We start from the raw sequence: 70,414 nt of genomic DNA on the forward strand, positions 1-70,414 counted from the left end.
CACTTAACCCAGTCTCAACACCTCAGTGTATGCCTTCCACTCCGGGCACTGCAGACACAAATAGAATAGCGTGTTAATGTAGAAAAGATGGATTCTTTTCTTTTTATTTGCCGACAGACACAATCATATCACAAGACTATATGTTCCCTCTTTGGCTAACTGGAACCATAGACAATCGTGCTGAACGTGTCAGTCATCCGTTCATGAATCACTTCACAAATGATATCTTTCCCGTCAGTGTTTTTGATTAGCAGATGCCACTGGCTGCTGTCCATCTTGACAGCTACAAGATGAAAGTTGCAGTCGAGATGAAACGGCGTTTTGAGAGTCCGTCCGTGTCGTGACGTGTTTTCCAGGTGAAACAGGATCGGCAGGCGCAACGTAACGTTGGGAGGAATTTGAATAATAGCCGACGTGCCGCTTTGATTGATTGATGGGTGGATGTCATGATATTATTGGTTGAAACTGGTTGGTTCAAGCTTTTGTAAGCACACATCATATTTAGTTTTACAGCACGAAAACATGAGATCTAATGTGATCTAAAAGTAAACATTGTTGTAGTCAAGTATTTTTGACCCCGATTCAGATCCTGAAACTTTAAAATAACGTGTAGCCTTCTAAATATGGTCCAAAAACTGAAAGCCCAGGTTAAAAAACGTTTATAAGCTTAAATTCTTTATATATGGTGTGAATGAAAGTTAAACTGGGAGATGGCAACACCTGAAACTGACATGCTGGGACTACAAAAAGTCCACTTGCAGTTGAACAACACATCAACTTTTTATTAATTTTACGTTTATTTGCGCTGATCATCAAACTAATCGTTTAACGTGAGCTAAAATATTTGAATGGCTGACATTAATAAAAGAAGACTCAGAGTGTATCGGTGTTTTCCAGCCATGAAAATGCTACTTCACACATGTTTTGCATGTGCAATATATATGTATTTGTTCTGTCTGTATTCTGTAATTGGCCTGTCAATAACGGTGCTGCTAAGGGGCTTTGGAGTGCCTGCTGGTGTTTCTCCTGCAGAGGTCTTCGGGCCCTGGTGACTGCTGGCTGCAGTGTGGCAGACAGACGGCTCCGGCCTGATGTGCTGACAGGTCTTCTGAGAGGCCATGGCGGTGTCACAGTAGAGGGAGTCCCGAGGGGAGTCATTCATACAGGCTTGACATGTTTTCCCAGCCAAGAAACATGGCCGAGAAAGGAACAAGCGCTGACAGAAAACATGGTCGCAAAAGCCAAATCTCCAAGAATGTAATATTTCTGAATGCATAATGCAAATGAATAAATGATGTCGGATGTTTGAATAATATTCAGTTCGACTTAATATCGTTTTTATTTGACTTGCACACAAATGTGCACTGAATCAAAAAAAAAAAAAAGCCATGAGAACAATATAAAGCAAAAGACAAACTAGTGCTGCAACACGCTGTATGATTCATACAGTAAGAATTATTTTAATTCCAGTATTGACAGGGGTTATGTGTGTGCAGTGACTTTCTGGGAGAACACAACATTGACATTAACTTGTTAGCAAACAGTTGCTTATTTATACATCCAGCAGTTATGGAGCAACATTAGCATTCAGTTGGAGTTGTGTTTCAGGCAAAATGACAAATGTAAGTCTAATATTCTCTCTCTGTTAGCTCTGTTTTTGGTCTCCACCAACTATATCTGTCTCTTTAGCTGCTTCACCAGCTAATCTCTGACTGTGTCTGTCTGTGTCGCTGAAAACAGTTTCCTGCTGTGGTTGAAAATGGCGCTGATAAGAGCGGTGAGAGTGAACCAAAACGAGTCGAGTTGTGGCCCAGAAAACCCCAACGCTTCTTTAAAAAACGCTATAAAGTCCCAAACTGCTGCTAACAGACTTATCGCCAGGTGTGTTTGTTCAACTCTTTTTGGAGCCGTTAGCTTGTGGTGCTCATGAATTGCATTATATTCATACGTGTCTGTAATATTTTGTCCACACTTGTTTATGTCAATGGGTTTGCGTCATTTGTTGTCTTACGTACGACCTTTTTCGGTGAATATGACGCAGACATTTGTGGTTCTCACTGGATACAGAGGGTTTTTTTTGTTCACGTCCCAATTAAAATATCAGAGACTGAAAGCATCAGATCATTTTCAGTCTGAGAATACTCATTGACAGTTTTCTCTCAATGACTCGTTAGGAAAGCATTTCCACTTCATTAGCGGATTACAGTTTGTATCAGCTTCAGTGGGAAGTTTGGCGTTCTCAGAGTCGAAATGTTCTTTTGAAGTTCTTTCCGGCGTGCCAAGAAATACTCAAGTATTTGTGACAGACAGCTTATAATCAAGCTAAACTTGCCTTTCTCTCTCCGTCCCCACAGGCTGATGGTCTCTTCTGCTGAGCTCTGACAGGACTGAGGATCTTTCCAATTTGAGATCAACTGTCTCCATTTCAGCACCGTCTGGCTACTCCCATCCAATGGAATTAGACGTCATTACTTAATCATTAGTTTCCTGGCAGCTGACTGGAATTTCAGCACTAATAAACTGCCTTAAGTCTCGCTCTGTCTGGGAATAGAAGACCAGAAAGAAAGAAGAAATAAGGTAGCTTACATTTGTAGCTCCTGGTGGAATAAAAGCTCAACAGAGGTGAATTAAAAGACCTTTAGTGCAGAATATCCTCGTGCCAAGATGGATGAAACACATAACAACAGGACTTCCTTGGTTAAAGGTGCCAAGGACATCGCTAAAGAAGCCAAGAGGCAAGCTGCCAAAAATTTCAGCAAAACTGTTGATCGTGCCTCAGACGAATACTCAGCTCATCGCAGCTACAACCGCTTCCAGAACGAGGACGAAGAAGAGAACAACTACAATACTCACGCACAGCAAGACGGTCACTACGCCGACAACGCGGCCAACGACGAGGATGGGGCCTCTAGTGACGCCACGGAGGGCCACGACGACGAAGATGAGATCTACGAGGGGGAGTACCAAGGCGTGCCTGCCCACAATGACGGGAAGCTGCGGGACGGTCAGGTGGCTCTGGGCCAGCCGGTTTCTGACAGCCTAAAGAGCCGCAAGGAGCTGGAAAATGAGAGACAGGCAGATGAGGAGGAGCTCGCCCAGCAGTACGAGCTGATCATGCAGGAGTGTGGCCACGGGAGATTCCAGTGGCAGCTCTTCTTCGTGCTCGGCCTGGCGCTCATGTCAGACGGCGTGGAGGTGTTCGTGGTGGGCTTCGTCCTGCCCAGCGCTGAGACAGACATGTGTGTCCCCAACTCTGGTGCCGGATGGCTTGGTAAGTTATTAAGTGTCCACACCAACTTGTTTGTATTCTTTCACGGATACATTACAAACACTGTGTGTCACCTGTTGGTACTGAGACAGGGATAAAATGCAGAAGCCTAAAGAGCAACTTAACACCCCTTGAAAATCTTGTTTTTGCTGACCTCCAGTGGTTGAACTTGGCTCACCTGGCTGCAGTGATGCAGAGGTGTACTCCAGGGTGTGCCAGTGCACCATGACATCACTATTGGGTGTGTTAAAAAAAAAAAGGGGGACGTCATATTTCCTTACACCAACCAGAGTTTAGCAACATTTGAGTCAACAAGTCAACAAGCTAGCGGCTCTGAGACTTGCACGTATGGTACAATGCTAACGTGCTGATGCTAAGCCACACCCTCACAGTCACAGTTTTCAGGGGCTTTAAGAGAGCATCTGACCTGAAAGCCTCAAATTTACTGTAAAAACGTTTAATAAGATTACAGAGTAAAGGCACAGTATGTAATTTCTGGCGCTAGTGAGCTAGCTCGACCTTCTTCACTCTCTGACGTGTCATCTGGCGTTTCCCCGGAAGTTATAGCAACTAGAGGTGGGCAAAGAGGATGTATAACATGGGTCTTTAATGCGGAAATGTTACATATTATGGCTTTAAATGATGGCGATGGAAAGAGGAAGCAGGTTACGGCCAGTATGTATACTGACTTACTGAGTGAAAGCTTAAAGCACTTCACTTCACCGGGCATGTTCTGAATCTGCATGAGAGCTCTCTGAGATTTAGATTTGTTGCCGAGAATAGTGTGACTGTCACACAGTCAAGATCTTGACTATCTTGTTGGTAAGTGACAGTGAGAAATACTGACTTCTAGGCGTAGTGAGCCACCTGAAATTCATCTGGCACTGCTTGCAGAAGCCATGAATTCAGCTGAAAGTCTCTCTTTGCAGGCGTGGAAATGGGTTCTGATTGATGCAATTGGATGGAGGTAAAACACATGAAACTACAGGTCGGTATAAATATTTTATTTTTCCCTGCTAGCAGTCTGCTAATGATGCGTGTTGTTTGTGACATGCAGGGTTGTGCATGGAGAGCAATGCCGGGTGACACGCTCAACTGTAATCTCATTGCTTCAGGAGCTCGCCAATGAGTTGTCATGGCACCAGGTATTTGGATACATGAGTAGGAGGTGTGTTAAGCGAGATGGATCTCTCCCACGCGAGGGGAAAAAGTTGTGTGTTTGCGTGCCACTAATGCGTCTGCGCGTTTGAATGTGTGTTGATTGCGATTTGGCTTCGTTATTTCTCTCGCTGATATCAAAAATAGCTGCATTGGTGTTAAAATACAGCATTAGTCACTTGTCGTTTCTATATAAAAAGATTAAAAGAAACTCCCCTTTACTTTTAGAAAGCTAACCTTGTTTGTTGTTTGGAAGCAGGATGGTTTATTATTCACCCAGATTTCACCCGTATTCTGACTCATCTCTCAGTGGGAGACAGGAGGGAGAGAATAGAAAGAGAATGAGTCATTTTACCAACTCACTCACACACCGCATAAATAAAAGATGTGTGTATATGCTCGCTTGTGGACGCACTTAGAGGAATAAACCTTACACAATGGAACTGATTGGTGACTTTTTTTTTTCACCACGGTTTCTCTGTGAAGGTCAGCGACTCTTTAAGAGGTCAGTAAGAGCCTCTCCAGTGGACATCTGGCTGGAAAGAGACCGAAAACAAGTGAGGGAAATAATAAGATCAGGAGCTCATTATAAATAATTCATTCACATTAAATGATGTTGAAAATAATACAGTATTAAAGCAGCAGAGTGGTGGAGGAGGTTTGTTTCGGCTGAGTTACACTGATGAAGTGGAAAGGAGCTTTACAGCCTCGTGCAGCTGAATCAGCCTCGGTGCATCACGATCTGCACCTCTGAATAAACTTCTTTCAGGCTGAAAGACGAAATGTGCTTCATTATCCTTCCAAAATATTACGTAGATAAAGCTGATAACTTGTGAGATCGTCTGTTTGAGGTTGCTTTGCTTCCATCTTGCTTTGCTGGCAGTTAGTTTGGTAACATATAAAAGCTGAGAAGACGAGAGTTGCTGGACAAAGTTCGGTGGGGGGAGATTTGTCCGTTCAGCTCTAGTCATGACAGACAACTTCAAAAGGCAGCACATTCATTTGGATTAATTTCAAAAGAGCGAACAGGCTGATGTTTTAAAAAAAAAAGCCCTGCGTCCTCATCAGAGTGAAAACAGTTCTTTTGAAGCGTTGAAGGTGCTCAAATGTAGTAAAACCGTCGTGAGAGGAATGATTTCAGAGGCAGCGAGGGCCAACAACGTTCACATCAATCATTTTAAATCACGTTCAAGAAAAATGGAAATGTACCTTTTAATAATAAACGCGGTGAGCAGCTTCGTATATATTTATCTGACGTTCCCGAAGCCGTCCTGAACATCTCCATTCATCACCGGCATTTTCATCACACTTAGTTTTCTTTATGACGACCGTCGTAGTTTTTCTTCTGTCAATTTGAACATCCGCCCCTAATTGTGACAAACCACCTTTAAAGACACTAAATAAAAGGGACGAATGTCTTCCAAAGTGCCCTTCTCCATCTTTTAAACTTTAAAATGATGCAATATGATGCCTTTACATTTTTACTGTACACAAGTCTTCCTCCAAAACAACTCATTCATTCATTAGCATGCATTACGAGCATTTCTCCCCATAATCTACTCCAAATACTGCCCCCCCCCCTCCAAATGTCTTTCCCTTTAATATAATAAAAGGTGCGATGCTATCCAGATACGGGATGTTCCAGTTTTTCTTCTCCCTGCTCTTGTCTGTCCTCTCTGTTGCCCTCCTGCTGTAATCCCTCTCTTACACTCTCTCTGTGTCTCATAGCCATGCAGGCGATCTGAAGATATGGGCTGGAGTTAATCTCTGCAGCATTGTGCTTCACTGCAGTTTAGCCATGGTAGACTGGCTCACGTACCTCCCCAGAGAAAGAGAAGGAGGGGGGGCTGCTTTCACACACTTCCTATCGATGCCCTCCCCTCTCTTTTCTCTTCCACCACATATGGTTTTTAATTTGTCTGCGGGTGTTTTCCTGCACCACAGTTTTTTTGAGGATGTTGGGTAAAGTAAGACGCCGTGCAGCAGGTGTAGTGAGGGTCCGCTCGGAGGAGCTTTGTGTAACTGCTTTGTGTGTTGCGGTTACTTTACGCGTGCCGTCGACAGCCGAAGTTGATCAACACAGCGCAGTAATGAACGGGCTCCGCTGCAGCCTGACGTTAGCTAATATAAAAACACCCAGGGACAACAACACGTGTTACCATCTCTTCATTCACTGTCCTCCTCTCTTTCTCCTTCACAACAAAGCACCACCACAGGATCTATTCGTCCATTCACCGTCCAGGCAAAGAGGTCTTTTTACCGTAAAACGTGATTGAGTCGCTGTGTGGAGTATTGATTAGAGCAGGCGACATGGACACGGAGCAGAAATCACTTCGTAAGGTCTTTGTCAGTGTGCTGCTGCTGCTGCTGCTGATGATGACGATGATGATCAAACCTTTTTAGGACAAAAAAAAGATAGTTCCACTTGGTGCCCTGATCAGACGCTGTGTGAAGGGATTGTAAGCTTTACTTTTACCTGTGAGAAAACAAGCTTCTCCTTAAGCTGAGTAGAAGATAGAAGATGCAACACAAATGACGATCTATGGAGAACACACACACACATTTTGATGCCGTGTTTACTTCATATTGTAAATAAGTGGGGAAAAGACGTTCACATAGGCTCCTGATGATTAGCAGGTAACGTTGGCCACGTTCACCATCTTAGTTCTGCGTGCTAACATGCTAAATTGACGGGACTGAATCGCCAGCGTCGTTACGACACGTTGTCTGGGAGCCAGGAAATGTCTTTTAGTGCGTAAGTGAAAACTTGGACCTGCCGGCGACACAAGAGGAAAGTCCAAACGTCAGTCCATCTAATAGCTGTTGACATATTTCAGTCTGGACCAAGATGGTGGACCGACCGACCGACTGACCGACCGACTGACTTTGCCATTTCTAAAAAAAAAAAAGTCATTTTAACACTAATAGATGCTAATTAAAAAGCAGCTCCACACAGTTCGTTCGTGCCTGGTTTCCTCTTGGTTATAAATATTTAACCCTATAAAAAATACAATATTCAGACGACATTTCCACTTTGGAGTGACCATCTTGTAATAATGCCTAAATAAGAAATAACTCGCAGCATGATGCACTAGCATTAATGCATTTGTTTCCATGCACAGGACGATGCTGAGCAACAGGTAAAAATCACTCCCACTTGAAAGAGTTTCAAATATTATACTGGCTCTATCAGCTTCTATGGATTTGATTATATTTGATAATAAAACTTGATGATAAATTCCTCCAGAGTAATACTTGTTGCGTACAGTCTCCTGTGAGAATGGATGGTTTCCATCCTCGTCACTAAATCCCTCTAAACTGCTCATCTTTTCTCTCAATAATGATTCTCTTCCCTATAAATCGGAGGTGGGATTGTTTCCAGTCTTCATTCTCAGTTAATGAATTAATCATTTTGCCTCTATGACAGTTGCATCTAACCTGGATGGAGCTCTCTGTGGATCAGGTGACTATTTCTGGGTCTGAAGATGTTTGATATTATAACTTCTTCTCTGCAAACATGTACAGTAGATGAACTTCAATCAGACACAAGTCTTTAAGTGTTTTGAGCGAAAACAAATCAGCAGGTGTTGATGTAATTAATACCGGAGGAATGTGCTTTCCTCCTGGGGGTTTTCTCTCCCCTCCCCTCCCTGCCTCCCCCTCCTCTGCTCTCATTCCCTGCTGCAGCCCACCTGTCAATCACACGCAGCCCTCTGGGAATCTCCTCATCTGTTTAAACCCTGAAGCGCTCACATAATGTCCCGAACGTTCCCGCTGAGGAAATGAACGCTCGATTCTGCGAACTGCAGTCTGACTGCGCTGTCCTCTCATCCATGCCTGGACACTGCATGGCGGCGTGGAGAGAAAACAGAGCGGAAAGGTGTCAAGAGAGAATTACACTTACACATAAGAGCTAATTACTGTAGGAAAAGAAATGAAAAGCAGCGTGCGTGGAGACTGCTGGAGACAACTTAAGAGTTAGCTGAAATAATCCCTGTGGATGCAGAGAAGAGCTGCACAGTGTACCGTTAAAAAGAGCACAGACGCTGTCTGCTGGGAGAAAAGGATTAGCTCTGTAGTTCAGGTGGGCTCAGTACAACTTTACTGAGAGTGACTGCGTCGTGGCTTCAAATCACCATGTCTACTTTAACATGTGTTTGAAGGATTGATTCACATAAATTATATATTTAAAAACATACTTTCATACTTTCCTCTAGCGGTTAGGGTCCTCTTCCTCGGAGCCCGCCATGTTGCCTGCCTCGTTTCTACAGTAGCCCAGAACGGACAAACCGAACACTGGCTCTAGAGAGGCATCTTGAATTTGGTATATCGTGACGTGAGGGATGTCACTCGGTTGGAGCTTTTGAGTGATATCTTCTTTATACTTTGTTATAAAACTTTAGTGTGTGTTTAGTTTAGTCATACCACATATGACGTACAGCATATAACTTATATTTAGTTGTTGTCTGCTTTTAAAGGACTCATGTATTAGAGGTTTGAAGCCTGTGTTTGTGGACGTAAGATGTTCAGTTGTTAGTGTGTTACCTGCATGAGGCCAAACAGTTAAACGCAGCTATTGCCTCCGTGCTCCACTGCTTTTAACTGACCCTCTCTAATTTACATAAAAGCCCGGCAATCTTCAGGCAAGTGGAGGTTTTAAGGCCTGACCTGAGTTTGAACCCTTCAAATCCAATCTCAGAAGGATTCATAGTGCGTCTCTGATGTCCCATCGCCACCACTACCCTCCCCCTTTATTACAGATACAAACCCAGTGCGAGGGGAGCCATAAAACAAATGAGCCGGTGTTAGCAGATAGCATCTTCTTCAGTACATGCGTTCAGATGCATTCTTTGTCGTGGAGCTCAAAAGATGTCACCAGCTCGTGCAGAATGCAGCGGCGTTGATGTTCACTTTGATATTTGTGAGCTAGCGGTGGTGCAGCCTGCTCTTTATATCCTGCAGCCTATAGGAGAGCTCTTCTCCGCAGTGGCTGTGCATAGATAGATCCAGTGGCTGTCACCTGTAATGAATCACTAGCTCTCAGCATCATGTCTGCGCAGCTTGATAAGAGCCTCTACTTTCAGCGTATCTGTCCCATCGCCTCAAAAAAAAGAAAAGGCTTCCTTTCCTGTCTGCGTTCTTTCTGCTGCTGCCTCGTCAAACAATCGCATCTCCCCCTCCGCACGAATTAGCATTTTTATTAGCACGTAGAGAGTAAAGTGGATTATTTACTGGCCTGACAACCCCCCCCCCACCCCCCACCCCTCTCCACCAACCACCCATCCTGCATGCTGCATGTTGCAGGGGACAGGAAGAGAAATGACCCCGACTTCCTGCGGAAAGAGCCGCAGCAGCAGGAGACGAATGCCTGGACTTTAAAAGCAGGGCTGCGAGGTCAACTACTGCTCTGTTTCTCTTTAAAAAGCATCCGTCGCTTCAGTCTGACAGAATTAAACTGGAATCAAATCCTCATGTTATCGCAAGAGATATTTGGTTTATCAAATGATCCTATTATGTACCAGTTAATAGATGAAGGAAATGCAAACCGAAGCCTCTGTTTGAGCACGTTACTGCAATCTAACGGCAGCTGTTGCGACTTCATCCCTTCACGCTAAAGTTTTATCATGTGATGTTTGTTACCAGGCACTGACCCTGCCCAGACACACCGACTGTCACAATCAGAGTTGGGAAATGGAAAACGGTACCTTCGGTCCGGTCAACGCACAGTCAGGTTGATCTACAGCGTTGACTTAATCGATTCCAGCTCTGCTATTTATATAGACTCAGATTTTATGTGACCTCTCAGCGTTCAGTCGATAGCTGGGAAACAACAGAACCAGTTTCAGTCTGAGCTCTGTTACTCCTCCGATGCACTTGGAAAGCACCACTTAATGCTTCGGCTGATGTTTTAGAAGCCGTGTGTGTGTTTTTGTGTGCAACTCTGCATGCATGTCTGTGTGTCCAGGACCAAAGACATACAAGGCCGCTGATACCTGCAATGTCACCAGGTGTCAGACCAATCTAACATGTTTAATACGGTGTAATGTCTTTCATTAATGTGTAATGGACATGTAGCTTTTATATACTGTACAATGGGCCTGTGGGCGCTACAGCTACGCTCCACTAGCTTTATTGTGTTGAAATGTAGACGTTTGGAGGAGGCACCTTGAAATGAATCTGCACTGAACAAAGGTGAAGCTAATGCAGTACACTAAAGAAGGGACCACCAAACTGCTAGAATCTGCTTTTAAAGCTTAAAGCTTCATGTAGTGATGAGCCAAATGTACTGTTCTTGTTCGCTCTCATCGGCCTTGTTTCCAGGCAGGCAGCTGTTGATGGACCCCCTCTGCGCTACCTGCTCAGCACCGAACTGCAGGCCGAGGCTAAGTTAGCAAGTAGCTGGTAAATGAATTGGAACAATTAGCTGCTAAACAGCCAGATGCTTCCCTCAGGAGCTGGTGGAGACCAAAAACAGAGCTAAAAGGAGGACTGGATATTGGACTTATGTGTAAATAGGCAACTTTTAGCCATTTTAGCCACAGTGACACAACAGAACACACCTACCTGTGACCATGTGTGTGGTCAGAGGTACAACAAGCATTCTCATATTTCTTAGTGTTGAGTATTTCTGTATTTTAAACAAGATGTTATTTCAAATAGGCACCTGTGTTGACATGTTTAGAAAATGCTCAAATACATAAATTCATGAACGTACAGTAAGTAGAGTCTGGCCAATGTATCGGCAGTGCTCATTGGTTGCAGGTAATCAAAGATATATATATCGGCATTGGTGTACATGTCGTGTAATATGCAGCAAGAGATTGCAGTGCACACATGCTAAATATTTGTTTGAACAACGGCACAATACATCGTTTGTCCACCAGAGAGCACTGTAAACTGTCAGTCAAAGGGATCTTTGTTTCAGAGTATGTGCTTATGTTGAATGTATTGAATTTGAATGCTATTCTACGTGTGTTTGTGGCAGCAACAAACATTTGACTCCAGATGGTTGGAATCATTGACATCCTTCTCTGTCTCCCCCTCTCTGTTTCCAGGCAGCATTGTGTATCTGGGGATGATGTTCGGAGCCTTCTTCTGGGGCGGCCTGTCGGACAGAGTGGGCCGTAAACAGTGCCTGCTGATATCCATGTCTGTCAACGGCTTCTTCGCCTTCCTCTCCTCCTTTGTCCAAGGCTACAGTATGTTCCTCTTGTGCCGCATGGTGTCTGGCTTCGGGTGAGTTCACTCTCCTCTTCTCTGGGATATTTGTCTCCTCAGTGTGTTTGAGGGACCGACGGCCCCTCTGAGGGCTTCACCCTCTCCTCAGCCTGATCCATCTTCCCAGTGGTTCCTCTGCTGTCCCCCCTCCTCCAAAGTCAAAGCACATGACAAAAGGTTATTCTAACGGCTTGGCACCAGCCCATCTTCATCCCCTGAGTGTGTGGTGGTGTGGGGAGGAGGAGGAGGAGGAGGAGGAGGGGGGGGGGGGGGGGTTAAAACAAAACAAAAACGTTTGCAGAAATGATCCGAGCACAGTGGATGAACATCTGTGCGTTTTAGTGCTGGTGTGGTTCTGCTTGGCTGCTCACGTCCTTCATGAATGACTCATCGTCCCGTCTCAGTGATCTGACATCCAAAGGTCACCTCGATGTCAAACGTCAAGCCTCGGAACGAGCCAATATACAGTAAATTACATGAAACAAGCATATCTGTGGGACCGTTTGGACTATTACATTTTAAATTGGACCAGTGGTGGTGACTTTAGCTGACGTAGGTCTACGGTGAGCCTCATGTTACATTAATGAGACCAAAATGTAAATTAAAGGCAGACGAGGCTGTTGTGGGCCTCTACTGGAGAGAGCCAAGACAGAGTTATTAAAAACAGTATTTTCGGGCTGCTGTACTAGAATCCTACAAAACATTTGAGTGTGTACATATCTCCACATCATCATCATCATCATCACAACTCTCAGGTCCAGCCCCTCATCAGTACACTCTGTTTAATCGTGCTGTTGTGGCAGTAGAGTCACCTGATTTGCACTTAATTACAGTTGCCTCTCGTTGTATCTCGCTCTAAAAGAACAGCTTCTACCTTAATGGCTTTGTGTTCAATTTTTAATTACTAGATTTAGCTTTTACTCCATCACTTAATTCTCCATCTGTATGCAGGTGCGTATGTACGGTGCACATAAAAGAGACTTATGATCTTACATATACTGTGCGGGAATATGTAAAATCTTTTGTGGAAATCTGCCCGGACAGATTTCCAAGAAATGCTGGGTTTTCCATCTTTTATTTTTTACAACCTCAGTCTGGGGAGAAAAAATACGATCCGACATCGAGCGTTGCTGCAGGTTCGACCAGATTCTGCTTGTTTCATTGTGTAGATTCAAACTGACAATATGTCACAGATTGGGTTTCAGTGGCCTTCTTACAGTTATGACTTAAACTACGTGGGAACAACTTGTAATTCAGGACAAGTCATCGTAACTCTATGTTAAAGTGTTCAATCTTAGAATGCAAATATTTGTATCTCTGAAATCTATATTATTACTCTCTAAAGTAGAAATCTGCAACAAGCTGATGTTAAAATATTTCAGCTATAGTGCAAAACAGAGCACAGATCAGGCTTAAGTTAATATGTTTATTAACACTTCCAGTTAGCTCTCGCAGCTCTCAGCAGGTTGGTGTTTTCAGCAAGAAAGCTCTAAAAAGCTCGACGGTGTGATGGCCGCCCGGCACCGAACAACAGACAGAAAACACAGTGAAGCATTTAGCTGCTAAAGAGCCAGACGTTTCCCTCAGGAGTTCTTCTGTTTAGCACATTTCTAATCCTGACTTACGTGATGTGTGATGGAAGAAAAAAGAACCATACGGTCGTCAAAAGACGTGTTTCATTCACGTTGAACTGAGGCCGTCCCTCAGAGAAATAATGCTGATTAAAGAAACCAACAAGCTGCTTTACTGTCAAGCTGAAATTTTTAAATTGTAATAGTATTGTTTTGTAATGCATTCTGAACGGGCTCCGGAGCCCCGTGCTTCACACTCACAACCTCCTTTTTAATTTGCCACTTCGCTGTCGTCCAGCTCGACTCCGATCTCGTCTCGTCGGGTGTTTTTTTTTCCATCTTCTAATTAGTTTGTGAAACTCTGGAGCTGTGAAACAAAGCAAGGCAGACGCAGATGGGCTGCTGCTGACTCCGCTCGACACCTCGCTGATGGTCCGGTTCAGTGCCGCCACACCTCGCGTCAACAGAGCGGCGTGACGTTATGTAACACGACGGTATACAGAGTGAGACACTGGCACTACGATGAAAACACACTTGTAATATCCTGTGTGCTACAGTATTTGATTTTCTTCGCATGGTTGCATCCGACAAACGTTCGATCCAAATGGACTGTGTCGCCACTTCCTGTTTACATCTTTGTAAATCTTTCTTCAGTAGTGACAAAAACTTCTGAAAACAATCAACAAACTCAAGTTATAACAAAAAGAAAATAGAGCGGCAAAATCACGTTTCTCCTTGATGATCAAAACTTGTTGAAATGTAAACGGCCAGAGGCTGATTGCGGAATCATAGATTGATTTGACAGTTTCAGCTTAAATCAGTTGCTGCAGTTGTGAAGACGCCATCGATGCATGCTGACACGGCACGTCTGACAAACGTTAAGAGAGGAAACAACCTTTTGTTTGTTGAAATGATTTTCTGCATCCATAAATCTGTTTCGCACGTTCGTACATCTTTGCCATCACTGATCATTGAGCTTCTACTATATTTGCAGGATCGGCGGAGCAGTACCAATAGTGTTCTCCTACTTTGCGGAGGTGTTGGCTCGCGAGAAGAGAGGAGAGCATCTGAGCTGGCTGTGCATGTTCTGGATGATCGGAGGGATTTACGCCTCGGCCATGGCCTGGGCCATCATCCCACACTATGGTGAGTGGCAACGCTGACCTAATGTACCACTCGTGCTAATGCCACGCTGGTGTGAGCCACACAAACGCCGCTTTTGAGTCACTTATGGTGACTTTTTTCCCTCATCAGTGTTACAGTGATATTCTCTGTGTTTCATTAAAGTTTTGGAGACTGGATCACAGAACTTTAACAATTTGGGGGGCACTTTTCAAACACACAAACTTCTAAACAATAAGGATAAACAAGCTAAAATGAGACAATTAAAACAGCAATTTACATCCGTTCATGAAATCTGCTTCAGTGGATATTGGAGCGACAGATTAATGAGTTTGAAGACTTAACAGATGCCAAAACGCTGAACAACAGTTGACAATACTCACAGAAAGGAGTTTATCACGGCGGCAGTTACTTTATCTTTCTATCTTTCAGGCAATATGGCCACATTAAAGGGCCACTCCACCGATTTTACACATCAGGATCAAGTTCCCTCGTCATGGAAACAGTTGTTTAATGCCTTCTGTGGCTCTGGAAGAGTTTTGTTAGGTGTGAGAAAGTAACTCTGACAATGTCAAAAAGGTGGTGACGACTTGTGCTCTGAGACTACAAATGTATAATAGAAAACTGTTCCCACGCGAGAGACGAAAGGTCGGAGAATTCTGTCTTTAATCTGTCAACTATGAGTCCTTTATGAAAGTGTAATCCTAAATCAGCAGAGTGCCCCTATAAAAGCCTGGCTGCAGTCTGTGGACATTTCGCCTGCTGAGAGCAGAATAAAGTGCGTTACAATAATCATAAGTGGAGGAGAAGAAAGCATGGATGACCTTCTCGAGATCAGCGAATGAGAGGAGCCACCTGATCTGGGTTATGTGCCTCAGTTGAATGAAAGAAGAGCATCAAATAACAGCTCAGAGGGCATCCGGACTAGAAGTTACTGTAATAAAGCAGGTGCTGGAACCAAGGGGGGGCAATTATAAGGATCTCCAGTTTTGGAGTCATTCCAGTGTGGGACATTTTGGGACATCCAGCAGTCGAATATTGTAAATAAAGTCGAGGGACGGATTAAAAAGTCAACGCAGCAGAGGCCAAGATATCTTTTTTTATTTCTTACTATGAGTCAAGCATCAAAAATGCTCGATTGTACTTTTCCTATAATGCAACTGGACTTCTTCTTCCAATTAGTAAACGTTAAAAATGTCAAGTCCCGAGACGACCCTGATAAACAGTAGTACTCCTCGATAATGGAGGACGTGTCAGTGTGCCAGACACACAGTAAGAAACGATGGATAAGGTGTATTTTTACACAAACAGATACAGGCAGTATACAGAAGCAGTGACTGCAGAGTGTAAAGGACAAAATGTCTTAATGTACATCTGCTTTCAGCTCCAGCGAGCCAGGTTCCAAACAGCAGAAGTTTCCCGCTGTCAGGAATCACTCGCGTCGCTCGTCTAAACATAACTGCAAATAGAGATGGCAATAAAGGCTGACTCGGCGGTATGGCTCCACTCTTGATGATGCTTCCTGCTGTAGTGATGCACATACGTCGCAACGCGAAGGAATAATTCCCTAATCATGGGGCTTCGTTTAGAAATGCAAGCGAACGCAGAGCAGGTGGCAGAGTAGGTGGAGGCTCTGACAACAGCAGCAGCAGAGAAAGCGACAAAAGCGTATGTCAGCCTGCACGATGAATATGCACATGAAGGCCTTTCAGAAGATCAGCATACGAATACTCACTGACAAGCTGTCAGCTGACGCAGCAAAGACGGATGAAATGTTCAGCCAGAACTTTTTACCGTCACCAGAACCTTTCAGGACCAGACTGCAGGCTCATATAAAATGTCTCATAACATATGGTGAGGGAGAGCTGGGGGGGGGGGTAACAGAGGTGTGTGTCAGAGGATAAGAGCAAAATGAGCGAAATGAAATCAATCTGGTGCGGACGAAGGGAGGGGAACGGAGAAAGAGATTAGGAGGACAAGGGGGACGGAGAGGTGGACGGTGCACTTGATTTATGTGGCCTGTGTCGGGGATAATCGAAAGGTGAGGGGACACGGGGGGGAAGGGCTGAAGGGGGGCGGCGACAGGAAACAAAGAGAAAGGAAAGGATGAGTGAAGAGGAAGAGTTTCTTTGTTTGCCAGAACATCAGCGGTGCAGGAAAGACAGAATCTGTTGCCATGGCGTCCTCAGAGACAGAGATAAACATCAAAACATACATTTAAAAAAAGTTTGATCATCTTGCGAAAATTAACTTTTCATTAAGCCCGTCGTTTAAAGTCGTAAAACTATAATGTGAATCATCAGTTGAGAAGCCCCCGAGTCGATGTGCGTATCGCAAGAAAGTATCACTGGCTTCGCAAATAAAAGCCGCCCGACGTTTCGCCAGTTGAATGCTTTTAATGTGTAATCAGCGGCGGCAGGAAGTGTTCGGTTTGTATTAGCAGTAACTTTATACAGCTGTGACACAGCTGTTCAGGAGAGTGAACAGTGAACACGTCGCACGCTGCATCGTTTCACGTGAAGGCAATTTCAATTCAGCATGTGAATGGCGGACCCCGCCACTAACAATGCAAACCACTGTATTGAGAGGTAATCATAGAATGTAAATGCATTGAATGGGTATTGCTGAAAGGTGTTATGTGTATTTTTTATTTAATTTATGTACTAATATGTTCAGGTATTCTGATCACCTTGTAATCCTGGTCTCGTCAACCCGGATTGTCGTTGAATATGTCCTGTTGTCTTTTAAAATGACCCCTCATGATATCTAGTCACGCAGATTTGGTTTTGTTTGTTCAGGTTTTGATGAATCCATGTCTGAACTTTCTGCTCCCGCTCCCAGAACAATGGAAGAGCCTGGACTTTATGGTGTTGTGGTTGAGAAAATGTCATTTAAAAGACTATTTTTTGGTAGAACATAGTTCCAGTGAAACCTCTCCCTGCATTTTACATTAACTGTGACACCAAACAGTGGTTTTTTTTCAATTATTATTTTCCTTTTTTGTGTTGAATGATTACAGGATAAACACCAAAATAAGAAGTCATTATCTCACAAGCACATGGAGACAGGTATCTGTGTCTCCTGGCTCTGAAGGGTACTTCAGAGATGTAAGTTTTCCATCCAAAGGCTCTCTGCCTGTTGTCACAAACTTTATTCATGTGAGTGAGTGTGAGAGAGGCTCATAATTGAGGTCAATTGATTAGACGCCAGTGTTTTAACACATTTTTTTCTCCAGGATGCAGTGGTGTGTGGGTAATAGGTTCCGCCGCAGTGCTCTTTGCATTGACTGGTGGACAAAGGCTAGATAACGGTGTGTGTGTGTGCGTGAGTGTGTGTGTGTGTGTGTGTGTGTGTGTGAGTGTCATTTTGTCCCTTTTTAAGGTTTTAAGAATGTGATACAGTAAAATAACTACAGTCTGTGTGTGTTCAGGCACATCTATGCTTTAAAAATTGTGTCACTGCATTGAACGCCGGCCAAGGACAGTGTGTGTGTGTGTGTGTGTGTGTGTGTGTCTGTGTGTGTGTGTGTGTGTGTGTGTGTGTTAGTGTGTCTCAGGCGTGCTCACTTACTGTAGAGTAGGAACATAAATCTCGCTGAGTATCTGAATCAGTCAGCCATCCCCTCCAGTCCATTAAAGCTATAATCCCCCTAATGAGGTTTGTACTGGTACAGGCTGGAGCAGCCCCACAGGCCACACACACACACACACACACACACACACACACACACACACACACACACGCTAGCATCCATGCTAACATACTTTCCTGATGCTGATTCTCTGATACAGCCTGGGTGGTTTCCAAACACACTTAAAGTGCTCCGTCACATGTTGTTACTCGCGGCGTGTTGGCGATCGGTGTGCTGCGACTTTTGCAGTCTGATATATAATGTTGTATTATATATATAAATATATATATATAATGTTGATGGAATGTGTGATAAAGCACATAGAGAATAATGGAAAGGCTTGTGGACTTGAGCAGACATTTGGCTACAGAGTTCGCTCTAATTTTAAAAGGTTCACCACACTTTGGATTTAAATAGCTTGAATCTGCTTCTTAATATTTTCTGTATTTTCATTTACTTTCTGAGAAATCACAGTTATAGTTTTATGCCTTTTCTAACTTTTTTGACTTCATATTGGGACTCAGTGGAAATTTCAGACACAGTGACACACGCGTATTTCATGAAAACATATGCATTCATGTCTGCTTCCTTTCACAGTGCAGAGTTCTAGTTTCGAGTCATTCTTCCATTCAGAAATACAAGTCACTATTTGACTCAGCACTTTTTAATAGTGTCTCACACACAGCTCTCTGTCTCTCTCAACTGCAGTGATGCTGCTACTAATACTGATGAGTATTACTTCTGCCTTATACATACATATACGTGCAACATATATACAGTATGTACTATGGTTCATCTACAGTATGTAGGTTATTTTTGCCCTATTCATGAAAAAGAAAATGTGGGTCGTGTCCTTCGGAGGCTCCTTCTACACTGCAGCAAACTAACCTCACAGGAACTAAACTAATGATGCACTCAAGCATTCACTCCTCACCAATTTATAAAGTCAAAAACAAAAATCATCCAGACGCCAGTGACCAACTGGGATACGTTTTCGTGACCCTGAGTTTTGATGTTTTAACTGATAAAACGTCACTTTCTTATTAAAAACACACCGTACTGTCTGCCTGGCTTCATTTATTTACACCCTGCAAAGGTTTTTCATCTGTTTATTTGAAGTGACATTTACCAGTAAGTGACACAAACACCTGGTAAACACTAACGTGGTCAAACTTATGTCTCCCAGACACACGAACATCTCTCCAAAACAGCCCAAAACTGTGATTTTTGCCTCCCATGGACTCACAGCACCTCAGCCCAGATCCAGACTCTAAGCCCTGAACACAGCACTCGTCTCTCTGTTCAAACCTGATATCTTTTGAGTCTCTCTTCATGTTTGTGAAACATTCACACTCAGGCTTAAGTCACTGCACTTCACAGAACACCCTAGCAACCATTGGCAGGTTCCCTAACAACAGAGCAACCACCCAGCAGCAACCTGGTGACACCCAAGACAACTAGCCGAACACAAAGAGGCTATCTACCAACAACCGACAGTAAATATACTGTCCCAAATAATTAGCAGCACCTCGGTAATAATCCAAGCATGTTTTACCTTTTACTCATTTCTGTTGCAACTAATAAAAAGACTGAGGTGAGAAGAGGACGGGGTGAGGACAGAGACGACAGGAGAGAGACATTAAGGACTGTGTATCTACAGAAGCCAAAGAGTGTGCGCTCACACTGGGGACGTAGTTGATCTGCAGGCTAATTAATTTCAACAGCTTGTGGCAGAGAAACTTCATGTATGTTTGTTCATGAGCGTAAGAGACGGAGACGTAAATCCCACGGTCCGTCCAACCACTTTTTGTGTATTTGTGATTGGACTCTGGCCTGATGCCGTACCACATTATTTCTGACTATATGTGTGTCTTTCTACGCGACTGCTTCTTTTTGCGCAGGCTGGAGTTTCAGCATGGGTTCAGCCTACCAGTTCCACAGCTGGAGAGTGTTTGTGGTGGTGTGTGCGCTGCCGTGCGTCTCTGCAGTGGTAGCTCTCACTTTTATGCCTGAGAGCCCCCGCTTCTTCCTGGAGGTAAGAGAGAGACACACAGTGTGTTGTGATGCAGGCAGCACCATTATTACTCTTAATGATAATGATTCTTATGGATATCAGAGAATATGAAATCTATCAAATTCTTTATGTGAGAAAATAAATGCAGAAAAATGTTTATATGCCACAAATTGCATCTTGAAGGGGGAGGCGGGGGGGGGGGGGGTCATGGAAGGGAAGTTAGTTATTGTAGTTTGACTGCTGATTTGGCAGCAGTTGGAGCTACATCAGCGGCTGTGACACACAGCTCATGGAGGCAATGAAGGTACTTTAAAAGCATCGTTGATCCATCCATAAATCCGCTCGGCAATCATAGAAAAAGATGCTCTTTATAATTCCAGAACTTGCCTGAGAATCATCACATTTTTAGGTTTCCTTCAGCATCAAAGTAATCCAGTGACAGCTGTCTGTACGTCCACGGGTACACTGCAAACAGGAGCTGCTAATAGCTAATTCGGCATACTTTTAATGATGCCAGTTTGCCAAAATGTTAACAAATATAGGCTAAAAAACAGGGCTCAAGTAGTAGCCCATAGCAAGCTAACTGACTCCGTCTGAGGATCGGCAATCAATTTTGTCTGAGAGGGGCCCAGCAGTGTTAGACTTTGAAAACCCCTGCATTCATGCAATTTGCAACTAATGAGCACATATGATTTGTGCAATTACTATAAATATGTATTGGTCCAATTTGCTCAGAAGCAAACCTGAGTCTTGATATAAGGAGAGTATAAACAGAAGTTAAAATCCAAGACACTCCCCGGGGGGAAAAGCCAGCATGGTTGACCTCTCGAGGACGAACGTGTCCACATAATATGACTTATCCGTCCATTAGATGGGTAAACATGACGAGGCCTGGATGGTGCTCAAACAGATCCACGACACCAACATGCGGGCCCGTGGCGAGCCCGAGAGAGTCTTCACCGTGAGTACACACTGGCCTCTACACACTCGCATCCTTCCTGCTGCTGCAGTGCCGTCAGCAGGTGACAGATCAGTGTCTCCCCCTGCAGGTGAACAGGATAAAAATCCCCAAACAGCTGGACGAGCTGGTGGAGATGCAGAGTGAGTCAGCCAACCCTGCGCTCAAGGTCCTCTTCAAGATCAAGGCTGAGCTCAGAGGAGTATGTATCCTGCTTTTGTTTTAATGCTCAACTTTTTTTGGTTGTTGGAGATTTAAATTGGGTAAAAAAAATCTTTTCCCTTTTTTATGACAGATCTGGTTGACTTTTATGAGATGCTTCAACTACCCAGTGAAAGACAACACTGTGAAACTGGCTGCAGTCTGGTTCACTCTGTCTTTTGGGTAAGAGACTTTTTCACATCACCTCCAGCACTTCTTCTTCGCTTCTCTATATATTATTATTATTCTGTGCTTCCGTCACGTTAAATGTCTCCTTCTGCGAGACTTAGCTGAGTCACCACTACTTTCCAGCTTAATAACAGCGTCAATGAAGTACTTAAGCACCGAGGCAGATGCTCTCTCACTTACAGCCTCTTGATGAATGTTGACAGGTTAGATTGGAGAGAGAGAACCTGTTTGAGAGAAGGTGTCATTTTGCTGCTGGCTGCTTTAATGAATTACAGTACGAACACGTCGGGAAAGTTTTAGCCCTGAGGACAATCTTTTAAAATTAACAAAAGAGACAAAAGTAGGTTGTGTTAGAATGCGAGAAAAGTAATGTATTCCACTCTATTCTGGTTTGATTTTGTGTCAAGTCATGCTCCTTTTTTGGATCCTGTTATTTTCTTTATTGCCTTTTTTGTCCTGTCTTGTCTGGTCGCTCTCACTGCTTCTTGTTCCAACACAGAAACTGTTTCCTTTCCAATTTCATTTGACTTCCCAGCCCAGAAACTAGCTGCACCTCTTTACACCACCTTGCCCTGTCCTCCTCTGGAGATGTACATTACGTCATGCACCAGCAGATCCTCTGACCCATGTAACCCTCAGTTTTCGTTTATACGTGGACACACACACACACACACACACACACACACATTTAGCTGCTTTGTTACCAGAGTTAATTAAGTGCTGCAATAAACCTTCAACCTTTGAAATCAAATTCAGAGAATGATTATTATTTTATGAATGTGTTGCTCAGATCCACCTCCGGCATGTGAGATACTGCAACCGCTGCATAAAAAGAGTCAACGCCGGAGGAGGAAGCAGCAGCAAACGCCACAGTCTTTCGGACTGTTTTCCAACCACAAAGATCTGGAAAGTTTAGCATGTTTGGGAACGCACGCCATTTTCATTTTGTGTGTTTAAAAACAGACGCACACACCAGAAAGATGCACAGCAAAATGAATCTCCTCGTCTTTGTGAAACATTTTGTTCTGGAAGCTCGGTGATGCTAACACGCTAGCCAGACAAGCTAGCTCTCAATAGCTCCCTGAACCTCTACTATTTTCTCCTTTACTGGGCCGTTAGCTCCCACTATCCCCAACCCTGGCCTTTTGTTCACCATTGTGCACCATTTCATTCAAGACATAATTATTGAAGAGACCTGGGACATTTGCATTTTACATCTTACATTTGAAGTATGGCCTTTGCTGATTGGGTCACCACATTTATTGCCTATCCTCAGAAGAGATGTGATTGGCTGCTTTGAAACTGAATCCGCCCCTTAACTATTAAAATCCTTATTTCCTTATTGATCCATGTCCTCCATTGTATTTACACGTATGCGATTTGATTGGCTACACGTTCTATTATTAATATATTTATCATCATGTAATGTTTTCAGTGTTTTTGTAATGTATTTATACACAGACGCACAGTAAGCCTCACATCATGTACCGAAAGTTCAGGACAGTTTGCAAATAACAGACAGGAAACTGATGTAACACACTTCACCACAGAGGCTGTTGCTGTGTCCAGGTTCTACGGGCTCTCTGTGTGGTTCCCGGACGTCATCAAGCACCTCCAGGCCGATGAGTACGCCTCCAGAGTGAAGATTCACAAAGGCGAAAGCATCGAAGACTTCACCTTCAACTTCACCCTGGAGAACCAGATCCACAGAAACGAAGTCTTTCTGAATGACAGGTTAAAAACCAAATAACATAAAAGAGCCTGGGTGCACAAACTGACTTCTGTTTGGATTTAAGTATTTCCCAGTGAGCCCCAGCTTTCTCAGACAAAAAGGATTAATGATTAAGAGGGGATTAAAATCAGCTGCAGTGTTACACATTGTGATCCAAACCGCCGAGCCTCCCTCGGTGCAGTGTTGTTGTGGTTAAAAGCCTCTCGTCCTCGTTGTGGGACAGCAGCACTACTCCTCATTCCCACAAACAACACACCGCTGCCGGTAATATTAATCCTGCCTCCTTTATCGCCCTCACCACCAGGAAATTAAAACGCTTATCTCTCTCTCTTTCCTTCTCTCTCTCTCTCTCTCCCAAACACACCCCACACATCTTCTGTTATGATTGTCACTTGCACAAAGGCCAGAAAGAAGACGCATCGATATGCTGTTTTTGTTCTTTCCCGTCCTCACTGGAGACCAGGATGCACGTTTATTAAGAGATTAAATCAAGACCGTGATACTGAGTGCAGCAGCACGCCCTGTCCCCCTGTCCATATCGCTGTGGACATGCTAAAGGACGGACGTGCCGGTCTTTCGTTAAGTAGAGGTGGAAGAAGTAATCATATTATCTACTTAACGGTAGAATTATTGCTCTGTAAAAGTAAAAGTCCTGCATTTTAGCAGCAAAATGTTCTTAAAGTATCAAAAGTAAAAGTACCACGCAGAATGGATCCTTTCAGGTTGTTACATGAGATATTATCTCATTATGTGTATATATACAGCATCTATCATATAATATGTAATCAGTATAATCAGTAAAATCTTTATCTGATCTGTTGATGATAGCAGCAGTGGAGTTGCTTTGTGGGTAATGTAGGCGCCAGGTTTTTGAGGAGGGAGAACGGATGGATGAAAAACACAATGTCTCTGGTTCTGCTGCGTCGATTTTTGGCCCCTTTTTGTTTTAAACTGTCCATTTAGGATTTAATAATAAGTAATAAGAATAATTCAGTATCGAAGCCTTTGCTGTTTCACTTTAATGTCGCTTCAGTGCTTCATTCCTTTGATCCGTTTCATATCTATGAATTTCCTCCGTCTCCTCACAGGTTCCTCAGCATGAAGTTCAAGGCGGTCACGTTCATCGACTCCTCTTTCATCAACTGCTATTTTGAAGATGTCTCCTCCGTAGGATCCTTCTTCAAAAACTGCACCTTTGTAGACTCCTTCTTCTACAACACGGGTGAGTCTACGCCTCGCGGTCAGAGCTTTCCTTCCCTGTACTGAGGCGTTTCCTTCCACCCCAGAATATCCTATTAAACTGAGGGTGCCTTACACATAAGTCTCACTCAGGCTCTCTGTCTCTTTCTGACAGTTCATTTCGGTCCAGCCTTCTGGGAAGGAGAGAATGGGTTTGAGCATTTATGGCTTTGCTTTATGCCACTAAATTACTGCTTAACCTCTCCGCCCCCTGCGCAGATTGCCTTTCTGAACTCAGGCGACTGAGCCTGGCTGGGCTGCAGAGGACTGAAAATGGCACTTTCAAACCACACAGATATTCCTGAAGTGATGCTTTTTTATTGTATCTGATGTTTTAGATGCTTGCAAAAAAATAAATTCAAGACAGCCAGGTACATAAACCGGATTCGCTGAGCAGCTGGATTTTCAAAAAGTGAGCTTTTCTCTTCACTCGATGATTAATTCATCACAGCTTGTTTTGTTTATATGAAAACGTTGGAACCAAGGCGTCAAATCGTACCTTTAATAAATCCAGGCTATGTTATAAAACTGCACACCAATCATTTCGGGTGGGGGGGGGGGGCGGGGGGGCTGACGAAACCACAAGCAGGAAGAAAAGGAAAGGCAGGACAGGCGCTTTAAATGTTCTGAGAGGAGCTGGAGCTGAATCAGACCTTGTGGGAGCGCAGGGTGGAAAAATAGTCCCCTCCGGCGCCCAGGAAAGAGCTGAACATGGAAACAGTAAGGGCGCGTCAGGTTGCTGGTAATGCCCCGTGGGAAATGAAGTCTCTTTGCCCCCAGCAATGTGTCTCTAGAGAGCAGAGGATGAAGAGAAAGGAGGAGAGGCAGAATGGGAAAGGGGAGGGAGGAGGACGAGTGTGGCGAGAGCAGAGGTGAGAACAGGGAATGTTTTCTCTTTGCTGCAGCTGCGGAAGTTTATTAATACACCATTTCTATTTAGGGAGAGAGCCCGCGGACGTTTAAACTGCACGCTGAGTATACACTATTAATATCTTATGCACACACTGTAGTTGAGAGGGGGTATTTTAATGAATCCAATAAAAAAAAAATGCAGATATACTAGTGCAAGGTTTTATTTAACCTGAAATGAACAATAGAGCCTCGTTGAGATTAAAGGAACAGTTTGACATTTTGGGAAAAACAGGGTACGATAGACACCTCTCTCGTGTGTGTGTGTGTGTGTGTGTGTGTGTGTGTGTATGCTGAATATGAAGTTACAGCCAGCAGCCGGTTAGCTTAGCTTAGCTTAGCTTAGCATAAAACCTGGAAACAGGGGGAAACAGCAAGCCAGGCTCTGTCCAAAGGTAAAACAACTACCTGCACCTCTGAGGCTTATGGGTTAACATGTTGTATCTCGTTTGTTTAATCTGTATAAAAATAAAAGTGTAAAAAAAATTACATATTGTGGTTCTACGACTATTTCTTGGTCGAGGGCAGTCTTTATGCTAAGCTAACAGTCCCCTGTCTCTTTAAATATCTAGTTTTCAAGAGTCTCTTTTTACTTAACTTTTTTATTTTTGTTTATTTTATTACATTTAGAAAAATGTTTTGAGCCCAAATTGGTATCAAACCAATAATGATGAAAATGAATGAGACCGAACTGAACACCACCAGTAAAATAAATGCGATAAACACATCTGGAATTTGATATCAGCAGCATCGCAGAGCATTTCGTCTCTGCAGCGATGCTTAAAACTCACAGAAAGAGACCAGTCTTGGCTGTTTTATCCAACTGCAGAAGGTGCCAGGCAGATAAAAAACATATCCTAATGCTTTATTTAAACACCGTTCTCTCACATTTACAGATATTGACGACGCCAAACTAACAAACTCAAGGGTGATCAACAGCTCCTTCCACCACAACAAGACAGGCTGTCAGATGACATTCGACGATGACTACAGCGCCTACTGGGTCTATTTTGTCAACTTCCTGGGAACGCTGGCTGTGCTGCCAGGAAACATCGTCTCTGCCCTCCTCATGGACAAAATAGGACGCCTTAGCATGTTAGGTATGACATAACAGTCTCTCCGGTGGTTGAGGACCCGCTCTGGTTATGAAACGCAGCCTTTTCTCCTGCAGAATGTTTTGAATGTTCTTCTGATGCTGGCCCGTGTATCTGCAGTGACCTCTGGTGACGTAAATGGGGCTATTTTGTGTCTGAGATGTAAAAGATGAGCGGTGTTGTGTCCCGCAGGAGGCTCCATGGTGCTGTCAGGCATCAGCTGCTTCTTCCTTTGGTTCGGCACCAGCGAGTCCATGATGATCTTCATGCTCTGTCTCTACAACGGCCTCAGCATCTCGGCCTGGAACTCCCTGGATGTGGTGACCGCTGAGCTGTACCCAACAGACAGGAGGTGAGTGCTGCACTCACTACACACAGAACTGTATAAAGTATATGTACAGCATTTTAAAGGTATACAACATTACGACACTTCCCTTATAACTTCAGGTAATTCGCAAGCGTCTCTCCAAACAAACATCTCATGAGCTCAGTCTTTGATGTGAGATTTAACTCATTAAAGAAGGAGCGTTAAGATGGTGACTTGTCATTCCTGGAAACAGCCACAGTTATTGAACAAATATTTTTAAAAAAGCTTGTTGTAGATATGCGATGAAGACGGATTCTGCAGCTGCATGTTCAGTTTCTCACCTCAGATTTATTCACTGATATCATGACGTGTTTTCCAGCTATAGAAAGAGGTTACATTCATTAGATACATATATTTATATATACATAAATGTCTGTGTCCTCCTCGTCTCCTTGTTTTCAGGGGCACCGGCTTCGGCTTCTGTAACGCCATGTGTAAGCTGGCCGCGGTGCTGGGCAACCTGATCTTTGGCTCGCTGGTTGGCATCACCAAGGCCATCCCCATCCTGCTGGCCTCGTCCGTGCTGGTTGGCGGCGGCCTGGTGGGGCTCCGACTGCCAGACACACGCGCCAATGTCCTCATGTAAACCTCAACACAGACCAGTATGTTGTTTACCAGGTATTTACTCAGTTTACCGACTAATCATCCATGTATGAGCTTTATTTGAATATCACTGAAACGGGCGTAGCTGTCGTCCTTCTTGTATTTATTGTTTGATAAATAATGTCGACTACGTTCAAACTCAAATGCAGGACGAGTGATTGTTATTCTGTTGTTTCTGAGCAAAATACCTGGTAAATAATAAAGATAATGAAATGCAGTTTAACTTAACAATGAGCTGCAGATATAAAGAGTTTGAAGACTTCAATCAAAGGTTAGAAATGTATAAAGTATCAGTGGCTGGTTGCCAAAGCCCCCGGGCATTCCTGCAGGAATTCAAGATGAAAAGGCTGCTATTCAGAGATAATTTAACTGATAATTATCAGTGGTGATAAAACTCTGTATATCAGCAGCTCATTATCTACCATGACACAAATGCATGTGTCAAAGCTGCAAAAGACTTGGACTTCTGAGGACCTTCTCCTTGCAAATCCTACTCAGCCTCGCTCGGATTAAAGGAATAGTTTAGGGAAACATTTTGGGAAACGACGCTTAATCAAAGCTACCACCAGCAGCCGGTTAGCTTAGCTTACAGACTGGAAGCAGCATGTTACGTGTTGTATCTTGTTCGTTAAATCTTTGACGAAAAAAAAAAAATGTTGGGTTATGTGATGGACTATTTGTTGATTGAACAAACGAGATGTAACGTGTTCATTTAGTGAACTTCACAGGTTCTGCCAGGTGGATTTTGTTCCCTTTGGACAGAGCCAGGCTAGCTGTTTTCCTCTGCTTCCAGTCTTTATGCTAAGCTAAGCTAACAGGCTGCTAGCAACAGCTTCGCATTTACTATACTGAGACTCTCAACAAAATGTCAAACTATTCCTTTAAGTACAACTCATTTTGTAACAGCTGTGTGTGTGTTTATGCTTGTTTATATGTATATTTACGGATTTCTGTTATTACTATGTTATTTATTGCTTTTATGTTTGTAGGCCAGAAATTGAAGGTGCAAACCTGTGATCAGTATTCACTCATGGTTGATGACGTTCAAGCCTTTTGCTGCCATTTGCAAGAATGACAAGGCCATAGAAAAAAACAAACAAACAAACAAACGATCTATAACGATGTAGTAGTTTAGTCAAAAACCGGCAACTTCAGCAGCTACATTTCTAAAGTGAAGAGAAGTTTACATTTTCTGCTTTTTACAGTAAGAGACTTTTGAGATTGGAAACCTTTTGTCCGAATGCTTCCTCTCTCCCTCCCTCGTGTCCGTGTCGTGTTCGTCTCGTGGCCCCCCCCCCGAGAAGGGCTTTGCGATCCGATCTGTCAAGAAGAATTTGTACTCTGCTGTTATAACCTGCTCTTCTCCTTGTTGTTTCTGTCTCACCGTCTTGGTCTCCTCATCCAGTCTCTGTTTATCTCCTCCCGCCTTGCTGGCTGCCCCAAAACTCAAAAAGGCCTTTCTGAAATGTCGTGCCTCTTTCTCTCTCTCTCTCTCTCTCCATTGAGCCCGTCTCTCCTTCCAAACCTTGCTGGAAGCTCTGCTGCTCTGTCCTGCTTGTTTCTGTTGGTCTCTCATCTCTTGATGCTGCAGTGTGTGTGTGTGTGTGTGTGTGTGTGTGTGTGTGTGTGTCCAGACAAACCCTCATAAGATGCAGTGACCATCTCATATGTAGAAAGTTTTATTTTTGTTTTTCTGAAGGATTTGAACTCTATGATAAAGTGAAATTAAAAGCCATGCTTAAAGGATCCGTTCAGCCAAATTCCAAAAAGACATATTTACTAGCCATGTCGATGTGAACCTCATCAGAACACGGTGTGAAAAGTCAGGGGGTCACCGAAGTCAGTAGGATTCATCCTCTGGGGACCGTGAATGTCTGTGAATTTCATGGCAATCCATCCGACAGTTGCTGAGGTATTTCAATCTGGACCAAATCAGCTGACATTGCCATCTCTAGAACAACAAATACAACAAATAATCCACAGAACACAACGCGTCCTGTACCAGCAGTGCGCACTGATTTGGCCAAAATGTAGCATGTAGCATGCAAACAAAATCCAAAATATCTCCAGTCTGATTTCGAGGCGAGAAATAAGCAACCCAGTTAGTGAATCTTCACTCGTATTAGATCTACAAGTCCTCGTTTAGAAGTTTGTTCCGACTTTCGTAAAGGCCACCTGCATGATTATTACTTCTGCTCTCCAAAACATGAACCGGTTAAGCCTACTATGTACTATATACTGCATACTTCCTCTGCAGAAAGTAGATCCAGTGGAAACTGTTTAGAGTGAGGTCTGTGGGTTGTTTCTGGAAAGACAAACAAACGTCCATTCACCTCCATTATATTAAGGTGGAGGCACAAACCTTAGAGACGGATATCGGGGCAAATTAAACAGAAATGTGTGGTTAGATTCCACTTGAGCCACATAAGAGAAGCTGTTGTTTTTGTGATTTGGGTGAACAGACCCTTTAAAACCTCTAATGAATGGGACTCCTGCTGCTACAAAGTCAGTGCTTTGATCATCAGGTAATGTGTAAAACCTGTGACATGTTTGTTCAGTCATACCAAAAAAAACAAGTCCATATTTATTTTTAGCAAACACGTGCAGTGCATGACCTCCTACATGCAGCTATTTTAAGATTCCTGCTTCATGAATGAAGTCTGGTGTCCTGATGAGTGTGTCTGATGCTTTATTTCTGTCCGTCTGCATCGTCCGCCTGAACAAACTCACTATACATTCACTGTTTCCAAAAAGAAATCCCTGCATGTTTGTTACTGAAGTCCTTCTGTCGTGTGTGCTCCCCCCCCCCCCCCCCCCCCCCCCCCCCATCTTTGGTGTCTTCGCTGTTCTTCTGCTGGGGGGGGCGGGGGGTAGGACAGTCACAGTGATTCCCGGGTCAAAGGTGAATGCATCACTCTCGTGTGTTTGTCTTTGTCAGACTTGTTGTGGACAGGTGTTCATTATACTGAGTTGACTTCGAGGTGGTTGTGAAAGCCCCCCCCCGTGGTGAGATGACTGTATGTACTGCAAGATGTTATCCAGCAGGGGAGGTCAGATCTGCTCCTGAGAAAGGTTTCCAGTTTGATTGATGATTCATTATCGTAACGTCACTGAAGCAGGGCTGGATTTGCCAGCGTTGTGACTTTCAGATTTGAAAACCCCTGCTGTCAAATAATATGTGGAGGTGTGTGTAAAAAAAAAAACAATTACCTGTCCTTGATATGATTTATTTTGATAAGAAAAGGCTCAAGTGAATGCAGTGTAAAGGTGGATTCCTCTGGTGTCTCCATGTTGAATAAAGAGTTTCATTTGAACAGCTGTGAGGCTTTTCTTTTTTTGTTTGTTTCATTTTGTTCGCTGTCCAAAAATGTCTGCATCCACTTACACCAGCAGGTGGCGCCATTTATACAGAGTTAACCAAGACGGGCGCCTGTGGCTGTCGGGCTTTCTGAGTTATTCAAAGACTGTTATGGAGCCTCATTTTATAACTTTATGACTGCTCACTGTTGAGCAAAGGTCACCAAGAGTTTTAGTTTTAGTTTATTTGACATCAGTGGTGGTTCTGGTCCACTTAAACCACATGGGCCAGACTGGGGCCAGACTGGGGCCAGCTGTTCTTTTCGAGGGGGCAGTTAAGTTAAAGCGACATTTTTTTTACTGAACTGTGGCCACAAGTGGAAGGCTACAGGATAATGGCACGTGCTAAAGTAGACAAGTTATGGCAATACATAGCAGTTTGCTAGCTTTAGCTAACATTAGCCTCCAGAAGCTGCAGGCCCCCCCCCCATGAGCATAAATTGAGCACGGGTGTGTTTTATTAAAGTTCAACATTTAATTTGTAAGAAGATTGGGTTATTTCTTCCCTCTAAAGTAACTTGAAGTCAGAAACTAAGCGTTATATTAGCTGAAAAAGTCGGTTAGAAGCAAAGTCAGACACGTCATCTAAAGAAAGACAATATAAAATGGGACAACGTGTCATTTGTACCCACAAAATAAACAAATGCATCTTTGTAAAACCGCTCCATAGTGGTGCAATACAGCAAACAGCACACCAACAGAAACCTACCATAGATACACGACTCGCACGTGTTTCTTATGTATTTTCAAGGACAACATGAAGTCTTCAGTGACCGTCTCTTCTCCGTCTTCTTCCGTCTTCCTCTGATGTGTAATGTCCTCTTGTTATGTCGGGCTGTGTTCTGTCTCTCTCGTAAAAGAGATCTTGATCTCATTCAGATTACCTGATTAAATGAAGCTCTGGAGGCTCGTGGAGGCCTGACTTCACACTCAGACACTTCATGTTGCTTTTTCCTTTAATTTGTCACCCTCATCATCATCATCATCAACAAAGTCAATCCAATTTTATAATTACTTTTTAAAATTCTGGAGGTTAGTTATTAAAACAACAGGTTCCCCGCAGGTGTTAAACCTCGGAAAGTGCAACTCAGCAACACAAGCTCCGGTCTGGTGGGCTTCAGTTCCCTCAACCTTACAAAGGGGGTCTTTGCGATCCTCAGGATGAAACATTATGTACCACACTGAGTTGCAGTCGGACAGCTTGAACCCTGAGTTGTTGTAATTGCGCTCTTGGGTTCAGACCTGACTAACTTGTTCTGAGAGCGCTGCAGTTAAGTGTCTTTCCCAGACCTTTCAACCATGAAGCGACCGAGTATTCAAAACAACAGAACAGGGTCTTCCTTTATCAATTAAATGACCTTTTATAGAAGATCAAGTTTTTGTGAGGCTAAAAATTTGTTTCCAGTCTGATAAAATCACGTACAAATCATTTCAGGAACCTATTATATGCTTCTTTTTTTCTTCAGTTCTATATGCAGCATGTCGGGAGGCGTGGTGATGTGTCACCCTACATCCTGCCACAGGAAATGTCAGAGGAGTAGCGAGGAAAGATGAAACAACAAGATGCATAGCTCTATTAGAACTATTATTATAGTGACACATTTAGTTTGGCTGAATGAAACACACAAAAATAAAATGTACAATTATAAAATAATACTTTTATCCTGTATCAGAAACAACACAGACTGTTGCTGTAAAACCATTAAACAAAAAGCATTAACTATCATGAGTATTATATAAAAATGTATATACTTTCCTTTCATCTTTATGTACATAAACATTTAAATTAATATATTTATTTCTCACAAACACTCACATACAAGAAAACTGTATTGCTATATTTATATATATATATATATATATATATATATATATATATATATATATATATATATATATGTGTAAATATTTATTCTGTCCTTTGCTTGTTTATCATAAATACAGTCGAGGTACTTTTGCTTTCTTTTTGGATTCCAGCCACAGAGACGATTTCCTTCTTTGTCAGCTGCAAAATCAAAGCCATTTGTTGGGCAACAGGTCTCCCTCAGAGAGATATGCTCAGGGTTTTGCCTTTAAAGGGCCTGAAGTAAAGACTGGAGCCTGCAGACTTGGACATGAGGAGAAAGAGGAAGGGGTCCAGACAGGCGTGCAGGCAGCACAAACACACCGCCACTTTAAAGTACAGGTACAAACTCTCTGTTCCGTCCACGGACAGTTTCACGTAATGGAGGAAGTGCAAGAGCCCAGCGGGAGTAAAGCACACCAGGAAGATGACAAAGACCAGAGAGCTGGCCTTGATGTACATCGACCAGTCCATGTGTGATCGCTTCAGTTCACAGACGATTCGGGCGTAGCACACGACCGTGACCACCAGCGGCACCAGGAGGCCGAAGGCGGTTAGGAACAGGTTGTAGTAGAGCAAGGAGACGTGGGAGCCGTAGTCCAGAGGCAACACATCATGGCAGGTGATGCGGTCCACCTGAGGGAGCCAATAGCTCTGCTGGACCAGGAGCTCGGGGACGACGGCGGCACCAAACGCCCCCCATACGGCCAAGCTGACCCAGGCGGTGAGCATCCTCTTGGGGAGGCTTTTGTACATGAACGGGTGCACCACAGCCAGGTAGCGCTTGATGCTGATGCAGGCCAGCGTCTGGGCCGAGCAGTAGAGGTTGCCATAGAAACAGGCCGTGACCACTCGACAGGCGGCCTCCCCGAGCACCCAGTTGTTTCCATGGAGATGGTAGTGAGCCTTGAAGAAGAGGGAGAGGAGGAGGAAGAGGTCGGAGACAGCCAGGCTGCAGTAGAGGATGGCAGAGGACACCTTCCTGATTTTAGTGGCCAGCGTGCACAAGATGGCAACGTTGGCCGGGACCCCGACAGTCACGACCAACACATAAATAACGGGAATGACCCGCGTGCTCAGGGGGCCGCGGAGGTACCGGACTGTGCTGTTGCTTAGTGACCGCAGAGGTGGAGGGGAACGAGATGAAATGGGAGCTTGTGTCCCATTTAGGACAAAAGAGAAATCCGGGACCCCTTTAAATGTTCTGGGCACAGCAGCAACATCCTCAGAGCTTTTATGGGGCTCTTGTACTCTGCTGTCCCCTGCCACGAAAACAAGAAAGTGCTCAAGTTCATGATCATTTTACTCTGAAGTTTCGTTATACTACATTTGTATCACCAGAAACTTCAAATGTATTGCTGAACAATATACTGAGTGGACCGCAATTGATAGTTTTGCGTGTAAAACGTCAGAAAATAGCAAAACAAATATCTAAAACCCAAAGAGACGCCTTCAGATCCAACAGAACAGCCCACAGCCAAAGATGTTCAGTCACGTACGACAAAGAAACACAGCAAATCCTCACAACTGAGAAGCTGTTGGGAAATGTCCAAATAGCTGTTTGAAAAGACTGTTTCAGCTGTAATCCAGCTCCAGTCCAAGTTGTAGCTCGTTGTTTTTAAATAATATGATTTCAAATTAACTTGGAAATTAACTCAACCAGAGACCGCTCATTTATTTCAGCTGATAATATACAGTTAATAACATATAGCTAATAATACAGTCGACATTATCACGAGCAAGTATTCAAGATAGCTGAATGTTTAGAATAAAATGTGATAAAAGCACAGCAGACTTCAACTGAAACGAATCTTTAAAAAGCATCTCTTACCTTCTTTTTGGAGAGTAACACTCAGACAGAGAAGAAAAGCCAGGAGACGGAGCAGCTCCCCCATGTCTTCTTGTGGTTGTAGAGCCGTGTGGTGCTGCGTGCTCGGTGTCACCTCCGACCGCCTGCTGCTCTGTGGGAGTGCTGGAGTCACAAACACCTCCCCAAAAACTACAGAGCGCAAAGAAAAACCACATCGTCGTCGAGTCCTTCTTGGATTTTGTTTTAACACGCACGGCGTGAACTTCCTCCTCTGTTTCATGAGACTCAAACTCCAACACTGTTTTTATGTTTATGCACCATAACATAACATAACATACGTTCTCTTTGACCTCTCACTCACTTACGTCATCATTCAAGAACATTTTTAAAACTCTCCCCCCTAAAATGTCACCTTCAGTTTTCAGCTGTATCTGCTTCTTCTTGCTCAGACACTTCCTGGAACTATAAGGTGAAATATTGCTGTATGCTACGTCAGATGTAAATCTACATGTCTCGACAAACAGAATTTGGCACATTTGGAAACTTTGGGATCTTTTTGTCCCGGCGGTATTTTTCCTGGAGGCATGTGGAGTGAGGCACTAAGGGGGGGAGGGGGGGGGGCCGCTGGGGAAGCGAGGAAGTGACTGTCTGAAGATGATAAGCTTGTCCCAACATGAGCAGTTGTGTTTAGTCTTCACTTCCCTTCTTTTTCTGTGTTTTTAACATGGAGATGTTTTTAGTAAAGACCATTATATTTCGGCTCCTGAACTCTTGTCCGCTCACTAACTTTGATAAAAGCACGGTTAAATTGCTGTCATATTTGTCATATGTCTTAAGTTTTCCGACTGCTTTAGGGGTGGATGTCTGTTATGATAAGTTCGATTCAGGTGTTCTGCTTTTTTTTTTAAAAATCTCACTTTTATATTTACAGCAAACTGCGTGAATCGTGTCGTAACCTTCAGGACATTAACAGTTTGAAGTATTATTTGTTTGAGCTTCATCTGAGCTCTAACATCCAGCTGATCACAGATGTGACCTCTGTCTTGTTTATCCGACACTGGAAGAGATGGTTTCAGTACGAGCATCTGTTTGACTCTCAGTGTCATGTAGTATCCACTTTCCGCCTGTGATGCCATTGCCTGTGTGCAACCCAAACCATCACAAATGACTCAAACAGATAGCAGATAAAAGCATTTCCTCTGCACTACAGTTGAGGTTGTCATTGTCACAAACTAGACACAAGCATGTGGTTTCCATATCTGACGAGAAGCAGCATGAAGTCAGGGATGATGTTTTCTGTAACATACAATAATAGTCAAAGAGTCATCCTGGGTCATATGTTCAACACAAATACTTTGATCCCATTAACTACAGACATTATACCAATAAATAGATCAATTTTTAATGCAAGATTGGTTCAGGAACACACACAAAAACCACAAATGACACTCATACACTGTGAAATACTCAGAAATCACATGATATCGTGCATCTCCTTCCTCTCTGTTTAATCTCTTCAAATGGACACCGGCGCATCTGCGGAAAACACCTGTTTCCTGCAGCATCACAGACGTCATGTGGGCTCTTCATGTGCCACAATACTGCTTCCTGTTTCTTCTTTTCTAAGGGAGCAGTGAATAAAGTTCATTTTTCCAAATCTGGTGTATGAATTTCCGAGAGAGCGCCTCTAATCAAGCATGTAAGTCAAACAAACACTGTAGATACATGTAAGAAGACTATAGCACGTGTCCTGCCGGCCTGATTTGACCCATTAGAGGAGATTGTAATGATTCATTCTTTCAGGTTAGTTATAAAACCTCTACTTGTGCCGATGCCAGATTATGCCACAAGAGGGCCACATTATACCTTTATTAGACTGTAGAAGCCACTTGATATCATGATCAACTTTCCACTTAAAGTTCTGTTCAAATCTCCCAAAGACGCACTACCAGTCGCCCCAGTTTTTGCCATGTGGAGGAAATTATTCAAGTATTTCCACACGCCCTCAAGACTCAGTTGTCAGGGTCACTGCTGTGCGGTCACAGATGGCTCAGATAAGTGGATAATTTGGATGTTTTGCTGTACTGGTCTTGCACTCTCTCTCTGCAGCAGTTATATAAACACCATTAAACCCTGTGGCAAATCATGGGTCACATTTGAATGTAAATGTGTTGCTTCTGACATCAGAATAATTTAAAAGGCACTCATACTTCTTCAGAGGAAAGGGCTCTAATCAATAATTATATATTAACAATAGATCAAATGTCTATATGTAAAGTGAAAGGCTTCTTCTGTGGTGATAAACTCAGATGATTATCCCCTCGGAGCGTTTCAACATCTTTCAGCTTGTCTAAACGAAACTAAAGTTAGCGACTTAGCAAATTAGCAACTAGCTGGTGAACTTGATGGAGCATTTAGCAGATCCAGAGTCAGATATTTCCCTCAGGAGGAAGAGACCAGACACACGACTCCAAGTCTCCTAGAACTGGATCTTATCTTGTTCTTTTACCTTCATATTTTTACATGCTTGTTGTCTGTCAGATTATATGTTATATGTTAAAAAAGAATGTAGCACCATCAGACCACGGCAGACTCCTTGTAATGTATGTTACTTGGCAATAAACAGTTTCTGATTCTGATTCTGATGCTGATTCTGAACTGTCTGACTCCTAGTCTGGTCTCCATGGTGCAGAGGAGGTCTTGCAGCTCAGGTCCGTTTGGCTCGACGTCCTCCAGGATCCATATTCTTCATTTATGTTTACAATCTGTTTCTAATTTTGTCTGTGATTTTACGTTTCTGCTGCCCCCAAGTGGCCAAAAAAATAACTTATTGCAGGTTTTTACAAACAATCAAACTGTCTATTTACAAATGCATGGACATCATTTCAAGTGTTATTAATGTGGAGTCTCACTGGCTTGACCGAGGCTCTATCCATACCCACTAACCTTGGGAGTGTTTACTGATTGTCTTAGTGCTCTTTTCACTCCACTAAATCTTTCTGTATAACAACCACAGACTGTATAAAAGAAGTGGACGTAGCCACCGAGACGTCACCCATTGGTTTGAGGACTACCATCTTGACGCCTCGAGTTTGGTATTTGGCCATCACCATCTTGGTTTTTTTGGAACCAGAAGTGACCATATTTGGACGAAGGGTGAACAATGTGCACGCCTACCTATACCGGCCTCCTGACTGCACCTGGCTGCGCTGTGTGAAGTAGCCGCTAACAAAGTTAGCTTGTCAATGTCCTTACTAGAAAAAATGAACAACCGACTCCTCAGAGTGTCTCTTAGTACAACCGAACGCCGCTATCCTGATTGACAGGTCGCCATGGTTGTGACCTGTCAATCAAAAGGTAGCCCCCACCTAAAGCATACCCTGCTTTATCGTCTATTTTACTCTAAATGGGACCACAATTTAATCATGCTGTATTGAAGAAGACTTGAAACTAGCGACTGAGACCATAATCTCATCAGGAAAATGTTTACCGAGGCAATGAATCAAGTTAGAAGTCGGGTCATTTTCTCATAGACTTCTATACAATCGGACTTTCTTTTCATTGTGTGGCAGGGGGGGGTCTGTGACTGTGACTGTGAGAGGAAAGTTGATCAGTGTTGCAAAGCACTTTGTCATAACTGTGTTGAGTCACTGTGGTTTTTGTCACTCTTTGTTCCAACTTTGTCTTTGGTGAAGTTTTAACTGGTGACTGTGTCGTACGGGATTTAAAGAAAGTAAGAAGAGCATCGCCTCACAAAATGTAAGATCATAAATCTCCCAGAGAAGTTTCCCTCGAAGTCAGCACTTTTTTCCCTTAGACTTCAAACCGTTCTGGCATAGTTTAATATATGTTCATGATAAGTGTCACGCAAGGAAATTAATCATCTTCAACGCAGCCTAAAAGCAGAACAGATGGCATGACTTTACAGTGACTCTACAAAACAGAATGATTCTGTGCTTTTTGATTTAATGCTATTTTACACTTCTGCTCCACCACAGTTCAGAGGGACATTATAGGGAGAGATATTATAATATATTATACTTTTTAATTCCACGACATTTGTTTCGCAGTGTCATGAATTGATTCAAGTTTGAGACAAAAAAAAAGAAACACATTTATTAAAGTAAACCAAAATCGGTGCAACAACAACAACCAAACATAGAAGTCGGTGGTTTCAGCCCAACAACCCTGATGAACCTTCGTCGTTAATGAAAACCGTCACGTTGCCTCGTCACTTCCTGAAACAGGAAGAACTCAGGAGACAAATAGAAACCAGACCGAGCTGATTGGCTGTCGTGGCTGTCACACCGGCTCTAGTTACTAGCTACTTTACACGTTTTACACGCCCAGTTTAAACAACCATTATTATATAAAGAATAATGCAATCTTACTAACTATATGACGATGGTTTGTATTAACTAAAGGAACTAAAATACTTCCACTTAGTTCTCTTTGCTGCTGCATTAACCTCTCAAAAGGTCATCGCCTCTCCGACTGCACCCGCAATTTAACATTTAGGTTCATCTGTGGTGAAACTTTGGCCCATGCATGATAAATGTTGTGATACACGGTTGAAGAAGTGGTTTAAAAAGCGCTGGTTTTCCATTAGGACCACAGTTTGCCAGTTGTCTTTGTGCTTTGTGTCCTGGAATTTGAATTTTAGGCTATTTAATACCAGACTCCGTTCTCTGTCTGATGGACCAAAATACACAAAGTTCCTCTTTCAGAAGTGTTTTTATTCTGTCCTACACACACATATACAGTCACTGATGCTGTTAACCATCTGAGACACTTTTTAAACTTTGACTGAAAGCACAGCATAACATCCTGCGTGATTGTCTCATTGTCTCATTCACCTCCATGTTTTTCTCTGTTCCTTTCCCCAACAGATTAACACCCTATTGTTGAATTCTCCTGACTGGAAGAAGCCCAGAGAACGATAAAATGTGCTAAAGTGGACACAGAAAACAACAGGAATTAAACTTGTGAAACACTGGCCTTGAACTGTGCCCTTGACTTTACTCTGGACCTAATCTCCCACAGTCTGTATCCTGCCTCCTCTTGTGAGAAGGAATGAGCTTGTGTTAGTTTAGGAACGCCCCAGATCCAGTACGCTCCGGGATCAACGTGACCTCTGAAGTGGATATCAAGGTCCAGCCGTACTTTCTCTCATGTCAACTTTAACAAGCGCCAACCTCCGGGTTTGAAAAGTGAAGTGCCTTAAACATGCATCCTTTCTAATGACCAGCAGGGGGCGACTGGTTGACTGGTTGTCAGAAGAAGTCAGATTGTATAGAAGTCTATGAGAATTTGACCCGACTTCTCACTTTATTTATTACCTCAGTAAACATTTTCCTGATGGCTTTATGGTCTCAGTATGCATGATGGTCATTTTGTCCCATTTAGAGTAAAATAGACGATAAAGCAGGGTATGCTTTAGGGCGGGGCTACCTTGTGATTGACAAGTCGCTACCACGGCGGCCTGTCAATCAGGATAGCGGCGTTCAGGTGCACTAAAAAACACAAGACACAAGACACAACGCAAGAAGTTGGCTGTTCATTTTTTACGGGTAAGTACATTTACAAGCTAACTTAGCGTAGCCAGGAGCCAGCTGCAGTCAGGTTTCCGGGTTCCTCGGGCTCTCAGATCCCCAGCCCCATGGTCACATCTAGTTCCAAATAAAAAAACAAGGTGGCGACAGATATTTTCCTCCGGAGTTTCAATTCAAGTAGTTTGACTTTTTGGGAAATCTGCGTGTTCGCTTTCTTGCCGAGAGTTAGATGAGAAGATCGATACCACCTGTCATGTCTGTACATTAAATATGAAGCTACAGCCAGCAGTTGGTTAGCTTAGCTTAGCATAAAGACTAGAAACAAGGGGGGGAACAGATAGCCTGGTTCTGAAGTATAAAAACAACAAATTGCTTGGAGGTAGATTTGTTTTCTACACTTGGCCAGAGCCAGGCGAGCAGTTTCCTCCTGTTTCCTGTCTTTATACTAAGCTAACTGTCAGCTGGAAGTGGCATCAATCTTCTCATCTAAGTCTTCGCCTTTTTTTTTTTTTAATTGTTTTTAGAAACGCACATCAACAAACAAGCAGATAAAAGAGAACTTCATGACTCGTGTGAGCGTGAAAGGATCCGATGCTTCATGTGAAGTGGGCGGTGGCTGTTTCAAAAATAAGAAACACATCACTGTGACAAATATTTTTGTGAGGAAATGGGTTTAGTCTGGCTGTCTGTGAGCTCAGATACCGAGTCCCAGTGGATATAAAGCTCAGTATGAGTGAGTCAGACGACCCCCCCCCGCCCCCTCCTCCCCTCTGTCCGATGTCTCTCTCTTCACACCACAAACGCACTTCATCTGTCCCACATTTCTATCGTCTGTCCTCATGTCAGTGCTTTCTAACTGCGGACACGTGGAAGTAAATACTCCAGCTTGTCAAATCTTGATCAGTGGGAACTTTTTCTTGCCGTGTGCAAAAAGAAAAAATGTAAGCAAATATAATGTGACCTCCTGGGAAGAGCTATTAGAGTCTGAACAGCTCGATTACATGAGCTCGTAAACAAAGAATTCAACCACACGGAGACGGAAAAAAGGAAAAAGACGGGACAGAACGTTTCAGTCCCCTGCTGACAACATCACGATTGCACTTCACAAATAGACATTTTGATGCAGTTGAATTGAATGTAACTCATCGCAAAGGGTCAAATGTCACGTGCTCTACATCCAGAATCATATGTAATCTAACTGCCTTACTGTCAACTGCTGACTGCTATAAACAGAGGAAGCACTTCAGCATCTCCAGGGAGAAGTTGATTCACGTCAAACAAATGATGTTTGTACAATCTATGCTCCTGATTCCTCTGAAGATGCGTTGGAGGGTGTTTTTACCTCAATTGTCGTCGACCAGTTTAAATACAAAACTCACAAATATTCACGTGAAGAACGTTTTTTTCCAAATAAGAAAAGACACATTTCCTCTTTTGAAAGTGCTGATAAATTAATGCTTTTTGCGTCTTGTAATTCGTTTTATTTTGTATCTCAGTCTGCATGTGGTTCAGCATGCCGCAGCCCGTCCTCGAGCATCCTCTGACAAAGACAAAGTGCACATTGCTCCAGCGTTGGCCTCCTTTCATTGGCTGCCAGTGGAGTCTAGATGCCAACATAAAAATGTGGTTGTTGTTTCCTATCAGGCACCACACAGGTAAAGTGCCTGCGTACGTTTCCTGAACGTATGTGTCCATATGTTAAGTCTCTGTCTGTTGGATGATGAAGCCTGATCATCTGTTGTTGAGGAACGATTTCCTCGCTCTTCTGAACTGATGTTTTGCCTTTTTGTTGTTGTTGTTGTTTCTGTTTCGTTGCTCTCGTGTTTAATGCTTTTATTATGAAGGACTTTGTGTCTTTTGTTTTGAAAAAAAAAAAGCTATCTATCTATACATACATAGACTAAAGGGATGATGATTGAAACCCAGCTGTTGCCATGACAGCCAACTTTGAGAACAAGTCAATTCACATTGGCCCTAATTGTCCTGTTGTTGTCTGCGTCCACAAACGTCTCAAAACAAGAAAAGACAGACGTCCTTTGGCAGGAACTTTCTTTCAGTCGGTTTTAGTTTCTGTTGTGGTTCCTGCGGTCAGTAATGGTTTGATTAGATCTGGCTGCTGCAGCTGAGTGACGGGAAGGTGACTTCAGGAGACAGGAATGTCTCTCCGTGTGCAGACGGCAGCTGATTGGTGGACCAGGGCGTTCCGGACCTGCTGGACTGTGGGCGGAAACAAACCCAGTGGGACGGTCACCGGATGGTTGGGTGGAGGGGGGTCGGCAGCAGGCGTTAGACCGGGAGACATCTCGAGGAACACGGAGAAGAAGTACGTGGACTACCGGACCTTGACGCGGTCCCCTCTGCTGTCTTCAACATGTCTTCAACGCGTCCAGAAACGGTGCTGCTGCTGCTGCTGTGTGCGCGCGCTGCCTCCGCTGCAGCCAATAACGGTAAGACGAGGTGTCTCACTGCACGTGCGTGTGACCTGTTACACTCATGTTTATGGCAGGTCCCTATATTTACTGTGACATTTGATTATTAGATCGACAACAGATAAAATCAACTCTTTTGATAAGTAACAAATAGTTAACAGTGAAAACGAGTCAGACCTCCTCAAACATGAGGGTCTGCTGATGACGTCACCTTGGGCTTGGGCCCAAAACTGAGATTAACTGAGAAAATAATGGACAAATTAATCGATCATGAAAATAACCGTTACATGCAGCACTATTAGTACTAATAATAGCACTTTATGAACAGTGTGGAACCATCTTCTATAGTTGTGTGTGTGTGTGTGTGTGTGTGTGTGTGTGTGTGTGTGTGTGTGCGTGCTTATCTGTTGATATTACCATTTTACTGACTTGTAACTGCATCTTTTAACATTTTATTAAGATCAGAATTATGATTATGATGCTTGACTCTGTTTTGTTGCTTTGTGTTGCTGCATGTACTGAATAGTGGATATTGTTGTTGTATTGTACTGAAGTTGTGCTGTTTGCAGCACATTTCAAGTTGAAAATGGAACAGAAATGTTGATTAATGTGTGTTATATGTTAAATTAAATGAAGTAGTTTGATAAAAATAATGATTATTTTCATTATCGATTGATGTGTGGATTTTTAATCGTTAAGTCTATGAAGTGTCAAGAAGGTGACACCTTCAAATGTCCCAAAGAAGTTCAGTTCACAATATAAAACACAGAAAAGCAACAGATTGTTTCATTTGAGAAACTGGAACCAGAAAATATTTGATTGATTTAAAACTACCAATTATTTCCATTATCATTTAATCTGCTGATTGATAATTTGGTTTATAACACAGCATCATTTGGCCCCAGTTGACATATTCAAATTGCTTGCTTTGTCTGATATTCAAATATTCAGATAATATATTTAATTTAATATAATAGAAGACAAAAAAAAACATAAATCCCGATATGCTTAATAAGTTAATAGACTAAACAGTGTCTCTCTTTGCAGGCTCCACTATGAAAGTGAGGACCTTCGTCCATTTTGACCCTTCGGTCACAGCTGAACCGATACCGCTGGATGAACTTCCAGATGGCGACGTCTCCAAAGTGAACCGTTCGAATCGAGGTCGGGTCCGTAATGAAACCACCTCACGCAGGCCGGAAATAACGGAAGAGGCTCTGCAGTTTCTGACCGGCCCGGTGTCCACCGTCCTCATACCTTCCTTCTACACTCTGGTCTGCCTCATCAGCGTGCCGATCAACATCTGCGCCGTCCTGGCCTTCGCTCGGAGGATCCGGCCTAAGAAGCCGGCGGCGATCTACATGCTGAACCTGGCCTGCGCTGACCTGCTCTTTGCCGCGCTGCTCCCCTTCAAGATCTCCTACCACTTTGGCGGCAACAACTGGATATTCGGAGCGCTCATGTGCCGCGTGGTCACTGCTGCCTTCTACTGGAACATGTATTGCTCTGTTCTCCTCATAGCTTGCATCAGCGTGGACCGGCTCCTTGCTGTAGTCTACCCCATCAACTCCCTGACTTGGAGAAGGCCACAGAACGCCATCATAGCCTGCGTGGCCATGTGGGCACTCTCCTTCGCTGGTTCGGTGCCCCTCGTCCTCTCCAACCAGACGGTTCACCTCAGAAAGCTGGACATCACCACCTGCCACGATGTCCAGTCCTCACATGAGCTAATCTGGCACTACAAGATCTACTTCATCACCCTCTGCTGCGCCCTCTTCTTCCTGCCTCTGCTCATCACGGTGGTGTCCTACGCTCGGGTGATCTGGTCCCTGAGCAGGGTCCCACGTGGGGTCCCAGGAAGCTCACGCAGGAGAACGAGAGCGGTAGTGATGGCTTTAACGGTGCTGGTGATATTCGTGCTGTGCTTCACGCCCACAAACTGTCTCCTCCTAGCGCACTACGTGCAGTTTAACGAGGGGCTCGAGAGGAGCCGGGAGGCCCCTGATGGCTCCTACGCGGCCTATCTGGTGTTTATGTGTTTGGGGAGCCTGAACTGCCTCCTGGATCCTCTGGTCTACTACTTTGGATCGTCCCAATGCCAGAGACAACTATCCAGTGCGCTGAGGTGCCAGAAGATTACGGAGGGCAGTAGCATCAGTCATTCGTCATCTAATTCGTGCAGATCCAGCAGCAGAACAATTCTGAAATCCAACCGTACAGAAACCTCCACAATAACACAAAACAGCCAATGCAAGAAACTGCTGGTCTGATAGACTCACACTGAGTGAGCTGACTCTCACCTGTGACCTCACAGTAATGAAACAGTAGTAATAAAGTCACAGCACAAAGTTAATCCGTATTTATTTCTCCTTTCGTGGTTAGAATGACTGGAGGATAACTGAAGCTATCAAGGCAACAGAAAGAGCTAAAAATCTTGGTTTCACAACAACAAATGTGAAACGACAGACGCGTCTTTTGAGCGATGAATGAAGTAGAGAAACGATGGACGGAAGGAAGCTGAGATGAGATAAGAACGAGCTTTCTGGAGCTGTTCTGCTGAACCTTTCGACACAACGAAATGCTTTTATTCTTGCACTGTATATGTTAGAGCCTATGAGTTTATAAGCTGCAGGTGAATCTGTATGTATTACTTTTAATGGAAGGAACTTTGCTATTTTGTCTCTATGCATGTTTGCTGTAAAGCTTATGTTTCACCTTTGAAAAGCTGTCAGTCATGTCTTACTCTGTACTGTACTGTACTTTAAAAAAAGATATTCACCACTTGATTAAAACATTTTTTTTTGCCACTTTCGGTATCTGAATCATTATGTTATTATATTATTGTGTAACCAAGAAACAGCTGTAATGGGCTGAGCAAAGTTTGCGTCGTGCTGCTCTCTGCTGGTTGGAGATGTGAAGTGCTTTATTTCACTTCACACCGTCGTCCAGGTTCTTTCCTCCTCCAGCAGGCGGCGCTGCTACACAGCCAACAAAAGGTTGTGTCAAAGTGTAAAGGAACCACTGACTGAATAAATTCTTTATGAATCTTTCAAACCGAGCTAAAACAACTGGCTGTCCTCTCTTAGTCCCTTCACACAGATGTTTTATTGTGCTGCAAATGCTGGTGGGGCCCCAGTTCGCATGTGTACTGCTGAATGGACTTATCAGAATTATCAGACTGGTTGCTGCTTTATTTCCTGCCCATCATGAACAGCTCTACTGCTGCTTGTTCCCGACTGTAAACACACGAGACTGACCTGGTTTTTGTTTCTTTTCTAAGCAGGTCGCTCTGGTGCAGTTTGCATGACTCATGACTCAATGCAAATCTTATTGCAGGCTCGTTTTTTAAAAAACAAAAACAAAACCTAATGTTCTTTTCTGAAGATAACACACACACACACACACACACACTCACCCTGCATGTTTCAACAAGTCAAACTAAGATCTTAATTATTATTATTAACACATTTTAAATGCCCTTTTGATCAATAAAAACAAATATTAATATATATATAAATATTTTGTCATTAAGTTTTATAAATGAGGATCTCGTGTCCTCTGAAATAAACGACCAGAATACAGAAGAGTGGACTCATCTTAACCTTTAAGCTATAAATAGACGTATAATAGTCACGTTTACTGGCATAATAATAATAATAATAATAATAATTATATATTATTATTATTATTATTATAATGCCCTCTGATCATCTATTCGATGTTATCAGACCTGATTTTAGATATTATCAGGTCTGGAGATCTCGTTGATAACCGGACTTCGAAGGGTTGGTTCCGGGGTTTCCCGACACGAGTCTCGGTTGGCTGCGCGCGGTCACCTGACTGAGTGACATCACGCAGGTGTCAAAACCGGCTCTGAGAAGAGGGCATGGCAGTTACAGCAGCGACAGGGGGGGGGAAGCAGTCGCGCCCGCCGACACTAACTGCACTTTGTTTTTAACTTGAGATCTGCAGTCATGACTTTGAGGACTCGATGGTTCCACCTGGTCCTCCTTTCCTGGTGCCTGCAGACCTGCCTGTCGAAGGAAGGTAAAGTTTCACCTCTTCATTTCCATCTCTGTCGTTTTTATTGTCTGAACGGACAAAATGTTCAGCTCAGAAAGAATCAGCGTCCAAAAAGTGCTTTACTGAGCTACATACGTGGATTATGAGCCCCGTTTGTTGGATGTTTTGGTCCTGGATTAGTCTGTCAGGAGGAGTTAGATAACTCCGGATAATAAAGTTACAGGTAAACTGGATCGTTGTGTCGCAGGTGACTCAGGCTCAAAGGTCCAAATACAAGTATAACAGGAGTGTTCTCAGTTTCAGATGGAGTCTGCGTTCCAGCATGTCAGCCTGTTTCACTTCTGCTTTTCATGTGTGTGACACAGATCTAAGAGGCTTCACTGGTACAGAGACCAGCGACGGGGTGTGGGTCAGCTCCCAAGCCAAACAAGTCCTGAGCAGCCGTCTCACAACCGTCTTCCTCCCGATCGTCTACATCATCGTGTTTGTTGTGGGGCTGCCCACCAACATCTTGGCCATCTGGGTGTTCCTGTTCAGGACCAAGAAGAAGCACCCGTCGTCCATCTACATGGCGAACTTGGCTCTGGCCGACCTGCTGTTTGTCATCTGGGTCCCCGTTAAGATAGCGTACCACTTCAACGGCAACAACTGGATCTACGGAGAGGGGCTGTGCAAAGTGCTGGTGGCCTTCTTCTACGGCAACATGTACTGCTCCATCTCCTTCATCGCCTGTATAAGCGTCCAGCGTTACTGGGCCGTGGTCCACCCTCTCACCCAGCAGCGGGGGAACAACCGTGCTGCTGTTGCAGTCTCCGTCACGGTCTGGGTGGTGGTCTGGCTTCTCACGATCCCCCTCTACCTGTACGATCAACAGGTCCGTGCGGCAAACCTCAACATCCTCACCTGCCACGACGTCACCAGGCCCAGCCAGAAGAAGATAGCGGCGGGCTACTTCCTGACGATGGGAACTCTGGGATTTGTCGTTCCCACCGTCGTGTGCATCATATCCTACGTCCTCATGCTGAAGGCTCTCAGGAACAGCATGGCGGACCCGGCCATCGCCAAGAGGCGGCGAAAGGCTGTGGTCTTGATCGTCACCGTGTTGGTCATGTTTTTGGTGTGCTTCACCCCCAGCAACATCATGCTGCTGGTGCACTACATCCTCCTTTTGGGTGAAGCGGACAACAACTTGTACGGATTCTACATCACCACGCTGTGCTTGGCGAGTCTCAACAGCTGCTTCGACCCTTTTCTCTACTACTTCATCTCCGAGGACTTCAGGGAGCACGTGAAGAACACCTTCCTGTGCCGGAGCGAGAGGACAGTGGAGAGGATGAGGGTCTCCTTCAGCGCCCTGAAGTACTCCAAGAAGAGCAACGCGTACTCGTCCGAGTCAGGGAACACTCAGAGCACCGAGTGCTAGCTTTTTAAGCTAAGTCCTGATCTTTAAACTCCCCTCAGGTATGAGTCCACACGGATTTATTTTTGAATTCTACTGTGACTTTTGTGGCAAAGACCATCCAGAAGTTACTGCTTTTTTTATTTTTGTTAATACATTTGTATTTTTTTAAATGTATTTGATAATATAACTTTTATGTGATGCACTTGAAGCAGTTTCATTTGACGTCATCGAGACATGAATGAAGTGTCTGATCTTCAAATGAATCCTTTTGACCTAATAAGGGCAACGTTTAGCCTGTTGTACGACACGTGATACAAGCTCTACATATGTATATATCTGGTATGTGTTTTTAAAGTAATAATTTTAACTTGTATAACTATATTTCAAAGTTTGAGAATAAAATTAAAAGTCCAGCTAGCTGTGTTTTTTTTCCCCGTCACACCATCTGCAGGTGTTAAAGCTTGGTCGCTGAAGGCAGTAATATTAGTTATTATTGTGGGCTGTCAGGAGATGTTATTTACGTATTATTCTATATTATTAGAGATATGACATGTTTGTTTGGACAGTGGGTTTCATCAGTCAAACCTGCGGCTACAGGAAGCTCATCCTCTCAGTCTCAAATTAAAGATATGAATTCATCCTTCCGTCTTTTGCAGCTCAAATGATGGATCTTCATTGAAAGATTTTTCATATCTTCCAGTGGTTTTGGCTTAATGTCTCTTTCTCTGCCTGCCTGATTATTTTGTAAAACTACTAAACGTCACTGAAGTGAAACACGACTCACAAAATCATCCAGATTTTACAGTTTTACACGTTTATGACCTGAAACAAAAGTCTTTTCTTGTTTAGAAACTCTGCATTCGGCCTCCGTACGTGGACACATCGCTCAGCTACATGTTTACATTGGTTACTAGTGAGCTTAGTTAGCCTCAGGTTTAACTCATCATCTTACCTGATGAAGGCAGCATTGAGGGAGAGAGGTCACATGATCTTAAAACTACCAGAGAGGGTGTGTTTTTACACAGAAACCTTTATTTACAAAGAGGTCAGAGGAAAAGATATGTGTATGTATATATATATATATATATATATATGTGTGTGTATATGTGTGTATATGATACCAGAGGTTATTTAGAGCTGAAGAAAATAAAACATCTGACACAAAGAGGAAGTTGTCACACGTGATCAATATTGAACATAATGACAAATAACAACGTCACAGAAATAGTTTCTGTCTGTTGCTGCAAGATTTCACAGACCTGGAAAGTCATATCAGGTGTTTTATAAAATCTAAATTCAAGGTATTCAAATGCCAAACTTCAGGCCCAGGAGTGTGTTCGCTCTGGGAAAGCTGAGATGGGAAAGCTGAGATGGGAAAGCTGAGATGGGAAAACTACCACCCACCGGAGCGGGTGGGCGGCTCTTACATGACGTCAGCAGCGTGCACACACCTAGTCTCGGGGTGTGTCCTCCCAGCTCGCAGCCAGGTGTTGTTCTTCGACGTATAAGAAGCTGTCGGAAGGAGACATTAGAAGAGAAGAGTCGCCGAGATCGTCAGACATGGACTTCACTCGGATTTTATTGTCGCTGCTGCTGGTTTTCTGCTGGTTTGCTGCCTCGGCTGCAGGTAAGACCGGAAGTCCCTGTGGGTTTACTGCGTGGCGGAGAGACGAGACCACCGGCACACCGAGCTGAAGACACGCAGCCGGTCTCATCCCGCGATCATCACCCACGCTGTTAACACCTCACACTATTATTAAGCTAATATTTTCATGATTAAAGCGATATTTTTATATTTGTAACCTGGGGTTGTGGTCTGCTGCCGCACAGAGGGGGCTGTCGGGAAATGTAGGCGTATCTAACCTTTTAATACACTTACTAAGAAAATAATATCCTATAATAATGTCCTATCTAACCTTTTGTGATTAGGGGATTTAGCTGTATTATTATTATTATTATTATTATTATTAGATGCTGTTGTAGAACTCATTAACCTACATTGAGTTACAGTGTTTTTTAGTTATTTGTATTAGGCCTCTTATGTCAATCGTTTATCACTAATCTTTTAGCCTAAAAAAGTGTCAGAAAATGATGAAAACTGCCCCTCCCAGAGCCCAAGGTGACAAATATACAGTTTACAATCATATAAAGCAGCAAATCCGCACTTTTGAGCAGCTAAACTGGGAATGTTTGACACTTTTGTTTTCACAAATGACTCAAAATAGGGGACGATTAATATCTAGTCCATTGATCAATCAGTTATTTGAGCGTTTCAGGCTAATGTGTATTTAATTTTGCAATATTTGTTTAGATAAAGGACGGGCGTTCATTGGGTTTAAGGATCCTAAAGACTCAGGACTAGTTATTGTGGACAAGGCAACATCGGACACACTGAAGAGTAGCCTCACCACAGTCTTCCTCCCGGTCACCTACATCATCGTGTTTGCGGTGGGACTTCCTGCCAACGGCATGGCCATCTGGGTGTTTCTCTTCAGGACCAAGAAGAAGCACCCGTCGTCGATCTACATGGCCAACCTGGCTCTGGCTGACCTGCTCTTTGTCATTTGGACGCCCCTAAAGATTTCCTACCATTTCAACGGCAACGACTGGATCTACGGAGAGCCGCTGTGCAAAGTCCTCGTGAGCTTCTTCTACGGGAACATGTATTGCTCCATACTCTTCATCGCCTGCCTCAGCGTGCAGAGGTACTGGGTTGTGGCTCACCCTCTGTCCCAGCAGAGGAAGAACAACAAGGTGGCCATCGGCGTCTGCGTGGCCATCTGGGCTTTCATCTGGCTCACCACCACGCCTCTGTACCTGTATGACCAAACCGCCAAGCTCAAAGACCCCAACATAACCACCTGCCACGATGTCAACATCATAGAGGACCCCCTCAATCCGTTCCCTTCTGTCAAGCTCCCCTACTACTACTTCATCTTCATGGGCATGGTTGTCTTCCTCGTCCCTTGTATAGTCATCATCGTGGCCTACGTCCTGTTACTCAGGGCTCTGGGGAACAGCATGGAGGACAGCACGGCCGCAAAGAACCGCCAGAGGGCCGTGGTGTTGATTGTGACCGTCCTGGTGACGTTCCTGGTGTGCTTCATCCCCAGTAACATCATGCTGGTGGTGCATTACTCTCTAGTCAAAGATGGAGTGATAAACAACGGTTACGGCTTCTACCTCTCCACGTTATGCCTGGCCAGCCTCAACAGCTGCCTGGACCCGTTTATCTACTACTTTGTGTCTGAGGAGTTCAGAAACCACGTGAAGAACACTCTGCTGTGCAGGAGCAGCAGGACCGTGGAGAGGATGAGGGTTTCATTCAGCTCCATGAAATACTCCAGGAAGAGCAAGTCGTACGTGTCGGACAGCGGGAACACGCAGAGCAGCAGCTGCTAGCCAGATAAAGGACCAGACGCCCATCACGCCTGCGCTTGAACTCTGGTGTCCTTGAACACGCGGCAGCACGCAGACCTCGTGGGACTCTGTAATGATGAACATAAGGCCCGTCAGGTGCAACCAGGTAACCTCAACACATCAGATATCCGAAGATGAACTTTAAATGTGAAGATGACTGTGCTGGGACGAGACCAGAATACAGTTTTAAGATGTGTGTCACTTCGTTATGAACTGTTGTTTTTACTGTTTAAAATGTGAAACATGAATATTTTACACATTTTCATTCATATATATATATATATAAATGGAGAGAAGGCCTGTTAAACGCCTGTTAGTCCTCTTAGCTGCACAAAATGTCTGATAAATGTGGTGTTTTTTTTCCCATTTTCCTTTTGACTGACTAGTTCGCCGCACTGAAGAGCATTTAAAGCATCTGTAATAAAAGAACCAAATTAAGCTGAGAGGAACAAGAGAGTATGTCAAGTTATGACTCTGATGAAGCTTCAGTCAAACCAACAACAGAAATGTTGTACTTCCTGTTTTATCTCGTAATTTTTAACCACCCGTGCTAAAGTTTTTATTTACTTTTTAAGTTTGAAAGTGACGAAGAGGAAGGTGATGCTGTTGCTAGCTTCTTAAATAAATTATAAAACAACAGAATGCAGTTTCTGTGATACTCCTTTTTCTTCTTTTTTTTAAACATTGCGTAACCGACTAAAATTCCTGTGTGGAGTGAGTCACTGGCCTTGTTTTCATCATGCAGCCTGAGAGTGATGAAGACGAGACTCTTTGTCATGCATCATCCTCTACGCCTTGTGGAAATGTTAGGAATTCATGGAATGTGTTGTGGTGAGGGTTTATTTTTGTAGGGTGGGAGACTGTGCAGACCAGTTTCTTTTTAAACAAGTATTTTAATGTTTGGGTGTTAATCATGCTGTTTTCTGAAGAAACAGCCAGAAAAATACAGGGGGGGGGGCGAGGGGCGAGGGGGGGTAAAGAATGTTTGAGAGCGTGATGAGGCACGTTGTGTTACGAGGATGACCTGAACTGGTTTCAGCGTCGGATCTCGTTTCTTCACACACGGCATCCCATTTGTTTTGATCTGTTGTTAAACCGCAGTCACTCACCTTTTGTAGTGACTTTCCCTCTAAAAGGCTTGAAGCTCAGTCACGCATTTTATTTTCAGTTAATATCTCCCTCTCCGAAAGACAATACCTTTATTGTCTTTCCACAAAGGGGCGTTATTGTGAGCCAGAGAGAATGCTCCGGGTCTTTTATCTCTAGATAAGAAGTGAGTAAACGTCTGCGTTTCGAGCAGTAGCCCCACCCAAAAGGGTCCTCTCACCCTCCCCCAGGTACACACACTCAGGCCGTGATAACTTCCTGTGTAATGACCGGTTGAGGCAGAGCTGCCGGCTGTTTAAAGAGGTAAATGATTGTTGTGGAGTGTCGTTTTACCTTTTGTCAGCACTCTGAGGAGAATACCTTCTTTTCACATGTTGTTGGTGGAGCCACTCCCCGGCCATGTTACAGTTACACCGTGTGACAAACTGAAACCTTCATGAATCACACGTTTGAGCTTTCTGAGTACATTTAAACAAATCAAATACCACCAGGAGGAGGGATTATATTTATTTAAGACCGATTTATACATCTGCCAGTTTTATAAAACAGAGAAAGGAAAGAGAGTTGAAGGTCATTTAAGACCCTTTTTCTGTTATTTATTCATTAGATCAGTGTCAACACTGCAACATGGGCTGTGGTGTGTAAAAGTTGGCAAATCGCATGTTGTTTTAAAGCTTTGGGAACACCATGATCAGAACACATGACGATGGATGAAAGGCGGATTACTTTAAGCTGCACACGTTCAAAAAGATCCAGTTTTTCTTGTACGTGCTAACATGCTTAGAAAACCTTTTCTGTACAACGTAACGACATAATATTTCTGCATGGCGAGAACGGAAAGTCTTAACCAGGAAATCACTGTGTAAGCTAACCTGCTGCTAGCACATTTAGCATACAGCTAAAGAACAATCAGAATCTTCTCATCGAACTCGCAGCAAAAATGCTAATGAGAGTATATTTCCCAAAATGTTGAACTACTCTATTAAAAGCTGTTCGTCTTCTTCACCGTCAGCTGTGTTAACTGAGTTACTTCTGCACTTGTCGTGGTTTGTGTTGCATATTTCCGTAATGCAACATGTACGCATATGCGTTGAGGTCCTCCTAAGTTGCAACAATCCTGTAACCGCAAGACTGACTGACATGTGGTCTGATGTAAGAGTATGAAGAAATGATAGATAAACGAATGAGGGGTTGCACTGATTCAACCCGTTCAAACCTCACCAGACTCCGTCAGGAAATAGCTCATTTTAAAAGTTAATATTGATTTTTTTATTAATTTAAGATTTAAAACTAAAAGATGAGAATGCATGTAGATTAGAGATCCATGCCATCTGCACCTGTGGGTGCTATTTACTTGTAGTAATAACTATAACAAAGACGCTCAGACTGTTAAGCTCCAGGCGTCTGAATGTAATGTCTCTAAAATAAGCAGGAGCTGTTTCAACAGTCAATATCCTTGTGAACCAGAAACACGCCAAACCAGTTCTGACTGCCAGTATCATTAACAAGTGAGTCACAACAAAGAGAGTCGCACCGTGCGAGACGAGATCACCACTACGGCACTGTGGCACACCTCATCTCCTGTGCCATGTAATTGGATGCACTGCTGCACACGGAGTAAAGTGTGAACCTTTCGTTCTACCGGAGATGAATCTGTCAAAACAAGCAGAGGCTGCAGTCTTTGCTTGATATTTAATGTTTGTAGCCCCTCCCGCTCTGATTTGTGTTAGGAGTAAAAGTGACCTCTGCTGGTTTTAAGGGTGTAATCATTCTTAAATATATATTGAATATAATATACATGCATTGAATTAATTTCCGTGAAGACGACGACTTAGTTTAAAGGTTATTTCGGAATTTATTGATTTATTTATTACAAATCCAGGCTGCTTGGACTGTTAAAACATATGTATGATAGTGAAAATTAAAAGAAAACATTACAATATCCACAGGAAATAGTTTTTTACACAAACTTCCTGCTGGTATTAAGTTCACTATTTAGGTTAATTGTACAGTTAATTGTTAACCCTACCCCATAAAGATATTTTGAACGAAGTAAGCTACTTCTTTACAGTGGTAAAATAGAGAAAGGTTGGGAGCTACAGACATAAACGTGTATATATATATATATATATATACCACATAAAATGTCTACATGGTAAAGTACTTCATTAGAATTTACAATTATTTCAGGAAATCTCAAGACAGCCACACGATTGTAAAATATAAAAATGTGTTGATTCTCACAGCAATCCCTACTGGTCCCAAAATAGAGAGATATTTCAAAGAACGACCTCTGCTGCTCTGAAGACGAAGACATCCTTGAAACATTTACTCTTTTATTTTCACACTGAAGACTTTGCATCACTAACATATTTCGCCTTTTGGGGAGTTTGATCAAGAGCTCTTTTCCGGTAAGAGCATTTTGTCTCAAAGAGAGGACGATAGATCAGTATTGCGCCCACGCATCATACTGGGATGCAGCTAAAAGGCAGCTATTCATGCGGGTCAGTGCTGAGGAGGGAGAGACGTGCTAACGTGTGTGTTAATCACTCTGACAGACCGCACCATCAGCAAATACTCAATCAGATCTATTTATACAGAAACTGAGTGGTTTTATATTTTTTGCTTTTTATTTTTCAAGGTAGCTCAAGACATACAAGTCACACATCGTTCTCCTCAACAACTTACCAGACAGTCAAGAAAAGTTAAAACTAAACTGTGAGGAATATCCAGGTTCTGTTAGAGAGCAGTGGAAGATATCAAAATGGGGTGAATTAATATGATAATAAAGACAGACGGGGAGGAGAGGAACTGGCGCTGGGCTGAGAGAAGGTACAGAAGAAGCAGTTTGAGTCAACGAGAGATCATTCAGTCTTTTCTACCTTTCATCTCGTCTTGCTCAGCGTGGCTGGAGGGAGTCGGCCAGGTGTGGGTGCCCCCCAGCCAGTCCCAGTGAGAGAAGAATGGGGCGAAGTTAGTGCTGGGCCGCTGGTGGTGGCCGTCGTGCTTGGGTGCACCGCCCCAGAGGCCAAAGGGTACCAGGTTATGCATGGCCCACGGGAAGTCGTAGCCGGAGTGGTCCTCGGTGGATACGTAGACGTTGAAGACCATGAAGCCCCACGTCGTGAGGCAGTGGCACTGGAGCAGGATGGGGTCTATTGTAGCCCAGAATCCCACGCTGAATAACTCCCAGCCAGACAGATACTGGGTGACGAGGCTGAAAGGCTGGTTGTACTGGTGGTGCACGGCGTGGAAGGTGCGGTACAGCCAAGGTACCCGGTGGTGCATCAGGTGCCACAGGTAATACTGGAAGTCAAAGACCACCATGCAGCCCAGGATGCCCAGACAGAAGCTCCAGAAAGTCGGTGCCTCGCAGGGCAACGGGGTGGGTGGCCTCCACAGCCATTGGGCGACTGCAGCAGGAAAGATGTAGAGCAGGTGGTTGTAGATGGTGACACCCAGGGTAGTCCAGATGTTAGGCCAGGTCACTGGTCTGTCAGGGTGGAGCCTGTAGCGGTTAATGCAGGGCCAGGTGGGAGCCAGCAGGTCCAGCACGGTGTAAAGACCAACCAGGAAGAAGTAAGTGGTGACGGAGAGGACCACGGGGAAGAGAGGGCTCCTCAGGAGGTCGTGGTGGTTCTGGTGGAGATAGTCCCAGGCAGGCTGCAGGACCAAGCCCCGGGACTGGCCCCCAGTCACGTTGTCCTCATCCGACATCCAGAATAAAGCCTCACTTCTGAGTAACCTGCCTGTGCTCATCATTAACGCTGTGTTTCTCTTCCAAAAGAGGGCCCAAAACAAGCCCCAGGAGAGGATGAAGAGGGTCTGAGTGAATGGAGCGATCCAATCAGCCTCCTCGTATAGGTGAAGCAACAGCAAATTGTCTGGTGATGTAGTGCCAAATTGGACTGGCGGACCGTCTTAGCCTCTTATGTATGTTCAAGCCCCACCTCCACCCCCCCCACCCCCCCTGTGTTTTAAAAGAAGGCCCTCTGTAAAGGCCCTTTTTCATGGGCACAAGGACCGCAGCCAGGACTCAGGAGCCGGGCCACAGCAGCTCTCATCTTTGACCCAAATCATGGAGCGAGAGCTTCCGTTCACAACATGAGCCCTGAAGAGTAATTAATCAAAGCAAAAGCTGTCAGAAAGCACTTCCTCCCTGGCTTATTGCTCAGTTTGAGTTTCTTTACAGAAAAAAATAAAACAGGATTTCATTGTTGAAAACTGGAGCAGCGACCACAGCTCCTGTTTCTGTGGCGTGACACCATCATTTTGTAGAGAGGGAGGTTTTTAATAAATATCATGTGACAGTCTGCGCTTTATATTTATGTATTTTTCTGCTATTATCAGTTATGTTTCATTTGACTTTATCAGATTTAAACGGCAGTATGAAAGTGTGTCATTACATTAAATGTAATGACACACTTTGAATGAATACTTCCTGTATGACAAGAGACGTGCAGATATATTAATTTTATAATAATATAACGCAATCAGTATAACTGATATATACAATGATGGAGCTTCAGGCTAATATCAGTTCACTTCACTACCTATCAAAGGTGTTTTCATCAAACAATAATTACAGTTCCCAGACCTTTACAAACAAACCACCAAAAATCAGAATAAATATAAGAGGTTCGAAGTTCGTTCATGACCTCTGAAGCAGTTGAGAAAACAATGGGAGTTTGGCCAGTTGTCATGGAATCAGTAGATGTTCACACGTCATGCATTCATTTGTTTTTGGAGCACCACGTTCACAGTTCATTCTTGACTTACACACAAAGAAGCGATGCAGAAGTTGAGAACTTTTATCTATAAGAAGCACATCTCAGCGTGGACATTAGTGACACTTGGGATGTGTTTTAGAAACAGGATGCGAGGAGTGTCGAGCGTTGACAAACACATCCTGTCTCTGACAGGTTTAGCTTAAAGTGGACAGCGTGCTCACTGAACAGAGGACAGAACTGGAGTCGTACTGTCGGCAACACTTTTCTGATACCACTGATCGGCCAAGAGAGGGCAGTAAAAGTCAAGTCTTCACCAAAGACAGCAGAAGACACTCTGCAATAAAACAATGAATGAAGAGAAATCCAACTGGATTTGAAAGATCTTTTTTCCAGCTGCCTAAACTTTATCAGATGTGTCCTCGTTTAAGGAAGAATTCAAAAGTTAGGAGTTCAATAGAGACGATTTTCATCAGTTTCAGCTCAGCGGTGTCAACACTACAGCTGATGAAACTTCAGACGGATTATGAACCGTATTGAAATCTTTAGTTTCAACCACCAATTGAATTTGATTTGAGCGTATTGATGATATTTATCGGCGCCATTCGCAGCCTCTTTAACAATGAGAGTAGCCCATTCGTTAAAATAAGTGACGTGACAGTGATTCAAAGTGCAGAAGGATTGTGAAACTCCAGAGGTCAATGATTGGTCGACCACACGCAGTGAGACTGCACGCTGCACGCTGTCTGTCTTATTACGTCGGCCTCGGGCTTAACGCTTCCTGTGGGACTTTGGTATCGAGTCAAACCCCGAGGAAAAACCGTCAAAGTCACAGGAGTCACTTCACAACTGTTAGCCCGAGGTAGAAGATCCGGACCGACTCGTCAGATCCATAAAGTATTGGCAATCTCAAGAAATAGAGTTTGGCTATTTCAGTGCCACAAATAATCAACTGCAGACGATCACAAAGCTTTTTTGGTTCTGTGTTACCGCTCCCCAGACAAGTGTTGGTAAAATAACTGAGAAGTGGATCGCAGTGCTTCACCACATCACTAACATGCACCACTAGGTGTCTGAGGAGACGATGACAAGGCGTGAGACCGCTCCCTCCCTCCGCTCCCGAGGGACAGCACACATCCATTGAGCTCTGCGCGTCCAAGAAACACCGTCCAGGTCCGGGGTGCTCTTTGTGGTGCTCTCTGAACCTCATTGACTGAGCACAGACAGTGAGAATTCCTTATATTCCCATATTTAGCACTCATTACCACTTTATAAACTTTTAATAAATGGTTTATAACACACTATAATGTAGCTGTAAGCAGATTTAAGGACATTTAAAGTTGAGTTTATTAATATATTTGTGTTTACAAACAGTTAATGAATGACTGAGGACATATTTCACATTTATATAAAATACGAAGAGATATTTAATAATGTAATAATACAGTTGGAGTTATACTCTAGTCGTTGACAGACATAAATAAACACTAAAAATGTAACCCCATGTGATGCTTAACATAGCTAAATACGTGTTTCCAAAGCTTCTGCAGTTTCTCTCAAAGAGCTCACGTGGAACGTTTTGCAAGACAAATATATGTGAACAGGAAGTCGGACATATAATGTGGAGAAAAGGCAGAGCAGACCTGGAATCAGATTATGTGTAAATACTGAACGTCGAGCAGGAGAGTTTGGATCAACTCAACGGAACAGAAGCTGCTTCACTACTTCCTCTCGTATGACGGAGAGATACAGTTGTGAAAATAGGTCTCGCTTGTTTCACCCTGAGTACGTTTCTTTCACTGCGTAAAGGCTGCTGAAGGCTGTGTGACAGCATGTGTGAACTCTGCCGAAGGTACGAAAGGAACAGGACCAGAATCATGTCGGAGATCGTCAACAGGTGCAGGTCCACATCCTCTCAAACGGCCCCTGCAAGAGAGGAAGACGGGGCCTCGAGTCGGCCTCCAGAGGAGGGGAGACACCCGAGAATACAGAGTCGCTGTGAGACTTCAGCAGGTCTACAGTCGGGCTCCTTATGACCCTTCACTTTGTGCCTGCGGTGACTCACCTGTCCTCTCTGGCAGTCAGGGAGGGGCGCTAACCTGATGTGGTGGCACACACACACACACACACACACACATTACACACACCACTGATGCAGCTAATCTCCAGACTCCATATTTATCTTTTGGCACTTTAACGTGTCTCCCCTCCTCCTCACATGCATTGACAGGCTGAGCTTTGAGCTAACGTTAGCATGCTAACATGCTCACATCGACAACGCTAACGTGTTGATGTTTAGCAAGTATGTTTGCCGCGCTCACCATCTTAGTTTAGTGTGTGCAGGTAGTATAATATCATAAACCAAAATATCGGACAAATTAAAATGTCGACCTGATGGTGGCGCTGGATGGTAACGGTTCATCCTGCGGGGAACATGAATCCAATTTCACTCAAGACCACAAAGGTGAACCTCACGGTGGCGCTAAAGGAAAAGTCAGGGGATCACCAAAGTCAGTAGGATTTTAACAGCGACTGCAAAGTCAGAATAAACTAATAAGTAATCATGCATAAACTGTGAAAAAATAAAATAATAATGAGTAAATAATAAGATAAGAAACTTTATTGGTCCCATGCAGGGACATTAAAGGGTCAGAAGTAGAAGAACAGATGCACAGTATACATAATTACAACTAAATTAGAATATTAAGTACATTAAAATTAAAGGTACTAAGTACACCAAATATAAGCAATAACTGTTAAGTGCAATAGGACAAAAATAGTCACTAATAAACTGACGAGATGTAGAAATTTAAAAACAAAAATTGCACTTCCATGAAATACAGCTATTGCACTTCATCAACAAAGTATGTAAAGTATTATATTAAAGTTTCGTACATTCAGTATTAATTTACTCCAGTAAGGTTCATTTTTAATATGTTTTTATATCTTATTGTAAGTTACTTCAAAGCGTAGATGCAAACGGAGCGGAAGCATCATCTCCTGTTGTGTCGGTTGTGACCTTGAAGATGCTGCAGAGGACCTGAGGCTACACGAGGGGACATAAAATGATAGATCATCTGTCATGTAGGTAGGAGGCAAGCTTTTCATCGCCTTAAAGACCGCGAGCAGGGCTTGAAAATCCCCCTCCGAAAGAAAAAACAGGCACCCTCGTGTAATACAGGAGACGTTTCCTCTCAGTTTTGTCTCGAAATATTTCAGTTTATCTCAAGAAATGATTGTGTTTTTTCAATACTGCTTGAGACGTTCTCAGTGTTGCCGTCCACCTCTAGTATAACTGAGATAAATGTAATAAACAATCATCTCTTATTTGAATCAGTTTGATAAGATTTACTGGAACAGTTTACAGAAAACCTTTTTGCTACTGTTTGTGATGTGAAGGTAACATTCAAATCCCCTTTGATTTCACTGTTTGGGGAGGTGTCACTTTGTGTTAAAGGTTTCACGGGTCACCTTCCTGCACAACATTCAGTATTAGCGGCTGTGAGGGGAAAGTGTTTCATCACCTTAATAAATGGAAACTTATTTTCTCCGTGGCAGTGGCTGCTAGTGGGAAAGAAAAGTTGCAGGCGCACCTGACAACTAACATCCCTCAGGTGTTCGGGGGCTGAGGGCTGGATGGAGTGTTATTCTCCACTGTCAGTTCTGACACAGTGACAGAGGAGGGACGATCACGTATGAGAGTGACCGTCGGCCACCAAATGAGGACGAGAGCTGCTGCTAAAAATAAAACCGAACTACGATGAAACCGAGCAAAGCAAGTCTCTGCGAGTTTGATTTATTTCGCTGAAATGAAGCGAGACCAGCGGAGGCAGGAAAAGAGAGACACTCTTTGTTGAAGCGAAGTGAAGGATACTCAACTCGCAGTAAATTGGATAGATGGAAACCCCGTCTCCCAGAAACAACCTTTATATACAATTAAGACCGCCTGACCTCCGTTGAGTCGAGTTACTTCCTACTAAGCTGCAAAATGTGTAGTACCAACACATTTCATTTGTTTTCATCTACAATATACGCCCTCGCAATACAGTATCTGCAGTATTTTACATTTCTTCTGGTTATGTCACTTGGTTATCCCACAGGATTCAGGATGCAATCTCCGGCTCTCCGGCATCAAAGTCCTGGACTCTGTGCGCCCACCATCCACCCGACCCATGCAGGCTTCAAGCAGAGATAACCCTGATGACATCACTATGACGTCATCAGGGTTATTGTGGGAGACTTTGTGGTTAAAAAGCTCCTCCAGAGCAACAGAGGACTTTAAACTGCTCAGAGGCTGATTAGTTCTCCTCCTGCTGCTAAACTGATCTTCGATGGAGAACTTCTTCTTTTTTGTGAACGTTACGCCGTTATACTCAAACATATTTTATATTGAACATGGTTGTTGTTGTTGTGCAGTATTGTGCGGTAGACTTTACATTTTCAGCTTCCTTTTATTCTCCACGTCTGCAGGCTGCAGGTTCCTTTGCCGTCACCTCTCACGTGTAACTTCACTACGTCCTGATAATATTATCTGAGCACAGTGGCGACGACGAGTGACTGATGTCGCAGAAAATTTAAAATTTTAACTCTCATGAACATTACAAGCACCTCAAAATAGTTCTGAATTACAGAACTTGAGTAAGTGTACCACTGTAGATAAGGAAAACATTTCAGGATCTCTCTTTTTATAAAAAGAAAACAAAATGGAAACCTGTAGCGTCCCCTTTCTGTTAATATTTTCCGTCGTGCTGGTTCTCATTAACCAGCGGGACACAGAAACACAGAACTACGCTCAAACTAAACGATGTCACCAGTGTATCAACGTTTTCATCCACGTAAATAGATGCATTTAGAGAGAGAGATGCAAATGAAACGAAGCACATCTTCTTCCTTTGAGATGGATATCTCTGACGGGTCTGAGTGAATACCCAGGGGGCCTCCAGGGTTACACAGGTACATGTTTTGTTTTTCACTGAGCAGCCTTGATTAAGACCTGGAAAGGAAGACAGTTACCATGGGCGTCTCACCTGTGGAATTAATTATCGCCACAAAGATAGAGGAAGGCCCCACTTATAGCTTCTCCTCATTTCCTCATAAACAAGCTGAGCCGCAGCGTCTCTCGCCACACTCGTACGAGGACTCTAACCAGGTAAGACCGCCTCTCCCGCACACTCTAACTCTAAGTTTAATTACACTAAATGTGTGAAGCGTAAAAACCTTTGTCATTTTCCAGGAAGCTGCCAGAGTTATCATCCTTCCAGCAGAATGCCGAGCCAGCTCGAGGGTGCAATGGATGCTCTGATTACAGTTTTCTACAACTACTCTGGAAACGACGGAGACAAATACAAACTCAACAAGGGCGAGTTAAAGCAGCTCCTGAACAGTGAGCTCACCGACTTCCTCACGGTAAAGTAGACCTTTCACCTTTGACTGTGTTGTCGTTTATTGTGTATTTGAACTGAAGTTGTTCCATCACGAAGAGGAACTGTTTGCTGAGCTTTCTGCTGGATTGAATATAGACAACATGTGACCATCCTCACTTTAGTTATTGGAACATGGGGCGGGACAGTGGGGCTACTTTCAGCAAAACGCCTAATCTTACCTGTTGGTGTAGCCGGGTAGGAACCAATGTGTTTTTAACGGACTGGTCGGAGCAAAGTGCTGACGGAACAGACAGCAGGGCCCCTCCTCCTCCCCGCTGCAGCCGGTTTGCCCGGCCCCTGACACAGGAGTGCCGGTGAGAGAGGCGAGTTCACCTCACCGCAGTGTTGCACTGCGCACTTTGTGCCAGATGGACCAACACACCGACGCTGCGCAAAAAGTGTTCTGCGGTCTTCATTGAGTTTGCTGTGTGTATTTAGTGTCTGACTGACTGAGACAGCAGCTCATTACGCAGTCAGCTCCTGGACTGAACCTGGTACTGAACCTGGTACTGAACCTCCGAGACGCGCTCATAGGCGCAGCTCAGGAAAAGAAACCACAACGCAGTGATCTTGATTTGAAAGTATTTACTTTGACCGCAGTTCAACTTCGCCTGAGAGAAACTGCTTCTGTTACTCACAAAAGTTTGATGTTATAATCTTTTACGTAGCCCATCTAGTTAGCAATATATGGTTCATGGTGGATGAAAAGGTTTAAAATACAAATCAGGAACGCTCCAAGTACAGGAGGCACATATGGCACCACGAGAGAGCGAGGATGTGTTGGTGCACCAAAGTGTGACCTTTACATCTCCCTGTATTTCCTCAATTGATCCAGAGCGACCAGCAGTAATCATTAAGGATCTTTACCACTCCGGATGATGCTGTTCTGTCGCCTGACTGGCTTAATAAAAAAAATTAAATGAGACGCCCGTCTTTTCAGATGATTTAAGAAAGAGCGTTCTGACCTTGTTTCTGAGGAAATTGTTTTCTCATTGATCGCTATCCGGCTCCCAGAGCGTCACTGCTGGTGGTGGCTCTCACATCGCAGCACTGTGGGAAATAAAGGATGCGGAGGAGGAGATAGATAAGGTCACTCCAGATAAGCCCCGGCCCCTGAGCCTCTGTGATAGCAGCGTGGACGAGCCTGCGATGTCAGATGATTGAGACCAACGGGCCCGAGAGCGGAACCTCTGATGCCCTCACGTATATATTTCTTTTCTTTTCTCTTCTTGTCCTCCCTCATGCGGATGGGAAGCCTCAGGTGCTCACACATCATCATCAGTGGCCCATATCGCCTCCAAATATAGACACTCCCATGATGTCATCACATCCCCCCGGGCTGCAGTCACCTCTGAGAATAGACGCAGCACAACAGTCACCCTCAGTTTCCTCTGACAGAAAACTCTGGCACTTCAAACTGAGGCCTGATAGATTACTGTAAATACATTGTTTGGTTTAGTGTCACATTAAAAAGGACTGAGACTCCAGACGGCAGTGGAGGGGACAGCCATGTCTGGAGACCCTTACTTTTCATTGTTTCTATGTGTTTTAATTATGATTTCTACTGGAATCCGATTAATCCGGCTCTCAGCTCAGGATTGTTTAGTTATTTAGTTTTATTTTATTTAATAAGTGTGATGTTGGTAATGTGAAAGTGTATTCTTCAAGTGTCACTGTCTCGGAAAACCACGGATCTCCAGATTTGTTTCAGATAATCTGGACAAATGTTACTGTTGAGACAAACATTTGTATTCGTAGTTTTCCTATTTTTATTCGTTCGGATTTCCAATTTATTATATTGTGTTTTTTATTATATATGCTGCCATTTTGCTGGAAATATATACATTTGCTAGACTGTATATGATTTTGTTTAGTGACAAGACATGCAACAGTTTGTTTAGCAGTTTGTCTTTTCAACTTTCTCTCTGACACAGTTTAGCTCTCTGCACAAATGTAGCTGTGGTAGCTTTGAGTCTCTTAACCATAAAAAAAAAAAAATCAAAACTGCATAAAAAAAAGATTGCAGCAGTACTGAGGTGATATTTACCCAATACAATAAATCCCATCTCAGTAAGCCCTTCGCTTAAAATGTTGACTTTAATGAGTGCCACGACGTAAAGATCAGCGCTGCCTCGGAGGTCAGGGTGGAAGAGGAAAGCCGTGTCTTGCCTTTTTTTTTTTTAAATCCTAGAGGAAATGAGCAAAGCAATAAATGTCGTGTGCGATCAGCTGCAGCTCATGGGTCATTTAGCAGCAACATCACTCTGCTCTCCGCTGGACACGGATGGCAGCTTTTGCCTCGAGGCAATATTAAGCGTCAATATCAATCAAATGACTGCATGTGTTACCCCTCCCACATGTACAAAGTGATATTTCCTATATCATGACGTAAATGTACGTGCGTTGAAGCTGTTTTTTTAATTACCCGAACAGGGATCTGAAGAGTCAATACTGTACTGCTTGTTTGTTGGATCAATATTCTCTTCTTGTCCGTTCATGTTTTCAGTCTCAGAAGGATCCGATGCTGGTGGAGAAAATCATGAACGACCTGGACTCTAACAAAGACAACGAGGTGGATTTCAATGAGTTTGTCGTGCTGGTGGCGGCCCTGACTGTTGCCTGCAACGACTTCTTCCAGGAGCAGAAGAAGAAAGCCAAGTAGATAGAAAACCCGACTGTAAACCAACTGTAAATCTCCATCAACAGTTTAACAACATTAAACATTAAAAACAATAAATGTCAGTTCAGTTGAATAACTTGTATTAGCATTCCCCACTGTATAGGATTGTGAGTGTAATAGTCTTACAGATTTTCAGCCTGGAGCTGGTAAACTTTGTGATCTCACATCGAGCTTGTATGATCCAAATTATAGCCATTTTTATATTAGAGGGATGTTTGTAACTAGAAAATACAAAGTGCCCTTTTCCTAAATTGTCCATGGTGTTGTCGTTATCATCTTTTTTTAAAGTGTTTGGAGCTGCGTTTTATCCCAAACTTGGGTGCATTACAGTAAAAACCCTCCTAGTTTTCTCTATAAGCACAGTAAGGTCATTACTGACGATTAATTAAGTGGCATTAACCTTTAAAAAGACATCTAAGAAGTCTTTAAATCCTTCGTCGTCCCAGCTGAGGCCGTCCCTGCTCCATTATAAATGTCAAAAGTTAAATATTTCATAATTGTCTTTTGAGGCATTGTCACACCCTGATGGTGCATTTAGTAGGAAACAGTCTTGTCCCTTGTCAGTCTGTGTTCCCCAAAGAGGAATACTTTTCCCCTCATGTGCACAAAGCGAGAGTCATGGAAATAAACACGAATAAGACAACTGGTCACGTTGTGTTTCAGTGATAAGGGATTTGCACACTGTCTGTAACATTTAAGGCTTTTTACTGTATTGTGTTTTGCATGAGAAAATGTTGTCAAATTAGATGTTTCTTCTTTTCCTGAGATGTTTAGAAACATTTAAAAAAATCTGACTACCAATCTGTTTTTGAACGATATTTGACTTTGAGCATTGTGTTTTAATACAACAACTTATATGGCAAATGAAATCACAACTACTGGGTGGCATCGTGTCAAAACTAAATGAAGCTACAGTAAATAAACAGAAATGTATCCGCAGGAAACTGGAACGCATGACTTGTGTGCACGTGCTGTAGTGGAAGAAGTATTCAGATCCTTTACTTAGTACAACAACGTAAAAATACTTAGTCCTGCATTCAAAATCCTACTTAAGTAAAAGTACAGAAGCATTATCAACAAAATGTCCTTCAAGTATCAAAAGTAAAAGTATTCATTCTGCAGAAACCTGTGACTGGTAGGTCTATATGAGTATTATAATATCACAGTATTAGATTGTTAACACTAATGCATCAATGCAAGCAGCATTTTACTGTTGTCGTTGTTGCTTGAGGTGGAGCTAGTTTTAATTACTTTATATAGAGTTAGCTAGTTTTAACTACTTTATATAGAGTTAGCTAGTTTTAACTACGTCACATACGATTAGCTAGTTTTAACTACTCTATACAGTTAGCTAGTTTTAACTTCTTTATATAGAGTTAGCTAGTTTTAACTACTCTATACAGTTAGCTAGTTTTAACTTCTTTATATAGAGTTAGCTAGTTTTAACTACTTTATATAGAGTTAGCTAGTTTTAACTACGTCACATACAATTAGCTAGTTTTAACTACGTCATACAGTTAGCTAGTTTTAACTACTTTATACAGTTAGCTAGTTTTAACTACGTCACATACAATTAGCTAGTTTTAACTACGTCATACAGTTAGCTAGTTTTAACTACTTTATACAGTTAGCTAGTTTTAACTACTTTATATAGAGTTAGCTAGTTTTAACTACGTCACATACAATTAGCTAGTTTTAACTACTTTATACAGTTAGCTAGTTTTAACTACTTTATATACAGTTAGCTAGTTTTAACTATTTCACATACAATTAGCTAGTTTTAACTACTTCATACAATTAGCTAGTTTTAACTACGTCACATACAATTAGCTAGTTTTAACTACTTTATACAGTTACCTAGTTTTAACTACTTCATACAATTAGCTAGTTTTAACTACGTCACATACAATTAGCTAGTTTTAACTACTTTATACAGTTAGCTAGTTTTAACTACTTCACATACAATTAGCTAGTTTTAACTACTTTATACAGTTAGCTAGTTTTAACTACTTCATACAATTAGCTAGTTTTAACTACTTTATACAGTTAGCTAGTTTTAACTACTTCACATACAATTAGCTAGTTTTAACTACTTTATAGTTAGCTAGTTTTAACTACTTCACATACAATTAGCTAGTTTTAACTACTTTATAGTTAGCTAGTTTTAACTACTTCACATACAGTTAGCTAGTTTTAACTACTTTATACAGTTAGCTTGTTTAGTCCAGTGGTTCCCAACCTAGGGAAATGAGTTGACAAATACCCCGTCTGTGTTTTTTGGAAGGTGTCACAAGCCAAAAACAAGAAATTGCGGTGATTTTTTTAAGCTCATCAAATGTTCTCCAGCAACTATAACTGTCAAACAAATATAGCAGAATAAGAAATACAATACTTCCCCCTGAAATATAGTACTATAATACTAGTAGTATACTTATAAAGCAGCATAAAATGGAAATACTCTAAATCATATGTGTCAAACTCAAGGCCCGCGGGCCAAATGTGGCCCACCACGTCATTTTATGTGGCCCGCGCGAGAGCTTAAAAGGTCTGAGTGTCTAAAAATAAATAGGTCAAAAGAGTGCTTTGACCAAAAACTACATTTCCCACAATACCTGTCGACTATGATACCCGCGAAGTGACGGCTCACCGCCACTACACGGCAGTGTTTCCACATCAATGCTAATGAGTGGAATTCAGAAATAAATAATGATCCCAAAATGTCCAGGAAGAGAAAAGTTGACGCAGACGGAAGACTGTTTCAAGAAAGATGGGAAGGCGAATACTTGTTTGTGCTTCAAGGAGAAAGACCGGTATGTCTTTTGTGTTACGAGGCGGTGTCGGTTGTCAAAGAGTACAATCTGCGGCGGCATTTTGACACCAAACACGGAGCCAAGTACGTCAAAGCTAGCCTTCAAGAAAAGCAACAAATTTATTATATTATTTATAAGTTACATCTGGCCCTTTGAGGACAGTCACTACGCTGATGTGGCCCTCGGTGAAAATGAGTTTGACACCCCTGCTCTAAATGTTCCTTAAATGCAGCTCAAATGTACTTAGCTACTTTCCACCACTGTGCATGTGTGAGTGTGTATGAGAGCGTGAGCGTCCTCTCATTCAGCTTTCACTTACTGGACATCTCACAAAGCGAGAGACGGCTGTGCTTTTGGGAAATGACCGTGTACCATGTCTCGATGACGCATGGCGATCCCAATACGCACAGACCACCTGGGTCCGGCAGCATCCGCCAATCACGCAGACACGTCTTCCCCTCAAGCAGAAATGCTGATATTCTCACCTTGGGGAGGACAAAAGTGGAGACGTTTTCTAAGGGTTTTCCTCTGTACGTCCCTTTTCCCAGAATACCCGACCAGACAGTTAATTTGCGATGACATTCTCAGCTGTGACGTGGAGGAAAATTACTGAAACAAAATACAGTGGCAAGTGTGATGCTTTTATGCGCGCAGATGGTGCTTGCACAAACCCTCACCGTTACAATGCAATTTGTCTGTGATTGGCTGTAATCGAGCAGGATAATCACCCTATCTGCTGTGGGAAGATGCCATGCAGTAATTATGCTTTTTTGTTAAATCTTTAAAAGGTTGCAATCAATCATAAGTGTCACTTGATCATTTTAAAAAGTGGATATTTATATTCCCACTCTTATAAACATCCTCCACTTCCCCACACACTCTTCAAGTTGTTCATGTAATTGTCTCCTCGTTTCCTGGAACTGAACATCACGTTCAGGAACTGGCTTTCAGCACAGGAGACTTTTCCTCGAGATCGTAAAGTTTGAGTCATCTGTCGTGAGCATCTCTGATTGTATCTGTATAATCATGATGTCAAAGGCAAATAAAAAAATGCTGAGGACAAAAATGCACCTGAAGTGAACATGCAAGTCTTAAGACTTGATGCAAGAGGCACGTGTTTACCAAAATATTTGGCAGATGTTCTGTTATTTAGTATGATCCTTCGTGACAAAGGAGGAATCATGACGAGACTAGAAACTCTGAAGGCAGAGAGAAAAGGGAGGTGAAGACTGCTTGAAAAAACAAGAAACGTGACAAATAAGAAAAGATGAGGTCCATGTATTTCTGACACCTCAGAGAGGATGATGGGATATCGAGAGGGGTGCTAGAAATAGAAATTGGAGAAAGGCTGGGGAAGAAAAGGAGAACAAAAACAGCGACAAGACTGAGAAAGTCCAAAGAAATTATTATGAACTTGTGTCGAAAACACACCGCAGAAACATGAAGTGAATTAAACAGAAATATCCAATAAGTAGAAAGAAAGAAAAGGATGAAGGATGGAAAAAGGAGGGATAAGGCCAATAAAACTGCCTCTGGAGATTTTCTAATGTAATTAACCTTCATCCTACCGACACACAAGGACTACAGACTGAACTACTGTAAGAAACAACCGTCATAGCAAAATGTTAACTTATTTCCTCTCAAAACATTATTATTTCTGTAATTAATGTCATCTGAAAAAAAGCTGTTATTTTAAGAAAATTGCAGTTCATTTGCGTATTGTTTAATTAAGAATTGCATTCTTCCTAATGGCCAGCAGGGGGCGACTCCACTGGTTGCAAAAAGAAGTCAGATTGTATAGAAGTCTATGAGAAAATGACCCGACTTCTAACTTGATTTATTACGTCAGTAAACATTTTCCTGATGTGTTTATGGTCTCAATCACTAGTTTCAATACAGCATGATGTTCATTTTGTAAATTATGGTCCCAGTTGGAGTCAAAAAGACGATAAAGCAGGGTATGATTTAGGCTGTGGGTACCTTGTGATTGATAGATTGGTAGCGACCTGCCAATGAGGATAGCGGCGTTCGGGTGTAGACACCCTAAGGAGGTGTCTTTCTGATCTGTATATTTACAAGCTAACTTTGTTAGCAGCTACTTCGCACGGCGTAGCACGACACGGCACGGCACCCTCTCGTCCAAATATGGTCACTTCTGGTTCCAAAAAAACGAGATGGCGATGGCCAAAACGTTAAATTCGAGGCTTCAAATTACATTAGGAGGAGCAGCATTTAGGGTCGTCGACAGAGCACATGAGGAAATCTGTCTCCTTCAAAATGACTGACAGAGCCCCCCCCCCCTCACCCCAGTCAAAAGTCCTCCCACAAAAAGCACAAATTAAAACAGAAAACAATCAAATGAAGCCATTAGGTCTGGGAGTGGTAGGAGGGTTTTAACAAACATACACATATTAATATTTCTGTATGTTTATTTTCAGGCACAGGACGGTTTCTCCTCGCCTCAAATGTCACTCAACCAAATGTTGCTGCTACCTGCAACGAATGTCTTTAAAATATGCCTGGAGCTCTGATCTCCCACATGCTGTCCGTCCTCCTG

The 70,414-nt window shown here is 43.2% G+C and overlaps 7 protein-coding genes across 9 annotated transcripts; 5 read left to right on the forward strand and 2 right to left on the reverse strand.

Moving 5' to 3' along the window:
• Positions 1-2,664: 2,664 nt before the first annotated feature.
• Positions 2,665-27,257, forward strand: LOC139301129 (synaptic vesicle glycoprotein 2C-like). Of its 3 annotated transcripts, none has more exons than XM_070924436.1 (12): positions 2,665-3,271; positions 11,482-11,662; positions 14,210-14,361; positions 19,870-20,003; positions 20,854-20,943; positions 21,032-21,159; positions 21,256-21,324; positions 22,900-23,064; positions 24,151-24,284; positions 26,107-26,310; positions 26,497-26,656; positions 27,074-27,257. In XM_070924436.1, the coding sequence occupies exons 1-12, from the start codon at positions 2,665-2,667 to the stop codon at positions 27,255-27,257; spliced, it is 2,208 nt and encodes a 735-aa protein (XP_070780537.1). The 3 variants fall into 3 exon arrangements, with proteins under 3 accessions (XP_070780537.1, XP_070780535.1, XP_070780538.1); XM_070924434.1 differs by having other exon boundaries at positions 21,032-21,142; positions 21,236-21,324; XM_070924437.1 differs by lacking the exon at positions 26,107-26,310 and having other exon boundaries at positions 21,032-21,142; positions 21,236-21,324.
• Positions 27,258-32,252: 4,995 nt separating this feature from the next.
• LOC139301326 (proteinase-activated receptor 3) lies at positions 32,253-34,412 on the reverse strand. The gene is made up of 2 exons (XM_070924687.1): positions 34,306-34,412; positions 32,253-33,736 (listed from the first exon to the last, which is right to left on the reverse strand). The coding sequence occupies exons 1-2, from the start codon at positions 34,367-34,369 to the stop codon at positions 32,676-32,678; spliced, it is 1,125 nt and encodes a 374-aa protein (XP_070780788.1). The 5' UTR covers positions 34,370-34,412; the 3' UTR covers positions 32,253-32,675.
• Positions 34,413-42,116: 7,704 nt separating this feature from the next.
• LOC139301428 (proteinase-activated receptor 1-like) lies at positions 42,117-45,074 on the forward strand. The gene is made up of 2 exons (XM_070924822.1): positions 42,117-42,283; positions 43,313-45,074. Exons 1-2 carry the CDS (start codon positions 42,208-42,210, stop codon positions 44,533-44,535), a joined length of 1,299 nt encoding a protein of 432 aa, XP_070780923.1. The 5' UTR covers positions 42,117-42,207; the 3' UTR covers positions 44,536-45,074.
• Positions 45,075-46,186: 1,112 nt separating this feature from the next.
• On the forward strand, positions 46,187-48,855 carry f2rl1.1 (coagulation factor II (thrombin) receptor-like 1, tandem duplicate 1). The gene is made up of 2 exons (XM_070924542.1): positions 46,187-46,312; positions 46,654-48,855. Exons 1-2 carry the CDS (start codon positions 46,240-46,242, stop codon positions 47,709-47,711), a joined length of 1,131 nt encoding a protein of 376 aa, XP_070780643.1. The 5' UTR covers positions 46,187-46,239; the 3' UTR covers positions 47,712-48,855.
• A 213-nt stretch (positions 48,856-49,068) lies between these two features.
• LOC139301505 (proteinase-activated receptor 2-like) lies at positions 49,069-51,752 on the forward strand. The gene is made up of 2 exons (XM_070924925.1): positions 49,069-49,317; positions 50,002-51,752. Exons 1-2 carry the CDS (start codon positions 49,251-49,253, stop codon positions 51,090-51,092), a joined length of 1,158 nt encoding a protein of 385 aa, XP_070781026.1. The 5' UTR covers positions 49,069-49,250; the 3' UTR covers positions 51,093-51,752.
• A 3,333-nt stretch (positions 51,753-55,085) lies between these two features.
• ch25hl2 (cholesterol 25-hydroxylase like 2) lies at positions 55,086-55,979 on the reverse strand. Its single transcript, XM_070925010.1, has one exon. The coding sequence runs from the start codon at positions 55,977-55,979 to the stop codon at positions 55,086-55,088; it is 894 nt and encodes a 297-aa protein (XP_070781111.1).
• Positions 55,980-62,209: 6,230 nt separating this feature from the next.
• Positions 62,210-65,029, forward strand: s100z (S100 calcium binding protein Z). The gene is made up of 2 exons (XM_070924453.1): positions 62,210-62,350; positions 64,874-65,029. Exons 1-2 carry the CDS (start codon positions 62,210-62,212, stop codon positions 65,027-65,029), a joined length of 297 nt encoding a protein of 98 aa, XP_070780554.1.
• Positions 65,030-70,414: the final 5,385 nt, after the last annotated feature.

The sequence above is a fragment of the Enoplosus armatus genome, chromosome 18, assembly GCF_043641665.1.
Source record: "Enoplosus armatus isolate fEnoArm2 chromosome 18, fEnoArm2.hap1, whole genome shotgun sequence".
Lineage (NCBI taxonomy): Eukaryota > Metazoa > Chordata > Actinopteri > Centrarchiformes > Enoplosidae > Enoplosus > Enoplosus armatus.

Excerpts from the sequence above, each read along its gene's own strand:
- LOC139301505 (XM_070924925.1), top strand. The coding sequence starts at position 49,251 with ATGGACTTCACTCGGATTTTATTGTCGCTGCTGCTGGTTTTCTGCTGG. Across the intron at positions 49,318-50,001 it reads GTTTGCTGCCTCGGCTGCAG|ATAAAGGACGGGCGTTCATT; the intron begins GTAAGACCGGAA and ends ATATTTGTTTAG.
- f2rl1.1 (XM_070924542.1), top strand. The coding sequence starts at position 46,240 with ATGACTTTGAGGACTCGATGGTTCCACCTGGTCCTCCTTTCCTGGTGC. Across the intron at positions 46,313-46,653 it reads GACCTGCCTGTCGAAGGAAG|ATCTAAGAGGCTTCACTGGT; the intron begins GTAAAGTTTCAC and ends TGTGTGACACAG.
- LOC139301428 (XM_070924822.1), top strand. The coding sequence starts at position 42,208 with ATGTCTTCAACGCGTCCAGAAACGGTGCTGCTGCTGCTGCTGTGTGCG. Across the intron at positions 42,284-43,312 it reads CTCCGCTGCAGCCAATAACG|GCTCCACTATGAAAGTGAGG; the intron begins GTAAGACGAGGT and ends CTCTCTTTGCAG.
- s100z (XM_070924453.1), top strand. The coding sequence starts at position 62,210 with ATGCCGAGCCAGCTCGAGGGTGCAATGGATGCTCTGATTACAGTTTTC. Across the intron at positions 62,351-64,873 it reads AGCTCACCGACTTCCTCACG|TCTCAGAAGGATCCGATGCT; the intron begins GTAAAGTAGACC and ends TCATGTTTTCAG.
- LOC139301129 (XM_070924434.1), top strand. The coding sequence starts at position 2,665 with ATGGATGAAACACATAACAACAGGACTTCCTTGGTTAAAGGTGCCAAG. Across the intron at positions 3,272-11,481 it reads CTCTGGTGCCGGATGGCTTG|GCAGCATTGTGTATCTGGGG; the intron begins GTAAGTTATTAA and ends CTCTGTTTCCAG. Across the intron at positions 21,143-21,235 it reads TCAAGGCTGAGCTCAGAGGA|ATCTGGTTGACTTTTATGAG; the intron begins GTATGTATCCTG and ends TTTTTATGACAG.
- ch25hl2 (XM_070925010.1), bottom strand. The coding sequence starts at position 55,979 with ATGATGAGCACAGGCAGGTTACTCAGAAGTGAGGCTTTATTCTGGATG.
- LOC139301326 (XM_070924687.1), bottom strand. The coding sequence starts at position 34,369 with ATGGGGGAGCTGCTCCGTCTCCTGGCTTTTCTTCTCTGTCTGAGTGTT. Across the intron at positions 33,737-34,305 it reads TGTTACTCTCCAAAAAGAAG|GGGACAGCAGAGTACAAGAG; the intron begins GTAAGAGATGCT and ends TTTTCGTGGCAG.